The sequence below is a fragment of the Meriones unguiculatus genome, chromosome 15, assembly GCF_030254825.1.
Source record: "Meriones unguiculatus strain TT.TT164.6M chromosome 15, Bangor_MerUng_6.1, whole genome shotgun sequence".
In the NCBI taxonomy this organism is placed as follows: Eukaryota; Metazoa; Chordata; class Mammalia; order Rodentia; family Muridae; genus Meriones; species Meriones unguiculatus.
In genome coordinates this window covers 3,277,987-3,349,339 of record NC_083362.1, presented here as the reverse complement: position 1 = coordinate 3,349,339, position 71,353 = coordinate 3,277,987, and positions in this window count along the sequence as shown.

Below are 71,353 nucleotides of genomic sequence, written 5' to 3'. Positions count from 1 at the left end.
GTCAAACCTCGCCCTCACCACCACCCTCAGCAGCATTTCTTACCATTAGGGACCTGGCTGGGGCAGCTGTGCTCCTCTAGAAAGCGACTAGTCCCAAGACCCAGAAAGCCCAGGTTGTGGTGTCCCCCACAGGCTCAGGGTTTGAACACTCAGTCCCCTCACACAGCGCTGCTTCTTGGAAACTGTAGGAGACAGATCCTAACTGGAGGAAGAGGGGTGGGGGTGGTTCCTGGTGTGTGTGTGGGGGGGGGTGTATAATAGCACCAACCACTTCCTGCCTCCCTTCCTTTGCTTCTTGCCAGCCATGATGTGAACAGCTCCTGGCAGTGGCCCCCATGGCCACGATGCTTCTGTCACTATGGGAGGACCAAGCCGCACAGAACTGAACCCTCCAGAGCCACGAGGCCAAATGAACCTTTCCTCACCTAAGTGTGGCAATAATTTTGGTCACCGAGAGATCGTAAGCAGCTTCAATAGCACAGCTGAAGTTGCAGGCTGGGGAAGAGCCCTTGCTTCAGCTGTCACTTCAGACATTACTACAGCTGTCATTACCAGGATCAGGGTCTCAAAGCAATTTTTTTTTCGATGATGGCCATTCAGGCTTACACTCTGAAGACTGACCAAGGATTTTCACATCCACCCAAGACAAGCAGAAAGGACAAGATTTTTGCTCCTATTTGACAAAATTTCTATCATTTTGTTGTTGGTTTGTTTTGTTTATTTTATTTTAGGCAAGGTTTCTCTGTGTAACCCTGGCTGTTCTGACTCACTCTGTAGGCCAGGCTAGCCTTGGACTCACAGAGATCCACCTGCCTCTGCCTCCCTAGTGCTGGGGTTAAAGGCGTGTGCCACCACACCCAGCTTTTGCTCCCGTTTGAAACATCGCCACAGAAAATGTAAGGCCAGTGATACCCTTCCTGGAGAGACAGGAACAAATAGCTATTCTACCACGACAGAAGAGCAGTTGCAGACCAAAGTAGGGACACCGCCAAAATCCAGCTTGGTGAAGCAATGAGTTTTCTGCGTTCCTTGTAGGAGTGTGGGTGAGGAGTCACAGGAGCTGGGACGATTCAAAGGTCGTGACAATAAAATAAGCAAAACGATCTGGGAGTAACCGGCTCTGGCTGTTGTCCAGGCTCTTAGGGCACGGATTATGGCCACGTGTGGCATCACATGACTGAAGGCAAGGATCCTGTCACAAATATTTGGCAATGGTAAAAGATTTCTCAATGTGCAGTGATCCCAAACTCAAGGTGTATACCACCTTTAATCCTGGCACTCAAGAGGCAGAGGCAGGTCTACGGGAGTAGACCAGGAGTCAGACTGGTCTACAGAGTGAGTTCCAGGCCAGCCAGGGCTGGCACCGGGGCGACTGCTCCTGGGGTTAGAAGCATTTGCTACTCAGTCATGGGGAATGGAGGTCAGTTCTCTGCACCCAGGTCAGACAACTCGCCCAGGCCTGTGACTCCAGCTCCACGGGTCCAGCCATGACTTAAAGCTTCATTTAAGCTAAGCATGTCCAGCTCATCCGTACAAAGGTTTGCTCTTTTGTCTTTAATAATTAGTGAACATTGTGTTTATGCCAGAGGACTGTTTTTTTTTAAATAAACGTCTTAATGTTTATTGTCAGCAGTGTCTGATCTGTGCTCCTACCTTATGTCCCTGTCTTGTGAAAGGGTCTCAAGTGAGCGGTGTCTTGAATGGGGAGAGGTTAAGAGTCCCTGCTCTAAGGCAATGATGGTATGGCTGCCAGCACTGCCTTGTGGGAAGGGGGAGCTCGTTAGACCTCTGACTGGGACCCAGGCCCCACTTTCTCCTGCCTAGCTGTCCCAGGTCTCCAGGGCCCTGAAGAACAGGGGAGGAGGAAGGCTAATAGGGGAGAGGACTCCTCGGCTGCAGCCCGTAATCACCCGTGCTGGGGTGGGGTGTTCGAGCAGTACAGCGAGCTCCTTGGAGTCCCCTGTGCTCCTGGGAGTCCTCCCAGTGATGTCACCGGTTCCCTAAGCTGGTCCTGGGTGGAATCCTTTCTTTGGTCTGCTGGTGCCCTCCCTGGGGTCAATAGATGGATTTCCATGTCTCCCCAGGAAAAGCCACACAAAGCGCACAGTAGGAGCAGAACGCCAGGCAGAGGGGCCCTCAGAGACTCCTGCGGGTCCATAGCTTGAGTGCTCAGCACTCAACTGGAAGAGAACCATCTGGAAGGGCTGGGAAACCGTGCCCATTGCTGACGTGGGACTGCGAGTCTGGTGGCTCTCAACAGTCTCATGCTGGAAAAATTCACTCTGCCCAAGGCTTCAGGAGGAATATTCCGGAAGAAACAACTCCCACCAGGCTAAGCTCTGCCCCAGGTGCTCAAAGCCATCAAAACCAGAGAGACCTGAAAGGATCACAGCGTCCAGGCATGTAGTCACGAGAACACGAGGTTACCTAGCAACCGAGGATGTAAAGCTCAGCTTGTTTTGTTGTTGTTTGTTTGTTTTTAAGAAAACAGAGTCGGAACAATTAGTCCTGCCCACAAGATGTGCTGGGGTAAAGGGGCACGGAAACTGTGGGAGGGGCCCACCAATGACTGGCCCAGCTTGAGGTTCATGTTATGAGAGCGAGCCCGCCCTGGACACTGCCTGGAGGGCCAGGACCCAGAGGCTGGATGCCCCAGGGCCCTAGGATAGAACCACACACGACTGGGGAAAAAGTCAGTGAAATGGTCCCCAGCGCCGTTCTGCTATACTTGTAGTGTTGTGCCCTGCCCAGATGTCATGAGAGAGGCTTCACCCAGCGACTGATGGAAACAGCTGCAGAGACCCACAGCCAACGGTAGGCAGAGCTCAGGGAATCTGGGGGAGGGGGGGAGGAAGTAGGAGCCAGAGGGTTGGAGGACACCTCAAGAAAACCGACAGAATCAACGCACCTGGGCTCAGAGAGATGGAAACGACAGCCATGGCGCCTGCACGACACTGACTCGGCCGTCTGTCTACACCTTACACGTTACAGTTGTGTAGCTCCGTCTTCCTGTGGGACTCCTGACAGTGCGCAGGGGCTGTCTCTGACTCCTCGCCTGCCTTTGGGACCCTTTCCTCTACTGGGTTGCCTCATTCAGCCTCGACAGGAGAGAAGGTGCCTGGTCTTACGGCAGCTTGATAGGCAGTGGCCGGTTGATATCCGAGGGAGGCCTTCTCTGAAGAGAAACCTAGGAGTGGATTGCCCGGGGGGAGCTGGGAAGGGTGTTGGTGGGGCTGGTAGGAAAGAAGAGAGGGGAAACTGGTCAGGCTGTAAAAGAATTAATTCATTATTAGTTAGTTAAATTAAAAAAAAAAAAAGTTTGGATCTCCAGGACCCATACTAAAAGTTGGCTGTGGTGTCACATGCCTCAAATCTCAGAGCTAGAAGGTGGAGACAGAAAGATACTGGGGTTTTCATGTGGGCGGGCACACACACACACACATACACCACACACACATACACACACACCACACACATATACACACACACACCACACACACCTTACACACCACACATGCATAAATAAAAATAAAGATTAAAAACAGTTAGAAATGATTCAGTGTCCTTGCCTGTACTTTCTGACCTCTAACTGGTCAGCTCTAGGCCAGGTGTATGTGTGTGTGGTGTGTGTGTGTATGCTGTGTGTGGTGTGTGTGTGTGTGTGTGTGTGTGTGAGTGTAGGCACCTGTGGAGTCCATAAGAAGCCATCTGAGTCCCTGGAACTGGAATTTCAAGTGGTAGTGAGCTGCCTGACATGGGTCCTGCGAGCTGAACTCGGGGCCTCTCCGAGTTAGCTCCTTTATGTTGCTGTCATGAAATACCAGGACTTCAAGCAACTTATGGAAGAGATAGTCCATTTTAGCCTACAGCTTCAGAGGTTAAGAGTTTATCGGGATGGGGAAGGGGGTGAGGGTGTGGGCGTGGGTGGTAGGCAACAGGTAACGGGGGAGGGGCAGGAAGTCAGGGGAGTCACACCTTCAGATGTGAACATGAAGCAGAGCTGAGCTAGGGTGGCGGGCATCAGCTCTTCAAGCCTGCCCCCGGTGACACCCCTCCTCCATCCAGGCGCCCCCACCTCCCAGGCAGTGGCACCACTGGGGCCGAGCATCCAAACACTGGAGCCTAGGGCATTTCTCATCCAACCCAGCCCGCTCTGCAGAAAGACACCTGATGTTGACCTCTGGCCTTCCCGTGCACATGCAAGCACCCCCCCTCCGGCCACACACACCTTTTCACATGCATACAACACACACAGAGTAAAGAGGAAGAAAAAAGCCCATGGGGGTGCAAACCGAAAGGTCTGAGGAAAAGAATGACACCAGACACCATCAACCAACAGCATGGAAGAAAAGCCACAAGCTACCGGAGTGGGGGGACCTGCAACCGTCATGCCGGCTACTTCCGTGTCCCTGTGATTAAAACACCTGAAAGACACACTTGTGGGGAGAAGGTTCATTTGGCTCACGGATTTCAGAGGGTTTTCAGCCTACATGGCGGGAGGCCAGGGAGGGAAGGCTCAGTTCCTGGCACAGGAGCGTGGGGTGGGGCCTGCTCACCCCAGGGTGGACCAGGAAGCCGAGAGAGAGGCTAGCGCCCGGGGCGGATGTCACAGTCAGAGCCCACGCCTGGTGACCTACTTTTGCCAGTCAGGTACCACCTCCTAGAGGCTCCACAGCCCCCCAGAACGGTGCCACAAACTGGAGACCAAGTGTTTAAAAGCCTTTGGGGGCCACTTCAGAATCCAACCACGCAACAATGACGTCTTTCTCTGTGGAACAACTTTGAGAAGCTCCTGGCGGGGGCAGATAAACCTTATCCGTGATGAGTAGTGAAAAATGCACAAAATGTGATGAAAACTAGGAACTCTTAAATAAAAATCTCAGTAGGGGCAGACGGTTTAGTTGGGGAAGTGCTCTCCGAAAAAACATGAGGACCCTAGTTCAGACCCCCAGAACCCACATAAAAAGCTGGGCTTACGGGGCAGGAGAGATGGCTCAGCACTGACTGCTTTTCCAGAGGACCCTGGTTCAGTTCCCAGCCACATGGTGGCTAGTCACCTGTGACTCCAGTCCTAGGGGGATCCACCATCATCTCCTGGCCTCTGCGGGTATTGCATGCACACGGTACACAGGCAGACACGCGCACAAAACACCTATACGCATAAAGTACAAAGAGAAAAACCTGAGCTTAGCGTTCTTAGTGCCAGGGAGGCGGAGACAGGAGGATCCCTGGTGTTTCTCTGCTCAGCAAGTCTTTGCCAGTCTGAAGAGCTCTGGGTTCAGGGAGAAATCCTGTTTCAAAAAACAAGGAGGGTGACAAAGACACCTGCCATGGACCTCTGGCTTCCGCACACATGTATACATACATAAACACGCACATACATACATAGACACGCACTTACACATGCACCAAACATGCACATATACACAAAGAATATATGTATATGTACACGTATATTTGAGACAGGGTTTCTTTGTGTAGCCCTGGCTGTCCTGAAACTCTGTGGGCTGGGCTAGCCTCAAACTTACAGAGCTCCACCTGCTCTGCTGGGAATAAAGACGCGTGCTACCACTGTCCAGCTATAAATATTTCAAAACCTCAGGATAAGGGCTGGAGAGATTAGTGGTTAAAAGTATGATCTACTTCTCCAGACGTCAGTTTCCAGCACCCATGTCAAGGCGGCTCATGACCACCTGTAACTCCAGCTCCAGCTGATCCAACACCATCTTCTGGCCTTCACTCACAAATGTTAACACCCCCTGTAATGACTGTTCTTGGCTATCAACCTGACTACATATAGAATTAACTAAAACCCAAGTAGCTGGGCACACCTAAGAAGGGTTTTTTCTTAAGTTGTTACAAGTGGAAAGACACACCTGTAATCTGGATCTCTGAGATGGAGAGAGCCACCTTTAATCGGGGCACAGCTTCTGTTGCCAGCCTATGGGGGAAGTAAGTCTGTTTCTTCACCTGCTTGCTCTCACTCTTGTTAGGAAATCCATTCCTTCACTGGCATCAGAGCCTCCTTCTTCAGGATTCTGGCACATACTGAAGACGAGCTGAGACATCCAGACTTGTATGAGCAACTATTGGATTCTTGAACCTTCCATTGGTAGACAGCCATTTCTGGATTAGCTAGACAATAGCCTATAAACCACTCGAATAGATTCCCCCTCTCTCTATATGTATATGTACATGTACATGTATATATTCATTCTACAAGTTACATTTGTTTTTCTATAGAACCCTGACTAATATACCCTCCCACACACCTTGTTCATTTAAATGATGATTTCTCTCCCCCACTCTCTGGTTTCAATCCAGACATTGCATTGTGATTCTTATTCTAAGCATCGCCTGTCTCAACTTTGTGTAAACATGTCAAAATAAAGCAACCAGCCACAAAGTTGAGCAATGGAAAGGAAGCAGGAAGAGAGGTAGCCAGAGGACAGGAAAGTGTGGGGGGCAGAGGAGGAGAGAAGGGCAGGAGAGAGCTGGGAAAGCAGAGCTGGAGGAGAGGTCTTGGAATGATGTGGAGAATGAACCGGACCTAAGATTTCACAAAAAGCAAGTATAATGGGTAAAATCTGAATGTTAAGAAACTATGAGGGCTTGGAGGTTTAGGATGGAGTAACTATTACCCAGCATTGTGATCTAGGTTAACTAAATAAATCATAGTCTCTGTGTGGTGATTTGGTTATACAGCTGCTGTTTAGGATTAACAGCAGCTTTACCAAAAGATATATCAATAGTAAATATTAATATTTTTTTTACAACACTTGAATCTCAATATGTCCCAAGTTTAAGAAACATTAGAAAAACAGTTATTCAAAGCCCTTGATGAAGACAAAAATCTTAAGAGTAAAGAGGAGACAAGTAACAGACGGGTGAAAGTGAGACTAAAAACAAATTTACCAGCAGAACTACCAAAACAAAAAGGTGGTGAGCAAGGACGGCAGGATCCATTGACCCTGGATTCTATACCCAGCAAAACTATCTCGAAAACATGGAAATGAAGCAAAGACAGCATCAACAAGCAAACACCAATAGAATTTGTCCTTAGTGGATCCAGGCTTTAAGAACAGCTACAAGGAGTCCTCCACACACAGAACAAATAACAGCAGAAGTTATGTAAATTTGCCAAAGGAGTGAAAAGCTCCCCAGATGGTCTTAATTTGTAGAAATCAACACATTTCCTTTGTTTAACTCTCTTTAAATGAGAATTGGCCATTCAAATAGAGAAGTAACCATGGATTTGGAGGCTCTGTAAAGTGCATGAGAACAGTTCCTGCCCTGTGAGGGTAGAAGTGGAAGTAATTGACAAAAACTTTCCAAGAGATTGTATCATTGTCAATTAAAATCTAAGCCACAGGGCTGGGGAGGACTCAGGGGAGAAAGAGCCTGCCACACAAGCATGAGAATGTAAGTGCAGATCCCTAGAACCCACGAGATGCCAGATGAGGCAGAGCTTGCCTGTAACCCCAGCACTGGGGAAATGAAGACAATAGGGTCTCTGAGGATGGCTGGCCAGCCATTTTACCTGAATCAGCAAGCTCTGGGTTCAACGACAGACCCTGTCTCAAAAAATAGGTGGAGAGAAGACTGAAAGATTGAGGAAGACAGTGGACATTGATGTCTGGTCTCCACATATGTGTGTACCCACATGTACACACACACACACTTAAGCCTGGCATGGTGTTGCATGACTTTAATCCCATCATTTAGAGAAGGAGCCATGAGGTCATACTCAGCTATACAGCAACGCTAAGAAAAGATATCTATATCTATATATCTATATCTATACCTATCTATCTATCTATCTATCTATCTATATATATATATATATATATTGAGGCAGGGTCTTACTATGTAGCTCTGGCTGGCCTGGAACTTGTTATGTATACCAGATTGTCTTCAAACTCACAGAGATCTCCCTGCCTCTTCCTCTGCCTGTAGAGTGCTGGAAATAAAGGCATGCATCACCATAGCCAGCTAAAAGTGGATTTTTGTTGTTGTTGTTTTGTTTTATTTGAGACAGGGTTTCTCTATGTGGCCTTGGTTGTCCTGGACTCACTTTGTAGACCAGGCTGGCCTTGAACTCACAGAGATCCACCTGCCTCTGCCTCCCATACTGCTGGGATCACAGGCATGCACCACCACACTCAGTTTAAAGATGGAATCTTAAGGAAAAGAATGAGAGAGCAAACTCCAAGCCTCCCTTTCCCTAACCACATCTCTACAAGGTCTCACCATCACCTTGGAACGAGAGCAGTTCTCTGAGTCTGTTTCCAGTCCTGATAAACAAGACCGAGGTCCCAACTCTGACAGGGGGAAGCCATCCACATAGTGGAATACAGCTAAGCCACAGAAGATGATGTCATTTGGCTCCTGGCCTTCACACAGAAATGTGCTCATGTGGGCATTGTCCACAACACTGACTCCAAGTCCCTGAACAGGCATCAGGGTCAACCTGCTGGAGGTGAGAGGCAAAATCCCCTGTGAATGGAACCGCATGAGTAAAGGCCTTGAGGAGGAGAAAATGTGGCACCCAATCATGGGGCTTAACCTTGGACACATTCGCCTGAGTGAGAGACAGCCTCCCTCTCTGCTACTTCACAGACAGGCGTCTGGGGTAAGCAAACCCACAGACACTACAAGAGCTCTGGTGACTTCCGGGAGCTGAGGAGAGAGGCAGGGGCCCGCAGCCACCGGGCCCTAGGTCTTCTTCTGGAAAAAGGCTTTGTCATTAGACAGAGGGATTGGTTGCACAGCAGTGTGTATGAATCTCATGGCACTAATGCTCACTAATGGTTGGTAGTTAGTTTTCATCATGTGATGTTTACTTCCACAGGGAAAAGGCCACAGTGGGCATTAAATTAAATGAAGTGAGTCATGACAGACTCAGAAGCAGCTGGAGCAGGGGCAATGGGAGCCATTCCTGTTCCTACCGACCCCATTTTGATCCCCTGAAGGTGTGGATTAGTTAGGGTTTCTGTGCTCCAATGAAACACCATGATGGAGGCAACTTGGGGACTGAAGGTTTATCTGCCTTTTACTTCCAGGTTTATTTGTCTTACACTTTCCTCAGTGTCCATCATGAGGGAAGTCAGGGCAGGAACTCAAACAGGGCAGTGGAACTCAGACCTGGAGGCCATACAGGAATGCTTCAGACTGGCTTGCTCTCCATGGCTTGCTCAGCCGGCCTTGTTACAGAACCCACAACCACCAGCTCAGGGATGGCGCCACCATCCTGGGCTCTGCCCTCCTCAACCAGTCACTAAGTAAGAAAGTTCCCTACAGCTGAATCTTATAGACGTATTTCCTCAATTGAGACTGTCCTCCTCTCAGACGACTCTAGACTGTGACATAAAACCAGCCAGGACAAGGTCTTTCTTGTTTCCTTTCATTTCCCACGATACCCCACTCTTGGGCATTGTTTTTTCCAGAAGAGAAGGCAAAGCTCAGAGAGCTCACGCAGGTCGTCCGGGGTCACACAGCAGGGAGGGGTCCAAGCTTCAGTTCTCAATTCGCAGTCTAGATGTGGAAGGGAGTCGCTACCTGTTCCTGGAGGGGGAGAGCTCACGGGCCCCGAGCAGTGGTCAGGTGGGACCACACTTTGGAAGCGCGGCACTGGCCAGCATGGCAGCCCGTCAGAGCTGGTGCAAAGACAGGTCGTACACGGAGGGTGTGTGGGGTCTGGCAGGACTGGGAGGCAGTGTGCCTGAGCCACGGAGGCCGAGAAACAACGCAGGCCTGAGGGAGGCTGGCAGGGCATCAGGGCAAGCAGGGCTCGGAGGAGGGAGCGCTACTGCTAGCCTACAAGGAGGGCCTGGGAAACAAACTCCTTCCCCTACGATCTGATTCTCAAGCAGGAGCCAGGACCCCTAGGGTCTCTGGGGTCCTGACAGGTGATCTGAGGGCCGCATGGGGTCCTTCCTTAGGCTTGCATCTCTCTCCTCAGAAAGCAGCTGGGCTTCCCCTCGGGACTCACTATACTCCTTGTAGAAGGTTTTTTAAATGCCTCATCCCCTCCTAGCCCCATTGAAGGCTTCCTGATGTTACGGCATTGCCCTGTGAGCGACTGCTTTCCTGGACCCACCTCCCGTACCAAAATACCCTCTCCCCAGCTCACGGAAGCCCCAACTTCCCACCATCCCCTCCTCCTCAGGCCCTTTGCACACGCTGGCCCATCACGGTTCCTTCCCCCGGCACTGACTTTGGGTCCCAGGTCTCCTTTAGGGGAAAGGCTTTGTCACTAAACAGTTGTTGGTTGCACATCACTGTAAAGATATCACACACCACTAATGCTCACCAAGTCAGCCACTAAGTCACGGGGTCGAGACCTCTTCCGGTTTAGCATCGCTTTCTAGGGAGCGCTTGGTGTACTGGCCCCGAGCGTGCTGTGCCTTAGACCTTCACTGCACAGAGTCCTCCTTGGCACACGCAAGGACAGCACCAGGGAGAAGGCAGCTCCGACGCGCTCAAGGCTACAGCAACTCCAGACCGTGTTGGCTTAGGAAATCTGACTGTGAGAACAAGAACCAGCGAATGGAGGGCGGCATGGAGAGGAGTAGGGGGATGGGAGAGAGGGAGGGGAACGGAGAGAAGGAGAAGGGAGGGGAGGTAGGTGGATGGATGGGTGTGTGAGCGGAAGGTAGGCATCTGATCTGGGGTAGAGATGGACGGATGGGCAGGTGCATGAGGGGGGATGAAGAGAAGGAAGGAGAGTGAAGGGTCTCTGGGGACCCTAACTTTTCAGTCTCTACAGGCAGACGTCTGTGGGACAAAGCTGGTGGGTCTATCTTGCTCTCTGTGAGGCCCAGGGGCCAGCTGACGTGACCTCAGCTGGGTCCCCCACTACCAGCCTGTTTCTCACAGGGCGATGGATTCTGGTTTGAAGAGAAGTTTCTGAACACAGAGAGACCCAGGGTGCTCTGTCATTCTGGCCTCAGTGTTCCCATCTGTAAAACGGACACCTCTGTGGTCCTTGTATATGTTTAGTGAGCAAGAGGCAGATAGGGACACGCTCTGTCCACACACTGTGCAGTGTGGTGGCGGGCTTGGCCACCTGCCCTCCTCTCTCCTCCAGCCTTCGCTGTCTTCCTGCAGGCTGATGGGGGGGTCCTTCCTCTGGCGGGGGAGGGCACAGGGCGTTCAGGGAGGGGCCGCCAGCAGGGCCCAGCACGGTGGGCTGTCAGTCTGTCTGTGAAGGGCCTGCTGCCCAGCAGGGGCCGGTGGGCGGCTGCGGGGCAGGCAGCTGTTTGCTGGGTCCTGTCCTGCAGCAAACACAATAACTGTTTAGCGACTGCGCCACGCTAATGACGATCAGGCCAGATATTTCCGAGGCCTGTTTCAACTGATTACTTGGAGAGCAAAGTACGTCTCCCAATTACCCAGGCAATTAGGCGACTAATTAAATAGTTACCCTCCGCTTCATAAACAGGCGCGGGCGGGCGGGAGCCGGAGTTGGCTCAGGCGCCTGTGAAATATCGGCTGTCAGGGAGGCCCACGCGTGCACCCGTGCGTTCACACACAGGCACACTTCACGGGCACGCCGGATTTCAGCTGCCCTGTGGGCAAGGTGCCAGTGGTCAGACAAGCAGGGGCACTGGCATCCAGATGTGCTGACAGGTCTGTGTGCTGGGGGCAGAGTCTGGACTCTTCGGCCCATCAAAAGTCCCTTCCTCCAGGAAGCCCTCCTGGTTTACTCCAGCCTCGGGGACCTCGAACCCACCGCCAATGTCTTTGCCCAGCCAGGGCTTTGAGCCTCGGCCTTTGCATCTGAGCGATTCTCCCGCTCTGGGAAGAAGCACTGATCAGGAGGAGCTTCTCTGATGCCGCGGGGGCAGGGCTGGCACCAGCTTCCGCTCCCCAGACCCAGCCAGCGGTTTGTCTGGAGGACTTACCTGGCCGTGTCACTGTGATGGTTTAAGAAAGTGCTCCTGGGGTCAGGGTAAACCGCAGAGTGTCTGGGTAATGCCGAGGCCCTGGGTTCTATCCCAGGCGCCACCGAAGCTGGATGAGGGTGCTTTGAGCCTGCTACCTCAGAACTTGGGAGGAGAAGGCAAGAAAACCAGGAGTCCAAGGTCATCCGAGGCTGCAGCGTGAGTTCAGGGCTATCCTGGGCTACTGGAGGCCCTGTCCCAAAATAAAAGAAAACTTAAAAACTTTTTTTCAGTTAAGGGACGCACCACGCACTTCGGCTGCCTTCACCCCGACGCTCTGGGTGCTCCCCTGCTCCCTGGAACTGCGCTGGGCTGTGGCAGCCCCAGGCTGGCCAGAGGGTCGGCGGCTGCCTGGCTAGAACCCTAGCGCTCAAAGCTCCGAGGCACAGTGCCCGCGGGGGGCGGGGGGCGGGGGGCGGGGGTCTGTGCATGCGTGCACATGCGCACTCACGCAGGGTCTGTGTCCGCCCCGGCCGGCTCCGTGCTGTCGTGTGGGGTTCTTGCCAAGGCACTGTGACAGGCATTGGCTCAGGGCTGGCCTCGCACCTGAGCCTCAAGCCTCACTAACCCCTCTCGGAATGCCGGAGGTGCTCTGGAGGTTTCCAACACGCAGGCGCACAGGACGCACCCAGGAGGGTGGGAAGGGCCAGGGGTCAGGCCTCCGACCCCTCCACCCCTGAGGGAAGGCCTCCCTGGTCTGTGGGCGCTTCTGCCCTGGGGAGTGTGAGCTCTGGGCTGTGCACCCGGAAAGGAGGTGCGGGCAGCGGGCACCGCTTCATCAGCCCTGCGAGGTCAGGCGCAGTGCCCCTTACCTGCGCGTGGCGTGGAGGCGGGACACCGGACACGTGGAAACAGACACGCGTGTGCAGCTCTGAGGCTTCACCAGGGCGCCTCTTCCTCTGTCGTCCTGGGTGCAAGGCTCCTGACTCCACACACCGCAGAGGTGACGGGGCTGCAGGCCTAGCCTGCCCCTGGCTCTGTGATCTCCTGTGGACGTCGGTGTCCGAAAGCTGAGCACTTCCCACGCCCAAACGCTCTTCCCTGACACTCCCGAGACCCAGCGTGGAGCTGGGACACAGCGGGCTCGGCCTCGGTGCTCGGGTGAGGAGTCCGGCAGGTAGCTGAGGCAAGTCCGGCCTCTCCTCAGCCTCCAAAAACCAGACTCCTGGCTTCCAGGGGTGAGGGCCGAGTGCCCAGGCCGGGTGCCGCCCTCCAAGGAACCAGGTGGGGCACCTCGGAGTCTGTGTGGCCACGTTGACCAGATGTTGGTCCAGATGTTGATAGCTCAGTGCTCTGTAGCTGTAATCGACACCCACAACCGGGGGGGAGGCAGCTCTGGGCTGTTCAATGGTTGGATGTTAACACTTTTTCCGAAGGGCCTGCCTGTGTGACGGTCAGGGGCAGCTTCTGGGGAGTGATTCCACCTGACTGAGTGAGGCGGGGTCTCTTGCTTCTCCAGCTGTGCTGCGTGGTATCGTTAGGCCCGTGGGCTTCTAGGTGACTCCTGTTTCTGTCTCGTCTCTCCGGGAGCACTGAGGTGACAGCTGCGGGCCACCATCTGTGCCTTTCTATGTGTCTCAGGCCATCCAGCTTGAACAGCTAACCCTTTTACCTGCTGGGCAATCTCCCTGGACCTCTGTTGAAGGTTTTCATAGCAGACCTGGGCCTTCCTGAGGCTAGAGCAATCGTTAGGTGGGTGGCTGCCACCTTTCTCCTTGGTGACAGCTGCCCTTAGGAGGCCACCTCCACGATGCCATCAGCCAAAGCCTCCCAACAGATCTCTTTGTAACTTAGAGCATACCGCATAGCTAGAATAAGATAGATTAGGTCAGCCTGGCAAGACGGCTCAGTTGGCAAAGCACTTGCCTTGCAAGAGACCTGAGCTTGATTCCCAGAAACCATGTTTTCAAAAAAGGGCTGGGCGTATTAATGTACAGGTGCAATCCCAGCACGGGGGAGACGGAGACAGGCAGATGCCCCCCCAGCCCCAAACACTCACTAGGTGAAGAAATAAACCAGGGGAACTTGGGTCAGTCAGAGCCCATCAGAAAAGATGAGGCTGATCCACAAAATGGATGTTACTATATGTATACATAAAAATTCATTATGTAACACCATATGGACACATTAGTGTGTTTCTTCATCTGTCCAGGTGTGTGTTTGTGTGTGCACACCTGCATGTGCAGACCAGAGGTCAACTTTAGCAGTAGTTCCTCAGGCACAATTCACTTTGTTACTGAGCCGGGGTCTCTCACTGGCCTGGAACCCACCAAGTAGGCTAGGCTGGCTGGCCAGTGAGCCCCAGAGATCTGCTTGTCTTTGCCTTCCTAGTGCTGGCATATAACCCCAGTTAGTGGGTATTAATCCAGAATCTCTGACAAGCCAGACCCAGGCTACAGAGCTGAAGCCTGCGATCTAGGAGATGCAAAAAGAGATAGAGGGATCAGGTTTTCCTTAAATACCAGTACATCAGTGTGACAAACTTTGTGTCTCAGTGGTAGAGCCCCTGCCTAGAATCCCCCAGTGAGGGGCTGGGGTGTGGCTGGGTGGTAGAGCCCCTGCCTGGAATCCCCCAGTGAGGGGCTGGGGTATGGCTCAGTGGTAGAGCTCCTGCCTAGAATTCCCCAGTGAGGGGCTGGGGTGTGTCTCAGTGGTAGAGCCCCTGCCTAGAGTCCCCCAGTGAGGGGCTGGGTTGTGGCTCAATGGTAGAGCCCCTGCCTATAACCCCCCAGTGAGGGGCTGGGGTGTGGTTCGTAGGTACAGTACCTGCCTATAACCCCCCAGTGAGGGGCTGGGGTGTGGTTCGTAGGTACAGCCCCTGCCTATCATGTGCAAGCCCCTGATTTCTATCCCTAGAACTGCAATAAGGGAAGGGAGACAGAAGGAAAGGGAGACAGAATGATAGGGGGCTGGATGGAGGGTCTTAAAGGGAAAGAAATGTTGAGGGGAGGAGAAGGGAGATCAGCCAACACCTAAAGGCCAGCAGAGGAGAGGCACCCCTATACTCCCACTGTATAGGGGTCTGACAGGCAGTGCTCAGGCTGAGCTCACATCCCAGGTCTTAAAATGCTGGGGACAACTTGTAAAGCTGTGACTTTCCACATTCCAGGAACTTACAAAAGATTCGGGAGGGTCATGACCCCATCCTCAGCCTCTGCTACCTACCCTCCAGGCCAAAGAATGGGGAGCCTCCCTCCTGCCCACCAACCCATCCCTCCAGTGCCTGGGCTGCTGGCTGTCCTAGCATCTCTTGGCTTGTGGCTGCATCTTTCTGTTGCTGCTTCTCCATTGCTTTCTTCTTGTGCCTTCCACCTGGCTTCACCTTCTTGCAGAACCCCAGGCAGACCAGGCCAGCACTCCGCCCCCAAATCCCACCGCCCCCAAATCCCACCGCCCCCAAATCCCACCGCCCCGGTCTCCCCCTCTTAAAGGGCGGTAGATCAGAGCCTCATGACTGGTTTGTGAGGGTTATTTGTCCTCTGACAATTTCAACATACATATATTGTGTCTTGGTCACTCACCCACCATGACCTCCTCCCTTATCCTCCTTCCATTTCCTCTGGACCGTTTCTCTTCCCAACACGCTCCCCTTCCCTAGTTCCATGCCTTCTTAAATCCCTACGGCGTTTCACTAGGGCTTCCTGCATGAGCATGAGTGGAAGGGTCATTTCCAGAACTGTGGGCAATGTACCAAATTTACACCGCCAAAGAAAATGACCCTTTCCACCCCCGGCAACCGTTAACTGCCCCAAACTCTTCAACTCAGTAATCGGGGGGTATGTCTACCCAGCTTCCTGCTGGAATGTCCACGGCTCGACCTTCAGGAGCCACAGCTAAGTTCGTGAGTCCGGAAGACAGCCTCTTCCAGCCTCCTTCCCTCCTCTGGCTCTCACATTCGCTCCACCCATCTTCCTCCGCGAGCCTTGGGGGAGTGACAGAGATGGGTAGGGTTGACAGTCACTTACTCTCAGCACTTTGAGCAGTCACGGCTCTCTGCGGTGACTGCTGCCGAGCCTACATGGGAGCGTCTCTGACTAATTTGTGTGCGAGATTGACTTTAATTTGATCATCTGCTAAGATCTTACCTCCAAACAAGGTCGCAGCCACAGTGTCAGGGCTTAGACTTGAACACATCTTGGTCTTTTTTCTGAGACAAGGGTGTAGCTATGTAGCCCAGGCTGCCCTGAGACTTACAATGTAGCCCAGGACATCCTTGAATCCTCAGTGTTCCTCCTGACTTAGCTACCTGAACATGGGAGCCATTAATGTCTGGATTTTTTTTTGTTTGTTTGTTTTTGAGACAGACTGTATAGTCAAGGCTGGCCTGGAGCTGTCAATCCCCTGCCTCAACCCTTAGAGAAGCTAGGATGATGGATTGTACATCACCCAGCTTGGCCTATACACATCTTTGTGAGGACACAATTCCACCTTTAATGGCCATAGTGGGCTAGGCTTGCCCTCTCCAAACTCAGCCTCTCCACCCTGGAAGACTTGTGGGAAGCAGATTCTGGGCTCCTTCCTGGGCCCTGAACATGTGCTGGGAGCACCAATGGCAGCCGTGAGCCTGGGGTCCCCACAGTTCCCATTTGGAATATTCAGTCCATCCTGGGCCTCTCATATGTGATGGAGTGTGGAGTGCTGGCAAGCAGAGTTCCTCCATGAAGGACTCCTGGATTTCCCCTGCCACCCTCACCCCAAAATTGCCTGTCTCTTCGCTCTAGTTCTTGCCCTAATCCCATGAGAGATCACTCCATTCTGGAGGCATGGCCAATGAATGCCCCTCAGATGCCTGCTCCAGCAAAGCCTTCCCATCTCCAGGTCTTTGATCAGCCAGGGATCTGCCCAGGTACCTCTGTGCCCACCCAAAGGTGACGCTGGGACTCCAAAAGACAGCTGTAAGGTGGAGGTTCTGGAAGCTTCAGTGAAGAAACCCAGGTAAGGAGGACAAGGAAGTGAGTGGATAGATGCTCTTTGGTGTGTGTGTGTTGAGAGAGAGAGCATGTGTATGTATGAACACGTGTGTATGTGAATGTGTTTGTGGACATGTGTGCATGTGTTTGCCTGTATTTGAATGGGAAAGTGAATGTGTGTCAGTGTGTGCCTGTAAATGTATGTGAGTGCATGTGTGTACGAATGTACATGTGTGTGCCTGTATATGTATGTATTTGTGTGTGCGCGCGCATGTGTGTGCAGAAACATGTAGATGCACTTGCAACTGGCAGAGGCCAAAAGACAACCTCTACTGTCACTCCTCAGGTGCTTCCCACCATGTTTTATTATTATTGTTATTGTTGTTGTTATCATCCTGGGACAAGGGCTCTGGTCTGGAGGTCAGCAAGCAGGCTAAGCTGGCCGGTCAGTAGGCCTGGGATCTGTCTGTGTTTCCCCAGCCCTAGGATTCCAAGTACACGCTTCCACACTTGGCTTTTAAACATGGGCTCGGGGATCACAGCTGGGTTGAAGCTGACTGAATGAAGGAAGCTCTGATGTTCTGCGCTACAGGTAGACTCAGGATCTGAACCCACAGCGGCCTTGCCTGCCTCTCAGGGGCTCCGTGTCCTCATCTCAAGGGCTCTTTTTTTAAAAATGTCATGATTGCGCTCATTTATTTATTCTCTGTGTCTGTGTGTGTGTGAGCAAGCGTGCCGTGGGGCACCAGGAGAGGCCAGAGGATAAGGAGCTGCATCTCGTCTTCCACTGTGGGAGTCCCCAGGATCGAACTTGGGCCACAGGCTTGAGGTGCCTTTGCCAACTCAGCCATCTCATCTGCTCCCTGAAAGAGCTTTAAAAGTATTTTCATTTGAATTTCCCGTGTATGGGTCTGTCTGTCTGTCTAATTTTCAGTGTACGGTGTTTTGTCTGTCTGTCTAATTTTCAGTGTACGGGTGTTTTGTCTGTCTAATTTTCAGTGTACGGGTGTTTTGTCTGTCTGTCTAATTTTCAGTGTACGGGTGTTTTGTCTGTCTGTCTAATTTTCAGTGTACGGGTGTTTTGTCTGTCTGTCTGTCTGTGTACAGTGTTCTTATCTGATGCCTGCTCAGGTCCCCTGGGACTCACTGTGAGCAGTCGTGGGGGTCTGGGAATCAAACCCGGGTCCTCCGGGAGAGCAGCCAGCACTCTTAACCGCTGAGCCATCTCTCCAGCCCTATCAAAATGTTAAGGAAGTGCTTCTGCCTGGGCGCACTCCTGTCCTGAGCTTCCACACCCTGCAGGGGCCTTGGCCCTGGTCCACGACTGCAGAGAACCTGACATGCTCCTCTGCCCCGGAGTGGCCGATGTCTGCCGGCACAGCTGGCCCTCCCTCCCCAACCCCTCGGTGATGGCACGTCTGGAGAAGCCACAGCCAGGACCCCCTCAGACTCAGCCTCACCCACAAGCACCCGAAGGACCCAGAATCCCATCAGACCCTTGGTGTGTGTGTAGGGGGCTGCCCCGTGCAGGAGGCCCCTGGGCCAGGCCTACCCAGGGGCCCGCTGGAGGGAAGGGAAGCCAGACAAAAAGCTTCTGTTCGGGCCCAGCTGTGCAAGGCTGATATTTATGGGGGGCCGAGAGTTTAAGAAAACAGGGGCCTTCCGTCCACGGGCGAGCGCGGCCGGCGGGGGAAGCGGAGCTAATTAAATCTGCGCAGGCCGGGGCTACAGAGGCCGATTGTGCGCGCGAGAGGATGTTTAATGCGCATTTTAAATATTTATTGTAACTGAGGTAGGTTATGAAAACACACATTCTTCCTTTCAACACTCGGAGCGGGCAAATTTAGGAGCTGTCAGGCTGCTCGGTGATTTCGCGGCAGTCGGCCAGCCGGGCGCTCATCCATCACGCCCCGAGAGAGGCCAGCGGACGGTGAAAGATTAGCCCCTTGATTTATAGGCCATCGGGGCCGCGAGCGGAGCGGGCAGCCGCACACACCTGTCTGGGCTGGTGGCACGGGGTGTCCCCGGCCGGACCCGGGCTGGGGAGTGACGTGAGGACCCCCGTGACCATCTGGCATCCTCTACCCAGCCTGCTGGAGTTACCAGGAATCTCCTCCGCTCTGCTGGGCCTCAGTTTCCTCTTAGAAAATGAGCGCGGAAGCCGGAAGCGGAAGCGACCTCTGCAGGCTGGCCAGGTGAGCACTGAGCGCCTCTCAGGAGAAAGCGCCCCCAGTCGGGAGCAGGTAGGGGTGCCTGGGTGCAGAGCAGGCAGATCCAAGGCAGCCGACTCATTGCCGCTACGGGCTGGGGTTGCTGCTTTAGCTCACCTCCGCCTTGAGGGCCAAATGTCCTGGTGGGGCCTCCCTGTCCTTCTGGTTGTCTCTAAGAACGCTTTGAGTTGCCCCTGAAGGCTGCAGAATCTGAGCCTCGAGGGAAAGCTAGGGACTGGGGGAGAGGGAGGGCAGCAGCAGTGTGGGCAGAACTCAGTGAGAAGGGCCACCAGAAGGATTCCTTAGAGTCCAGGACCGCACTCCTGCTCGTAGGGTCCTGCTGCCCTTGGGACACAGGCTGTGTGTCTGCTCAGGCTGGGGTGGGTGTGATGGGGCAGCTGGATCTGAGGGATGCAGGTGAGGAGGTCACAGGCCAGGCTGATGGGGGGACTGCTGCAGAGAGTGGGCAGTCTGGTTGGATGTTGGAGAACCCCAGCTTCCTGTTTCTGAGCATGCTCCCCAGGGTGGCCCTCGGACTCTTGGTCCTGAGCATGTTCTGGGTGGCCCTCAGGGACATTCCTGAGCCCCACCTGCTGGCTGTAATAGCTGCATGCAGAATGGGGTCTTCCAGAATCACTCCTGGAAATGGGCCCCGAAAATAGGCCACCTGAAATGACTCTCAGGTGCTTCATGACTCTCTCCACATGGCCTCTGGGAGGCAGGGGGACCCTGTTCCCACAGGGAAATGACTCTCCCAAGCAGAGTCATCCTTTTCTTCCCTCCCGGAAACCTTATATCCTCTTTTATCTCCTGGGCCAGGACCCTCAGATCCCTCAGCACACCCCCTGCTGCCTGGTCCTTCTCTGTGTTACCCTCATCCCCTTGTGGGAGACTTCCCACCTGCTCCTGGGTGGGGCTAGGGGCCTTCCCTTCCTCGGGTGCCATTCTTGGGTTCCAGGGCCTTGCTGCTGTCTCTTTGGGGTGTTTTCTTTCAGGACTCCTCCAAGCACAATACCGGTCCCCACTGCAAGCCGGGTGGGGCAGGCACCACAGCCCAGACAGACACGCACGTGTCACGAGGCCCATCAGGCTCGTTAGCAGAGCGCGGAGGGAACGGGTGTAGACCGGGCGGTCGATGGGCTATAGCTTGCCTGGTGTGTAGGGCCCCCTGCCTAGAAGATCAATGGTCCCCCTACATCCCAGGCCCGAGGAGGCGGGCCGAGCAGGACTCCCCAGGAGCAGGGGATAGCCCGCCAGGGCCCACCCTTCTTCATTCTCAAGCCAGTGCTGGAACAGAAAAACTGGACTGTGGTCACCAGGAGTGCCCCTGGCCAGACCCAGCCTGGGAGTGGCATAGGGACCCCCTAATGACCACCTAGCACCCCCACTGCCAGGCTTTCTCCCTGCTAGACCTCAGTTTCCCCTGGAAAATGAGCACGGAGCAGCTGCTAGCCGAGTTTGCAGGATGGGAAGTGAGATTATGGCAAGCTGAGCGCTGAGCGCCTCTCCGAAGAAAGCGCCCCCAGCCGTGTCTTGAGACAGGTTCTAGACGCTGAGAAGAACTGGGGTTCATGCTGTCACTCAGCAGATGGTGTGCCTATGGACATCCCACCGCCACCCCTTTCTTCCAGAGCACCAATGCCCAGGGGAGGAAAGACCCAGGAGCCCCGTGGTCAGGCCGGTGCGGAGCGGTGCATCGTGCTAGAGAGGACGCTGTGGATGCTGGGGATAAGGCAGAGGTGGTGCTGACTACCGGGGCGCCTGCGCCGTGGTCACCGCTGCCCCGCAGGCCGTGTCAGGCTCAGAGGCTGGAAGAGCAGCGGGTCCAAGACCGCTCCCCACCCCGGGCATCAGGAATGGCAGCCCCGGCTGCTGGCAATTCTGCGCCATTGTGGCATCAACTCAGCAGCTCCCGGTTGCTCCAGGGTGGGCCAGGGGAAGAAAGAAATCACCAGACAGGGTATCGGCCTCACACGCCTGAGGAAGCAGGGAGAGTGTGAGAGCGGAGAGTGGGGAGGGGAGCTGGGAGACGCTGGGCTCCTGCACTCAACATCCGTAACTCCAAGCCAGCGACCCTGCCTGTAGGTAGTGCATGTACATGCGCTCGGGCAAGTCCTCATGCATAATATAAAATAAGGCACAAAAATTGGTGACAAAAGGACAAGGGCAGGAGAGGGGGTCGGTGGTGAAGAACACACAGTGCTCTTGCAGAGAAGCCAAGTTCTATTCCCGGCACTCAGGTTACGAGGCTCGTCATCTCCTGCAACTCCAGCTCCAGAGCGCACACGCCTCAGACCTCCACAGTCATCTGTGTATACCCACACATGGACGCACACAGAACACACAGAACACACAGACACACAGATGCACACACATGTACGCCACACACACACACACACACACACACACACACACACACACACACAGACACGACTCTAGAAGTAGAGAAATGGGGCCAGAAAGATTGTAAGGGCCAGAGGTTGGGGAGGACCAGTTGGGGCAGACAGCTCTGGGCACACCACTGCCCTTGAGAACGTGGGGCCTGAGCAAAGCGTGCAGGACCTCAAGCCAGTAGGCATCCCGGCACCAGGCACAGGACTTGGGCCTCCTCCGCCCCTGGGTTCCGTGAGGAGACCCAGTTTTCTGTGGAATGTGGCCCAAGCCAGGCCAGCCACAGTCCAGCGAATGGCTTCACACTCGGGGGAGATGTGAGCGCTACCAAGTGGATTTGGTGGGCTGTAATTAAGAAGACGTGAAGGTTTGTGGGTGGGTGTGATGGGCTGGATCTTGGAGCCAGGAGCGGTGAGACCACAGTACCCTGTCTGGAAGAAATTCTCTAAGAGTTAATAAAATGTTACCAATAAGAACTTGGGAAAGACGAGGTCTTATGTCAACACAACAGTCTCGGTGGCGTGAGGTGGCACTCAGGAGCCAGACGCAGGGGGATCCCTGTGAGTGCCAGGCCAGGCTGGTTATACAGCTAGTTTCAGGCCTGTCTCAAAATTGAAAGAGCCGGGCATGGTGGCGCACACCTTTAATCCCAGCACTCAGGAGCCAGAGGTGGGCGGATCTCTGTAAATTTGAGGCCAGCCTGCTCTACATAGAGAGTCCCTGGCCAACCAGGACTAAATAATAAAACTATGTCTCAAAACAAAAACAAAAGAAAGAAAAAGGAGAAAGGAAAAGAAAAATAAAAAAGCTAGAGAAAGGTAGCTCACACCTTTATCCCAGCTCTCGGTGAGGCAGAGGCAGGTGGATCTCTGAGTTTGAGGTCAGGCTGGTCTACAGAGTGAGTTCCAGGACAGCCAGGGCTACATAGAGAAACCCTATGTCAAAAAACAAAGTGGGGGCAGCAGAGAAAGAGAAACAAACCAAGGGGTCAGAGGGGCAGTCTCAGCTAAGAGCATGCAGCTTTCACAGGGGACCTGGGTTCAGTTCCCAGCACCCACATCATGAGGCTCCCAGCTGCCTGTGTCTCCAGCTCCGGGAAATCGGATGACCTCAGGCACCTGCTTGCATGTGGTGCACATAAACCCACACAGACACGCATGTGTGCAAGTACGTGCACACACCCCATCACACATGTTTTAGCTACCAAAAATAGCCACAGCAGCAAAAACAGCCAAAACAAAACAACAAAGAAAGAGTAAGGAGAAAACAGATGGTAATTTAATCGTTATTTAATTTTGCTCCAAACTTCCAGCATGTTGTCACTTCAACATGTGACGAGGTAGCGGAGTCCTCGCCAGGCTGCCTCGAGCTGCCTTCTCCACAGACTGTCTGTGACCAGCGTGTACTTCACCCATCATGAGGCTCAGGGCTCTCAGCCCCACCTACCCCAGGCACCCGTGTGTGGGTGACCAAGGAGCCCAAGAGAGGGCGGGTCATGGGGCAGCGCCTGGGTAGGTGTGTGCTGCACCACCTCAGCCCTCCAGGATGGTGGTCCTGCTTACAGAGGAGGATATAGATGGAGGGCAGAGCCGAAAGTGAGGGGTGGGTACCCGGTGGCCAGCAAAGATTATCTGGGAGAGGATTCTGGCTAAGAACTTGGCCTCATGGCCGACAGGTCAGGCTTCTCTTCTTTCTCTGCTCCAGGCTGCCACCCACAGCCCTTTTGACTAGGCAGGGTACCAGGGTGCTGTCCCCATGTGGCCCTTCCCCCAACCCCCCCCCTCAGCCTCCACAGTGCACGCTGCGTGAGCACACAGGAGTTGCAGCCAGGGCCAGCACATTGCAAAGAGCTACGGATGCATTTAATCCTTAGGAAAATAGCAAGGCCGGCTCAGAGCCCCTGACACACAGACTCCTCTTAGCAGGCAGAGCCACAGCCCAGCCCTCCCTTGCCACCAGGTCCCCAGGATCTGGCTGGAACCTCACCCACAGTGCAACCCAGGCAGCTGGGGCAGGTGCCAGACAGGCATGGCAGGCAGGCAGTGGACAGAGGCCAGCAGGGCCTCTCCTCATGTCCCCACCCAAACAGTGGCCAGGGCTCTCCGCCCTTCCCAGGGCCTCAGAACAGATGGCCAGCTTGCTCAAGAAGGGATAGTGAGATGAACAAGACATTCTCCTCACCCCAGAGGCCTTCCCCATTCCCCCAGACTTTACAGAAAGAAAACAAACAAACAAACACCAAGGGTCAGAAAGAGAGACGTCATGGGCTGGGGTCCTGTGGCCAGCAAAGAGACATGAGAAGCCAGAACTGGACGGTTTTCACCCTGTCAGAAACCAGGCCAAGCTGGCGATGGTGGCACATGTGTATAACCCCAGCCCTTGAGGGCAAAAGCAGGAGGACTGTGAGTTCAAGGGCAGCCTGGGCTACATTAGGAGACCCTGCCGCAAAATAAATAAATAAATAAATAAATAAATAAATAAATAAGACAAAAGTCAGGCCAAAATCCAGTGGGGAGGAATATGGGGAAGAAGGGAAATGAGCCCTGAGCAGGTCCACCTGCTCCTGATGATATTCCTGTCTGTCTCTCACACTCTGTCTCTCTGTGTGTGTTTGCTGTATGTGCAAGTGTGTATGCCCAGGCCAGGTGCTCTGCTCTATCACTTTCTGCCTGACAGGGTTACTCACTGGCCCTGGAGCAATGCTGGCAGCCAGCAAGCCCGGTGGTCCTTGTGCCTTCAGCCTTTACTGCTCTGGGGTCATAGGCATAGACATCTGTTCCTGTCTTCTTGTGTGAGTGCTGGGGATTTGAACCCGGGCCTTTATGCTTGTATATGAGGCTTTTATTCAACTGAGCTATCTCCTCAGCCCCTGCTCCGGGTGTGGAGAGAAAGCCTCACTAGAACCTTCCAGGAGGCCCTGTACTCTTAGTGTCCCTTTCCCTGCCATCTGCCTCAGCAGTCAAACAAGCAGAGACATGGGAAAAGGTTCCCAAACCATGACATCGCCCCATGGTTCCCACAACCTTCCTGTTCTACAACTTTTGGTCTTTGCTCCAAGACCAATCGATTTCTCGCTGCTGTGGCCTGGCAAGACCTTCCTGACATGGCGGTCAGTGTTAAAAATGGCCCTGTGTCCTCCACTGACTATTCAGGCCTGTCCTAGTTACCAAACACTGGCCGGTGGGAAGCCCCAGCCTCGGCCTCTTGCATCTCACCCAAAAACACTCTGGGTTGCTGCTTTGGTGCTGTTTCCAAAATCCCAGCTGTGGTTTCTTTGCCTACCTTTGCATGAAGAGGCCCGACACGTGTGGAGGAGGACATGTGACCAGGTATAGTCAACAAAATGTAAACCAAAGGCACTTCCTTCTCTTTCTCCCATTCTTTTCTCCTTCTTAATCTTCCCCACAGCCCTAGCTTGACACTCTATAAACTAGAGTGGACAGGCTGACTGGGAAAGAGCTGGAGGCCTGGATGAGGGAGGGAAGTAGAGCAACCTGGAGCTACATACAAGTAACCAGGACAGGTTTGCTGAGTGTGGTACAAACACCTGTAAGCCCAGTATTAGAGAGACTGAAGCAGGATTGTGAGCTCAAAGAAAGCTTGAGATGTATAACTAGGCTGCATCTCAGAAATCCAGGAGACGGGTGTAGCTCAGTGGTAGAACACCAGCCTAGAATCCCCCAGTGAGGGGCTGGGATGTGTCTCAGTGGTAGAGCCCCTGCCTAGAATCCCCCAGTGAGGGGCTGGGGTGTGGCTCAGTGGTAGAGCTCCTGCCTAGAATCCCCCAGTGAGGGGCTGGGGTATGGCTCAGTGGTAGAGCTCCTGCCTAGAATCCCCCAGTGAGGGGCTGGGGTGTGGCTCAGTGTAGAGCACCAGCCTAGAATCCCCCAGTGAGGGGCTGGGGTGTGGCTCAGTGTAGAGCCCCTGCCTAGAATCCCCCAGTGAGGGGCTGGGGTGTGGCTCAGTGGTCACCTGCCTAGAATCCCCCAGTGAGGGGCTGGGGTGTGGCTTAGTGGAAAAGCATCTGCTTAGAATCCTCCAGTGAGGGGCTGAAGGTATGTCTCAGTGTACAGCCCCTACCCAGAATCCCTCAGGGAGGGACTGGAGGCATGGCAGTAGAGCACCTACTTAGCCTGCGTAAAGCCCTGAGTTCCATCCCCAGAATTACAAAAAAGTTGCATTCTGATTCTGCTCACCCGGAGATCTGGCTATGGCGGTTACAGCTGCTCACATCTCTTAGCCTCATGTGTTGGTGTTCAAGTAGCTCTGGGTCACATGGCCGAAGCATGAATGCACTCACAGCTAAGATCCATCATACATGGCCAAACACACAGGAGCCCAACAATGGCCAGGCCAAGAACCTGCTTGGTAGCACAGCCTCTGGTCCTCCGCCCTGCTGCCTCCCAGCTGGGCCAGGCTGGTTGGAAAGTACCAGTCCCTGGTAGTGCCAAAGGCCGGTGCAGAGCCTGGGGGGCGCTGGTGTCCGCGTCTCAGCTCTGCCTGCTCTGGCCTCTCCCTGCTGCCCAGCTCTCAGAACCCACGAGACAGGCTGGGAGTGGCGTGAGGGGCTGCAGAGCCCGTGTCGGACCCCCGGGAGCGGCTTAGCTGCAATTCCCCGGGTCAGCGTATGAGCCCAGCCTCTGGTCTATCAACCAGATGGTCGCTTCAGCAGGGAGAGAAAAACCTGACACGCCATTTCAAACCGATTTCACGGCGGGCCTCCGGAGAGCCTCAGCGCGTTCCTGACAATCCGATCTGCTGTGAATAAATATGACAAAATTGCCAATTACAGAGGGAGGCCTCAATGTCGCTCAGGCCAGGCTGGCTATGGCCGCACACTCGGGGGCCAGCGCCATCAGGGGGATGGCCCAGCGGACAGAGAGAGCCTGGTCCAGATGAAGGCGGGGGTGGCTGGGCTGGGGCCATGTGCTGCGCCAGCAGGCCCAGGAACAAACCGCCAAGGCCAGGCGCCCTGCCAGCCTGGCAGAGGGACCTGCAGCCCATGGCCCAGCTCTGGCTACTGCTCTTGGACACACCCCAAGGCCTAATTTTCCTAGGTGGCTTCATGAGGATGGGGCAGGTGCAGGCTGGGATACCAGGCCTGTGTGCAGCCTGGAGTTCAGCTGTGTGTGCTGCGGATTTGCATGTGCGTGTTTTCGTGTGTGTGTGTGTGTGTGTGTGTGTGTGTGTGCGTGTGTGTGCACATGAAAGTGAAGGCCAGAGGACTACCTGGAGGTTATACCTCAGGTGCTGTCTACCTTATGTTTTTGTGAGGCAGAGGTTCTCACTGGCCTGGAGCTCATCATCTAGGCTCCGCCAGAGGCCCAGGAATCCTCCTGTTTATGCTTCCCTAGCATATTACAAACACACCACCATGTCTGGCTTTAAATGTTTTGTTTACTTACTTATGTGTGTGGGTGTGCTCACACATGTGCATTCGGGAGTCAGGTCTTCCTGGAGCTGCAGCTACAGAACATTGTGAGCTGCAGGAGTGGGTGCTGGGAACTGAACTCAGGCCCTCTGGATGAGCAGCCTAAAGCCCTCCTGAGACACCCCCCCCCGTGCCTGGCCACACCTATTTCCAGCTTACCCACGGGGCAGGAAGCCAGTGCTCTGCGCACTCCAGCAGGCCACCGGGAGCAGCCTGAGTTTCCCGCCATCTTGAAATGCATATCCGGGATGGACTGAAGCCCGAGTTGATGGGCGCAGCATGGCTGTTTCCTCCTGGTTGGGTGTCGGCACTGGCATGCTGAAGTGGAGCAGCTGGAATCACCACATTGATGACTCTGTGTCTATCAGCATTCCCCTGTGGGTGGAGCGGGGAGCTCTGGAGACTCAGGAGACAGTCACAAGCCTTGCTCACTGCCAACCCCCTGACCAAGATTTTCATTGTTACTGCAGGGCCTGGGAAATCCACTAGGGTAAAGGACCTGGTTGCTGGGGCAGGGGGAGGGGGAGAGATGCTTGAGGACACAAGTTCAAGCCCCAGAGACATAAAAATGTGTGGTGTGGGGCTGGTGACCCAGCTCAGTAAGTAAAGGTACTTGGTGCCAAGCCTCAAGCTCAGTCAGGAGAGAGCGGACTCCCACAAGTTGTCCTCTGACCTCCATGTGCGTGCCATGATGTTCATACCCCTCACCAACCCACCCTGCACGAACAAACACGTGAATGTAACATGTTTTTAAAATGTCAGACTCGTGCATGTAACCCCGGTGCAGAGGAGGTGGAGACCGGAGGATTCCTAGGGCTAGGTAGATGAGCAGTGTAGCCTGCTTGGCAAGTTTTCCACAAAAAAAACAAGGTGGATGGCCCTTTAGAAACACTGGGTTTGTGCTCTGGCCTGCACACACACACATACACACACACACACACACACACACACACACACACACACGAAGAGCTGGCTAGCTTGGCACTTCCTGGTGATTTCTAAGTCCTCCGTGCTCCCGTCAGGAACTCTGACACTCTGGCTGAACTGGATGGAGTTTTCCTTTGCTCTACTCTTGGCTCCATCTCCATGTGGGAGGAGCTGATGTTCCCTTACTGCAAAAGGGGAAAAGTCACACAGCCATAAGGTGTGTGACACTTTATGTCACACAGCCATAAGGTGACGGAGACACCTGCACTTTACAGAGAGAACTCACACTGGTTCCCCAAAAGGGAGCTGGGCCACACCACACCGGGTCTCCTAGGGACGTCCCAGGCAGAAGACAGGGTGGAGCCTCGTGCAAGCACTGGTAGCTAGAGACCACGCTGAGCAGGCTGGGGGTTGAGTGATGTTGGTGCTTTCCCAGTTCCTGGTCCTAGCTGACACGGGGCAGGGACAAGTTAGGTTTAAGGATGAATACTGTAAAAGATGTGGCTGGAGACGTAGGCTTGATCAGGCTCTTGTGTGAAGACACAGGCATGGTGGAGCACTAGCCACTCTAGGAATTGCCTGGCACGGGAGGGGCCGTTCTCCATGGTGGCAAGGCCCTAAGGTGTCACACACCATAAAATCCAGAAGATGAAAACGCAAAGCCTGTGTCTGACTTGGTCTAGAAAGGACCAACAGCAGGTGAACGACCCACCAGGTCCCATCGCCCCCACCGGGACTTCAGCCCTCATGTCTTTCGTTCCCCAGCGTTAGGCTGGTCTTGTGTCTCTCTGCTGGTCCTGGGCTGTTACCTGTGTGGACCAGCTCTGTGCCAAACACACGTATTTTCCTTCCGCAATAAGTGAAGGGTGCGTCCTCACAGGCACCTAGTCTAACCCTTGTGCCGAATCCCATGGCTGCACGTCAAATGTCAGTCATGTCAGTGGGGCAAATCTATCCAATGCACAGAATGAGATCAACAGAACCAGAAATCACAGGGTTTATCTTGGAGAAGCTCAGTGTCTGGTGCAGGGGGCCTGGACAAATTACTACTGAGGCCACCATCACCTTCACCATCTCCATCATGATCAGTTATCATTGTCTTCATCATTGTCACTATTGTCTATCATTATCACTATCACCTTCATCACTATGATCATCACCATTGTCTCCACACACAACCACCACCACTGTCACCCTCACCACCATCACCGTCATCCTCACCACCATTACACCATCACCATCACCATCGTCACCACCACCATCATCACAGCCATCACTACCATCATCACCGTCATCACGGTCGGTCATCACTACCATTGCTGCCATTATCGTGAGTGCCAGCAGCGTCACCAACCCCCTCCTCACAGTACCTAGCAGCCACCTCCCCATCCATCTGTCTCCTCCAAGGAACAGGGACCCCTCTGCCCCAGGCTGCACACTTGTGTTGAGCAGCTCACAGTCCCTGCCTATGACCTAGCCCCGTGTCCCTTCCCCTCCCACCCCTCCCGGGACAGGAACAGTTTCAAATAGTCATCAGAGAATATTTGAAAAAAAAAAAAGTATAAATGAAAAGCAAAAATCACCCATAACCACAGCCTGGCAATAGACAATTTAAAAAACCTTTTAAAGTACCAAATAATGCAATCCTTTCCAAAAAAAAAAAAAAGTCAGAAAACAATGAAACAAATTATCTTGATACTTGTTCCTGTTGTACGACTCCCATCTTCTAGCCCTTTCCTGACGCATATGCTTCTTACATCATTACATCCTTAATGTACACATAATTCTACATGCCGCTTTCCCCTCTATTACACTGTTGATGTGTTTATATATATCACCACCCAGTCTTTGTAATTATCACTTTTAATGACTGTCTAGTATTCCTTTGAGTGTGTGTGACATAATTTACTGAACTACTCCCTGATTGTTGGACATTTCAGCTGCATCCATATTTTTTTTCCTGGTCATTAAAGTACTGTCTAAATGGATATCTTCAGGCATGCAGCTCTCCCCATATTTTGGATAATTTCTCCAGAAGAGCATCCCAGTGGGGGCATTACTGGGTCAAAGGCGCTGAGCAGTTCAGCGGTGCCCACTCTACACTGCCAAATCATTTTCTAAAAGGGCTAGTGTGGCTTCTAGAGCCACCACAGTGTGGGGAATTCTTTTTCATTTTTTTCTCCTCTCTCTCTCTCTCTCCCTCCCTCCCTTTCTCTCTCTTTCAATTGGGTTGGAATGCAATGCCTCTGAGCCACACCTCATCCCCTCACTGGGTCATTCTAGGCAGGTGCTCTACCACTGAGCCATACCTCAGCCTCTCATAAGGGTAGGCTGAACTTGAACTCATCTACAGTCTTGAGCCCAGTCTTCTTACCTTAGCCTCCTGTGTATCTGGAAGGATAGGTCTGTTACCACAATCCTCTTGCTGGAATCAGGACAGGCCTGGAAAAGAGACTGTAAAAGCAAGTTTTTCAGGGTTTATTTCCCTGTGAGTCCAGCTCCACCAAAGACAGAGCCACATCTTGGGGCTCAGAGCACCCCAGGCCAGTACCCTACTCTAGTTTCAGGCCTTGTGACCTGTTCTTGGGTGTGTCTGGGGCAGCAGGACCTGCCCAGTCTGGCCTTGCTCCTATCAGCACAAATGGTTTTAGGTGTTTGTCTCCAGCTGTGTTCCTTCTTTTAAAAAGAGATTTCCTTTTCTTTTTATTTATGTGCACAGGGGAAGGCGTGGTACGTGCATGTGAGTACTGGTGAATGCAGAGTCCAGAAGGCAACAGGTCCCCTGGAGCTGGAACTACAGGCAGTTTTGAGCTGTCTGATGTGGGAACCTAATGTCGGTCCTCTGCAAAAGTACTTTGCAAACTTCTTTTATTTTTTAATGTAGATTTTCTGTTATGTCCATGGGCGTTTTGCTTGCACGTATGTCTGCACACTGTGCATGCCTGTGATCACAGAGCTTATAGTTGAGTGCTGGATGCCCCTGGGACTAGAGTTAAGAACAGTAGTTAGCTCTTTGGGTGCTGGGAATTGAACCAGGGTCCTCTGGAAGAGAAGCTAGTGTTCTCAACTACCGAACCATCACTCTAGTCCCTCAGTTTACATTCTTTGCTGTAGGGTCACACTCTCCCCTCCCCCAACACAGGGTGAGGTACCCCAGACTGGCCTCACACTCACCAGGGAGCGGAGAATGGAGCTGAACTCTGGATCTTCTTGCCTCCACCTCCAAAGTGCTGGGATTACAGGCCTGAACTACCAGCCTGGTTTATGCGGTGCTTGGGATGGAATCTAGAGCTTTGCCCACGCTAGGCAAGCACTCCACCAACTGAATGGCAGCCCCAGCCTGCACCCCCTTATTTAGTAGCAGGGGGCACTAATTTAGTGCCTTAGCAGGGGGCACCTTATTTAGTGATCTAGACAGGAATGGACAGCCAGATGGACAGGTGGCTGAGTCAGAGGCAGTGTCTTGCCTCTCTGTCTCTGGGCCTGCTCCCGTTCCTCTGGCCTTCAAAGCTACAGCCATTCATCATGGCTAATGAACACACTGGGACCGGGCGATGAAAGGCTCCATGTCCCCCCCCCCCCCCCCCGTGCCTCTCTGTGGGCCACCGGGATTCCCTGGGGCCGACCATGAGACTCCATCTATGACAAGCGTGGAGGGCAACGCCTTGTTTTCTCATCTTCTGCCAGCCTGGGTCCCAGCTCTGTCCATTCTTCTCAAGAACCTGGGGGTGGGTGAGGACTTGACCGTTACACAGAGGAGAAACTGAGGCTCAGGGGCACAAAGGCACTCAGCGACTCAGGCTCCCTGATCCTTGATCCTTGACTGCGGTCTCCGCAGCTGCACTGACAGCTGTGTCCCCGGAGAACAAGGAGAGTCCTAACTGCAGAAGAAGCTAGGAGCATGAGTCCAGGCAGGGCTGAGGATGGGCCCCACTTCTTCCCAAGAGCGGCCTCAGCTTTAGCATCTGGGCCGCACGTGCCCAGCTGAGCACCTGACTCAGCCGTCATGGAGGGTAACGCAGTGGGGAGGGCCAGGGGTGGATCAGGGGCGGGTTAGGTCACCCTACCCCCTCCATCCCCTGTGAGAACTTCCCACAGCCAATCTTCTCACCTGCCTCTCTGCCCCTCCCCTGCCCTGCCCCTCCCCTGCACCTGACCTCCTAGATCCCGCTCCCAGCTGGTTAGAAACCTTACCCACACAGCCCAGGGAACACTCACACAAGCAGACCTCAGCTTGGCCAGGAGGGAGGGATGGGGTGGGAAGACACTGCCGGAGCCTGACGCACCAGAGGATGGGAGCACCACCCATATTCTGGCTCTTTTGCCACCAGCTTTTCTATGGGACCTTGGGCAGGTGCACGCCCCTCTCTGAAACACAACTTTTCCACCCAAAGAATGTGAATATAACCAGATGATTGGACAGTCACCTGGGACCCTGGCTCTCTCTTTAAATCACTGGGCCTCAGTTTCCACAGCTATAGAATGGAGTCCTAAGTCCTAAGCCTCAAAACTAAGAGACACAGAAGGCAGTGGGGGACCTCGGACAGCCCTAGCCAGGGGCCCTGACGTGCCTTGCCCTGGCAGGGTCCTGTGCCCCACCAACAACTGGGTGCCCAGAAAGTCCCTTCCTCTTTTTGCGTATCTCAGCAGCGCTGAACACAGTTCCCCTTCCCTGAACCCTGTCCCTGTCCCCTCCTCTATTTCTGAGGACCGCTGGCCAGCAGCTGAGCTCACAGGAAATCGCCATGTGTTTTTATTTTGGTAAAGGCGTTAATCCACTGGAACAGGGGCCTCTCAGCCTGGTCTGGGGCTTTGCCAGTTCTCAGAGCAATCAGGGGTCAGGGGTCAAGAAAGGTGAAGACAGGGAGGTGCTGGGAGCCTGTGGGGGGCCAGGATCTGGGATCTAGGGGGGCTGACCCCTGATCATCCGCCTGGCATCACAGCCCTATGGACAGGAAGGGAGCCACAGGAGGGAGCCCTTCCCTTCAGTTGGGCTCTGTCTTCCTTCTTCCCACTCCAGAAGTTTGCAACACACACACACACACACACACACACACACACACACACACACACACACATAGAGCTGCCTCCATTGTCCTAGAAGAGATCGCTATGGGGACCTTGGCCAGGGTGGCGGCTCTGAGCGACACCTGAGGCAGCCTAGGCATCCTCAGGCCAGAAGTGAAGCACACGCTGCTAGGCGGCTGCCATCCACCTGACTCACTGGTGGAAGGTTTTGCCCTGAATTGTGCCCCCACCTCCCTGGCATGCCGTGGTGGTGGCTCCAGCCGACTCCCCCCAATTCATGCTTCCTCACCTGGTCTCTGTGGAGGGTGTCCGAGAACACAAGGAAGACCCAGCTCGGGCCTAGCCGCAGCTCAGCCTGAGTTCACAGGAGCAGACTCTCCATTTCCAGGGCGGCATCTTGGCACAGCTGCTTTCTTCCATCCCAAGTCCGTCTATCTGGCTGAAATCCATCAGATATACTGCCCTGGCGGGTACAGTGGTGGCTGAACTAGAGACAGGTTGGTGGGAGGCAGGAGGAGGTGAGGAGAAGTTGGGGAGCTAAAGTAGAGGAAAGGGGATGGCAGGAATCCAGCCACCCCAAGCCCTGACTGCCAATGACACCTGGACATTATGCCCTCCGGAATCCTCAGACAACGGAACCATTTCTGGATTCCTGGGACCAGTACCCAAACACGCTTACTCATAGGACTCCAGGAAGCCCCAGGCATGTGTTCCTGTCCACCTGTCCACCCTCCTCCTCAGCACCCCAGCACCCAGCCCAGGCCTACAGCAGAGAACCAACCAAAAGATACCCCCACCTTAGTAGAGACGGGGTCTCTGTAGTCAGTGTTCCCCACAGTATTGGCATGAACTTGACCCCTGAGCTGACTCGGTTTTTTGTTTGTTTGTTTGTCTGTCAGCTTGTCTCAAACTTGAGTCATCTGAGAAGAAGGAACCTCCTCAGCTGAGGGGTCGCCTCCATCAGATTGACCTGAGGGCAAGTCTGACGGGCATTTTCTTGATCGATGATTGGTGTGAGAGGGCTCAGGTCACTATGAATGGCACCACCCTGGGCTTGGTGGTCCTGGTTCTCTAAGAAAGCAAGCGAGTAAGCCATGAGGAGCAAGCCAGCACGCAGCACCCCTGCGCGGCCTCTGCTTCAGTTTCCGCCTCCAGGTTCCTGCCTTGAGTTCCTGCTCTGATAGAGTATGAGATGAACCCTTTCCTCCCTGGGCTGCTTGCTTTTGGCTGTGGTGTGGACCACAGTAACAAGAGAAAACAAAAACAAAAAAAAACTAGGACAGCTGTCAGTCTCTGCTGTGAATGGAGCTGACAGCCTGTGCTTTGAAAGCGAGGGATCCCGGTGTGGAAAGGAATGGCACATATACCACAGGCCTCAGATGGAGGCCTCAGCCCAGAGGCCTCTCAACGGGCAGCTGCTGGCTGAGCTGGGCCTCCACAGAGTAGAGCCTAGAGGCATGCCCTATAGAAAAAAGCCCCATGCTTGCAGAAGGCTCGTGGCCGAGAAAATGGCTCTTACTACATGCCTCTGCCAGCCTCGGTACCCTGCAAGCTCTGGATGCTGAGGGCTACCCAGCAGCCACCCCCATGTGCTTCCCCCAGGATTACATAAGCTTGTAGTCTCGCTGATCACGGGTTGGGAAGTGACTGTGGGATGGGGCAGAGCAGCCTGCAGAGCAGAACCCCAGCTTCCTGTTGGGAATCAGGTGTGTTTCTGAGGGCTGAGCTGAGTCTTCAGGGTGCAATGACTTCTACAGGTCCCTCGGGCATCCTAGGTGTGGGGAGCCGGGGTTCACAAGTCTCCACAGTCTGGAGATGTGGCCCAGTGGGTAGAGTTTGCCCAGCCGTGCACAAAGCCCTGGTACCATCCCCAGCACTGCCTCACCCAGGCATGGTGGTGCACAAGCCTGTGATTTTAGCACTCTGTGGGTGGAGGCAGCAGGACCCGGAGCCTGAGGCTATCCTTCTGACCTTCCGGTGAGTTCAAGGCCGGCCCAAGCAACCTGAGACCCTACCTTCCTCAAAAGAAATTCTCTGGGAAGATGGCTCATCAGGGAAAGGTGCTTGCAGCCAATTCTGACAACCCGAGTTCTAGCCTTGGGACCCCACGATGGGAGGAGACGACTGTCAAGTTCTCGTTTTCCTCAGTCTGAGGCAAGTTGTCCTCCGACCTCCACAAGTGCATCGAGGCACCCCCACAGCTCATGTGCACATAAACAAACGAGCAAATACATAAATATAGTAACAACTTAATTAAAAAAATTAACATGCTAAAAAGAGCCAGTGATCCAGCACTCTGGAGGCGGAGACGGAAGGGTCAGGAGTGCAGCGTCCTGAGCATCAGTCCCCGTCAACGCAGTTCTGTGGGTGGAACCCGGGGCTTCTTGCACGCCAGGCACAAAATCAACCCAGACACAGCCCCAGCTCCTGCGGCTGGTTTTGAGCAAACTTCAAGGCCAGTTTAGTTACAAGAGATCTTATCTCAAATAAATAAAATATCTCAATAAGTAAATAGATAAAGTAAAAATAAGACATCTCAAATAAATTTAAAAAATATTTTTGTTTAGCTTTAAAAAAAAAAAAACGTTTAGAAGATTCGTGTGATTCCAATACCCAGGAGGTGGAGGCGGGAGGATCAGGAGTTCACCCCTATCAGTGGCTATGTAGTGGATGCGAGGCTAGATCCTGTACCAAAACACAAACAACGCAACAAAGCAGCAAAAACGCCTGTTTCTCCTCCCGGGTGCCCTTTGCATGCTCTCCTCTGCCCTTCAAGATTCTGACTCCCCTCCAAACCCTCACTCGCTGTGTCCCCCAGGAACACAAACGCTGTAGAGGGACAGTGGCTGTCGAAGCAAAGCGGCCCTGATGACTGCAGGGGACCATTGCTGTCCGAAGTGCTGTCTTGTGCCCGGGCACTCACAGGTGTGTCCCCAAACTCCTCAGCTGCTGGTAGGTTTCGCATCAGGGTCCTGAGGGGAGACCATCGCTGTGCAGGGAGAATGGGCTGGTGCCGGCTAATTGATTTTACAGCGGTACCGAAGGACAGACAATGAAAACGCCATCAATTTAATCCACTATTTAATGGTTCCAATTTAGCCCCTGTAAGTGCTCACTAAACTAATTTCTCTGGGTTCAGCAGCCTGAAAAGCTATCATATCTGTAATCTCCTTCAATATATTCATCTGGAAAAGGGAATTTAGCCAATTCCGATGTACGGAGATGATCTGTTAGTGCAGTGTAAATGTTTATAACACGGCAATCGAGTTCGTTTATAAGGATATGAAAAGTTTTATTGGGGAGGGCACTGGAGTGGAACCAGAGGATAATAGGCAGTTTCCCAGCAGGCCGTGGGCGCCCGGGAGCGGGCAGGCATGCAGAAAAAAACACTCTCGGATTTCTCTAATCCCGGGCTGGAGGCGCAAGTTCGCCCGGTGCTACACAAAGCGAAAGCGCATAGAACTTGACGCACAAAGGAGTCAAGGCCTGTCCCCCACCTCCAGACCCCGACCTCCGCACCGGGCACAGCCCGGTTCGCCCCAGACAAAGGCTGCTGGGTCAGCGACAGCCTCTTCTTCTGGGGACTGAACCCCAGGGGTTCGGGCCAGACCCACAGATCGGTGCTTTTGCTCTTTCGCTCGGGGGACAGTCCCTGTGCCAGGCGGCATCCCTCCTCCTCCACTGCTGGGATTTATTAGAAGCTGTGGGTGACCAGCTGTTCCCCATCTTTCCAGGGGACAGGCCAGGAGACAGCAAGCTTAAATTACTAGGCAGGATCTGGGTTCCCACAAGCCTTTCCGACCCCTGTCTCCCTCCAGGGACCTTTTCCCAGGGTTGCCGGTGGGAGGAGTCCTCAGGCTCCTGCCAGAGGCCCTCACGCCCTTGGAGGGTGTGAAGCTTGCCTGCTGTAGAACCCTCCTTGGGAAGCTGTGTCCCCGGGACCCCCCCCACGCACCCCCTCCCACTGCCCCAAGCATGAGGCCCCTCACCGAGCCCTGCACTGCATGTGGCTTGTTTGTTTTTTGTTCTGCAGCTGCGTGCCTGCAGCTCGAGTCTTCAGCACTAACTAGCCAGTGGTTCCGGCCACTGTCACTTTTCTCACAGCCATCTTGTTTTTAAAGAAAATACCCCCCTCCCTCCTCCCCACCAAGGCGCATAAATTAGGGCGGCTGGGGATGTGGAAATGTACTTGCTGAGGAGCCGCCAGGTGACGAGGGCCCTGGGAGAGGCAGCAGGAGGGGCGGGGGACCACCTCCCCACCACCCCAACAGAGTCCCAAGAGAGCCCCGAGGCTCGGGACCCAGGTGGCCCATCTTGGGCCAGTCCCCTCCCCTGACGCCCAGCTGATGAGGACAGAAATCGATTGGCTACACAGACCCTGGCTGCTGTGGCTGCTTCCCTGCTATCCCTTAAGGTGGAAGTGCCCTGCCCCCTCCCCAAAAAGAAGGGGCCACACCTGGTACTCTGGGTCCCCAGATCCCAGCAGCAGGGCCTGGAAGTCAACACCGTGAGGGAAGAGGGTCCCCCTGTGCTTTCTCAACGCAAGCTCTTCCGTGAGGTCCCGCAGGCCTGATGGGCTCGGCAAGGTCTCAGCTCTTCTGTAGCCCCCGTCTCTAGGAGGCCAGGAGCAGGGCTTCAGGGTGGCCCAGATTAGGGTGCCGTGAGACAGACACCCCAGCATCCCTCCTCCACTCCAGCCCTGTCCCAAGAAGGAAGACTTGGGTGTTAGCTTACAATACGATGAAAATGAGATCCTTTTTTTAGTGAGACTCCCTAAGACCTCAGAGGCCAGCACATAGCTCGGGGGTTAGGGGAAGCAGGTCCGGGCTGCCTGGGAACATGCACTGAGCCCACAGGGCCCCCAAGAGACACACAATATACTCCCACATATTAGCACGGACACTTAAAGGCTTATGGCCCAACACTTGTCAGACACATACCCCTCTGTAGACACACACACACACAAACACTCACGCACGCGCACTCGCACACGCACACTTGCCCTCGAAGGCAGGCAAGCATGTTGGAAGGCTTTGGGGCTGTAGACTATTACCCCAGTGGGACTTTCCCCCACGAGAACTCTCACCTTGGCTGCTCCCTGCAGAGCCCACAGTTAGCCTGGAGGAGAGTTCCTCTGTAAGCAACTCCCTTTGTCCCCAGTCCTAGTCAGGCCTGAAGAGACCAGCCCACATCTGGAACCCACAACTGAGGGAAGGCTACTGTCCCAGGAGGATGACACAGAGAAGCTTGTTCTCACCATAGTGTGAATGACCCCAAAGCCGAGGCTGGAAGGCACCAGGACTCTTCAGTCCCCACCATTCTCCGTGTCTGTCCCCCTCCCAGGGTCTCTATGGGGTGCCAGGCAGGGGTAGGGCAGCAGAACCCAGCGTCCCGGGGACCCAAAGTGACATGCCTGGAGAGGGTTTATGACAGCAAGGAACATTCTTTTCCACTGTAAATTATATTTAACATTCCACAGAACTTTATTGCCGCTTGTGTTTGGGGTTTATGAAAAAATCTGTATTTAACTTCAAGGCCTGGTAAACATCTTTGCTTATGTTGCTATGCCGTTCCTTATTTGAGTATTTCCATTTAATTTCACAGTTCATATACCTTAAAGTTTTGGCTGCCCCCCCCTTCCCCAATCACTCAGAGATGCCAGCCCAGCCTGACCCACCCCAGGGGCCCTGTGGTGGGATACGTCTGTTCAGTTCAGGGTCTGGGCTAGGGAGATAGCCGCCACCCTGGGCAGGGCAACTGGGCTCCTCCGAATCCTGTGGAGGGGGCTTTCCAGTGGGGCAGAGCCACACAGAGATTACAAGACCAATTCCGTCTCATGCTGACTCTGGTGCTGTGTGACTCAGTCTCCCCCACCTAAAAAATCTCTGTCGGAGTTGCTGCCCCAGGGATGAGGACAGATGGCAAAGACTCTCCAGTAGTGCAGAGCTACCTGGCGAAGCTCTGTTCGAGACATCTGCCCTACCCAGGAAGCCCAGCCAACCCTCAGCGCTGCCCCTGGCTCGGGACAGGCTCACAGCACAGGTGCCTGTGCTTGCCGTCCTTGTGCTGCTCTGGGACCACAGGCGGCTTCAGCTGCCCTCCCTGAGCCTGCTGGGCTCCCACTCCAAGCTTGCAGAGAAACACCAAGCTCCCAGAGGTCACCGGCCCTTGGAATCCCTCTACCCACAAGAGAGACCTCACAGAGCAGCCAACAAGCTGAACATTCGGATGGCTGAGCTTCCGTGTGGCTGGACCCCCGGCCCCACGGATGTAACGGCGGTGTCAGTGACGGTAGCTCCTGTCTGTCATGTCCTCTTTCCCAGGCAGCAGAGGCCGGGGTGGGGGATAGTCGGGGTCCTGCTCTTTCACTCTCCACCTCTTTCCCTCGGGGAAGGGTCTCTCACCGACCCTGGAAATAGACCAGCAGCCAGCAAATCCCAGTGACTCCCTTGGTGTCTCAACTCCATCCATAGCACTGGGATTATAGGTATGTGCATGGCTTTTTAGGTGACTGCTGGGGATCTGAACTCAGATACTTATGCTTGCACAGAAAGCGCTCTTACCCACTGAGCCATCTTTCCAGCCTTCAGAATCCTTCTTAACACAACACTCCAGAGAATCGATGTCAATCAAACCTGGTGAAAGAGATGAAACATATTTGCTGACCCTGAGCTAAATAATCTCTCGCTCTGTTCCTGTCACGGTCTCTTGAGAGCTGCCCTGATCACGCCATCTTGTCACCCCTCTCAGGGCCTCCCGCATTATCACCCTCCACTAACATAAGTCTGTCTTGTCAAGAGCCCTCACCCTCTTAGGGTCCCCCCAGAATTCCTGGGCAGGGCGCTGCACAAAAGGTGAGGAGACAGCTGGGTTTGTTTCCTCTGGCGATACCCCTGCCCTACACAAACCATCACCTACTGGGTCTCTAAAGGATGCTGGACACTTAGCTCACTCAGTGAGCTCAGCACTGAGAACTGGAGGGCCGCAGAACTGTTTAAGACAGTTCTGTTAAAGGCAGGCTGCAGAGGCTGAGTGCACCTGAGTCAGGAGAGTGAAACCCTGGGGTCCATCTCCAGAGTCACAAAACAAATGGGGCAGCGCAGGCCTGTAATCCCAGCCCTTTAAAGGGGCAGGCAAGAAAGGGAGGGTTTGAGGTCATCCTCAGCTACATAACAAGCCTGAGGCTAGCCTGGGATACATGAGATCTTGTCTCAACTAAAAACCAAAGCAAAACAAAGCAGAAAGCCATACCAGGAGTAGGGGCACACCCCTTGAATCCCAGCACTGTGGAGGCACAGGTAGGTAAATCCCTGAGTTCAAAACCAGCATGGACTACATAGTGAGTTCCAGGACAGCCAGAGCTATGAAGAGATCCTGTCTCAAAACTAAACCAACAAACAACAAAGCACACTATGATTTAGCTTCGAACTTCCAAGGGGTCACAGTAAAATGAACAGGCACCATTTTAGCATACCCACAGTGACGTGACTGGGAGAGAGAGCTGAGCTGTATGGAGGAGGAACCAGGCCCTTGGTATTAGAGGCCTGAGAACTTTCCAGGCAAAATGCAACCGAATGGATTTCCAGGGTGCCACAGACTTAACAGTGCTGTGGAGAGGGGCAGGTTTGTGGGTGGCTTCTGTTCCCCCCTCAGAAGTAGGGGAGCTCGGGTCTGTGAGGAGCTTGGAGTGCTGGCACAGCGCCCGGTGGTGTGGGTTGCCTTGAGAGCTGGAGAGGTTGCTGCGGGTTGCTGTGGGCACGGTAGCTGCGTGTGTAATTTCCCATCATCGTTTCATCAGTCAGAAAGAATTCAAATGGAAAAAAAACAGACATAAATACAGTCATCCAGGGAGCTGCTGGTCGGGGCCCTGGGACCAGGGGGTGTGGACATGGGCACTACTTGGTGCTGGGAATTGCAGTCAAAGCATGCTGGACCAGGTTGGAGGGTGAGTCTGGCCTCCTGTCGGTCCCTGCAGGCCAGGGTGGAGGTAGCCATGACTGCAGGGAGACAGGCTGAGGCTGGTGCCACAGCCCTCTTCTACACCTTTAGAAACAGAGTCAGCTTTCACAGCCAGCTCAGCCCAGTCCCTTTAGCAGACAGAGCACATGGAACAGAGGCTCTGGGATCCAGGCCACAGACAGCAGAGTCCTAACGGGGCTTCTCAGAGGTCATCCTCTGGGCCTCAGTTTCCCCTTTGGCAAAGCAGCCGTAACCACAGAGCGACTCTCTCTGTTCGGTTTGTAGAAAAACCCACGTTCTCCGGCCACGGAAACTGTAGCACAGCAGGGAAGATCTCCGGGTGTGCAGGTAACGCTGCCCCCAGCAGGGCTTGGGAATGCTCTGGGACACCCACAACTCGACCAGAACCCTCTCCCAAGCCACACCCCACCTCATTTCCCTCTGTTCCCTGCCAAGCTCAAGGGTGGTACTGCAGCCTTCAAAATCGCATTTGAAACATCCTTTCCTCATCTCGACAGCTCTCTCTCTCTCTCTCCTCTCTCTCTCTCTCTCTCTCTCTTTTGGAGGATAAATTTCTGTAGCCACCAATTACAGCCGTTTGATGTGGGTAATGATGAGGCTGTGGAAATTGGAATTGACACCTCCGGAGGATCGCAGACGTGGAAAAAAAAAAAAAAACGCCCGGGATATGAATCATGGGTTCTCTTGGTTTTCTCCCATTGACAGAGATCTGAGGTTGGGGGGCTTTAGGGGTCTGGGGAGGGCTCAGGGCTGGCCCAGCCTCCTCCTAAGCACGGATCAATTACAGCCCAGACAGCCCCTTGTCACTCGTGATTCACAATGTCAATTTCATGCTCGCGGTAACCGTTTAAGAAAGAGCCAGGCCGGTTTTACATTTGATAAGAAATCAGCGGCGTTTGTGTTTGTAAAAAGACCGATCACGAAGTGTGACAGGTCCCTCAGATTGCCAAGGCGGGCGACGAGGCCCGGTCTGGAGTCTGTCAGGGACCCGCAAGTATTTCTTTCAAATGGGTTTCCCCCGCTGCCTCTCTGCCCTCCCCTCCAGCCGGGAGAACGCGAAAATAAACTGTCAATCTCTATTTACCACTGTACAAGCTGGAAACACAGAAGATTTTTAGGTTAAATTGTCAGTTACCAGAATTCAAAATAGAAAAAAAAAAAAGTAGACAACATGAAGCCAGCTTGGATTGCCCGTTTCGAGGGGGGAGTCGTGGGCGTGTTGGGAGTGCAATGGGGGCCACAGGGAGGAACAGGCAGGGTGCTGGCACCCAGGCACTGGCCTGAGGGCTTCCAGGTGTCAGGGAGAATCAGAGAGGTATTAGGGCTAATTACACGAGGGAAGGGATTAATGGGGCTTGCCTCCTGGCCCTGGCCTGCTCTTAGCCAATCTGCCAGTTTAACATCTTTACAAGCGTGGGTGACGCTAACATGGGTGGGAGGACATCCTTAGGAAAGGAGCTGGGAGCTGCCTGGAGGCCCGACCTCCTGAGGGCACCGAAGACCCCAAATGAGGACTGAGGACTTGCCACCCACCCTGCCAGGCTGGGGAACTGTCATCCTTCCGGCTGGATCAGCCACGGCTCAAAGACGGGCAGGTCCCCTGGCTGCTCAGCGTGTGGGACGTGAAGGCTCTCAGAGCGATGCCCTCGACCTCCAAACAGACACCTGAGTCTTGGGGCTGGGCCGGCAGGAGCTAGAACTTCTCACCTCCCCGGGCAGCCCTGCTGCGTCACCACAGTGGGAGGTATTCAATTATGACAAGCAGCCTGGCCAGATGCAGGAGGAGAGGCGTGGCTGGCATGAGGACAGTGGGGCAGCTTCTGTGGGCATCACCGGGGTGGGCATCTGTGGGCGACTGACACAGTCTGGGTCCTGGGTTCGCTGGGCTTCGAGGAAGCCAGGTTCCTAGGCACGAGGCCTCCAGGCAAGGGTCCTGGCCTCCCGTAGGCAAGCACTCTGCTTCTTTGGGTGGCCAAGGGGGGGGACATGGCCAGTGACATTTGCCCCATCACAGGGCTGGAGAAAGTCTGCTTGGCACATGGGACCTGCCGAGGCTCAGTGTGCCCTCCTGTAAAGTGGGAACAAGAGAAATGTCTGTCTCAAGGTCAAGATGAGTAGCCAGCACACAGCAGGTGTTGGTCAGGACACTGCGCAGCAGCCATGTGGAATAAGGTCTGCTCACTGTCACCAGGGCTTTGGCGAGTGCAGGCTGCTGGGCCCAAAACACCTCAGGCTCCTCCTGGTGACCCCAGAAACCTGCTGGCTTGCCCCTCTCCACACATTGCTTTATTTTTCTCTCCTTTCCTCCACCACTTTCTCTTTCTTTAAAGTGTTTTGGGGGTTGGGCATGCTAGGCAAGCGCTCTTTTGCCGGACATCACCTCCAGCCCTTGGTCATTTGAAATAAGGTACAAGTTGGACTCTGATGTCCTCTCTTCTTGTCTCAGACTCCCAAGTACAAGGTTTACAAAACTGTACGCCCAAGCCAAGGTATATGTAGGCTACTTTGAAACATGGTCTGACCAGGTAGCCCAGGCTAACTGTGCATTCAGGACCCTCCTGTCTCAACACCTGCCCCAACACCATGCTAGTATGACAGGTGTGTGTAGGTCTGTGTGTGTGAGCGTGTCTGTGACTAAGCCCACCACTGCCCACCAGACTGGGCATGGTTCAGTCTGTACATGTCACTTTCACCAGCCCAGGGCACGTGACAAGGCAGGCTGGGACTAGGCCCACTGCACGGAGAAGGTCAGTTGCACACAGTATGCCTCTTTGGGGTCCCCTTAGTTGTCAGATTCTGCATCAGTTGTCTATGGAAGGCAACCAGCTCTGTGGCTGAGGCAGATCTTGGGGGGCTGGGGTGTGGCTCAGTGGTAGAGCCCCTGCCTAGAATCCCCCAGTGAGGGGCTGGGGTGTGGCTCAGTGGTAGAGCCCCTGCCTAGAATCCTCCAGTGAGGGGCTGGGGTGTGGCTCAGTGGTAGAGTGCCTGCCTAGAATCTCCCAGTGAGGGGCTGAGGTGTGGCTCAGTGGTAGAGCTACTCCCTAGAATCCCCCAGTGAGGGGCTGGAGGTATGCTGAATCCAGGTCTGGTCAGGATTTTACTGACTACTGGTCCCCCAGGCATCACGAAGGCCACCCCTGGGCTAGTGACAGGACTCAGCAGGATGGAGCCAGGGCTGCGTAGCTTCCTCAGCAGCCAGCTGGGCAGGCAATCTTCATCCTATACCAACTTCAGAGTAAAAGATGAGGCAGCCCTGCATGTGGACAGACTGGCCTATCCCTTCCCAGGACCAGTGCTCTCCGGTTTGCTGGTAGACAAGCAACGTCTTTGCCGGCAGCCTTACATAGCCTTTCCCACGCTGCCTGATGCCCCTTAGACAGAAGAGGAAACTGAGGTTCCACTCTCATCTCGGGCTGGCCAGGGCTCATTGCCTCTAGCATCTTAGACAACCCCCACTGCTCAACATAGGGAAGTGGGGAGCAGCCTCCTGAGCCAGGGTCACAGGGTCACAGGGTCACAGGGTCACAGGAGGGAAGGAGAGCCTAGAGAGCCTTGATGTCCCACTCTGCTCTCCTGTGTATATCACAGAGCAATGTCGTCGCTGCCGCCCCTTCTCAGGCCACAGCTCCCTCTCACACCAGTGACCAGTCACCCTAATAGTCAATCCCCGGCCACCCCTGTCCCAGCTCCTCACTGGGGGATTCTAGACAGGTGCTCTGCCACTGAGCCATTCCTCTAGTCCTGGTTTTATTATTTTTCTAGCAAAATTTTAATTTTTCTGTAAAGAGGGTCTCACGCTGTAGCCCAGACTGGCCTCAAACTCACAGTAATTCTTCCCTGGTCTCTCAAATAGCGGTGTGAGCCCGACATTTCCTGGATCTGACATCTTTCTCGTATGACATCATCAAAGCTGGCATGGCGTGCTACCCTCAGCCTGGCTGGTTACAATACTCAGCTCTCACACGTTGTGGGGAACTGTTATCACGTATGACAAAATAAAACTTCATAGAGAAGTTCTTTTTGTTCTGTTTTGTGACAGGTCTTGCTATGTAGCTCTGACTGTTCTAAAAGTCGTTCTGGAGACCAGCCTGACTTCAGACTCAGAGATCTGCCTGCCTCTGCCTCCCAAGCTCTAAGATTAAAGGCGTTAAGCCTGGATTAATGGAGAAGTTTTGAACCCTGCTCTAATTTTTAAAACTAAACTTCAAATAAAGATACGAACTATGCATTCTGCCCAAAGTTTGGCTATGAGTCTCAGCCTCTGCTTCAATACCTCCATCGGTAGAGTCTTTCAGAGGCCGTCTGTGGTAGGCTCCTGTCCTGGTCCTTGTCTTCTGCTTCCATCTCTATCACATTTTCCCTTCTGAATGAGGATTGAGCATCTTCCCCAGGGTCTTCCTAGTTGTTTAGCTTCTTTAGGACTATAGATTTTAGTCTATTTAACCTATATTATATGTCTAATATCCACTTATAAGTGAGTATATACCATGTGTGTCTTTCTGCTTCTGGGTTACCTCACTCAAGATGATCTTTTCCCACCATTTGCCTGCAAATTTCATTATTTCCTTGTTTTTAAGAGCTGAGTAGAAGATAGAAAGACCTGGAGGGGACAGAACTTCAAAAGAAGACCAACAGATAAAAACAACACAAAACAAAACAACCCCCCCCCCAAAAAAACCAAAAAACCAAAAACCAAAAAACAAAACAAAAAAAAAACAAACAAACTGGGCCCTGAGGGCCTACAGAGACTGAGATCCCAACTAAAGACAATGCATGGAGAGGACCTAAAACCCCTGCTCAGATGTAGCCCATAGACTCAGTCTCCAAGTGGGCTCCCTAGTAAAGGGAGCAGGCGCTATCTCTGACATGGCCAGCTCTCTGATCACCTCCCCCTGGGGTGGGGTGTGTGCAGCCTTGCCAGGCCACAGAGGAAGACAATGCAGCCAGTCCTGATGAGACCTGATAAACTAGGGTCAGATAGAAGGGGAGGAGGACCTCTCCTATCAGTGGACTAGGGGAGGGGCATAGAGAGAGAAAAGGGAGGGAGGGTGGGATTGGGAGGAGGCAAGGGAGGGGGGCCACAGCTGGGATACAATGGGAATAAATTGTAATAAATGATAATAATAATAAAATGGAAAAGAAAAGATATGAACTATAAAGGCGCACTCTTCAGCGCTAGGTTCAGAGCTCTGTAGCCCCAGCAGGGATGGGAGGACAGCACACACAGGTGTGTCCAGGGTTGCCTCTGCTTACCCTGTTTGGAGTGGGTGCTTATACTGCCCTCAGACAGTACACTGAGAAGGAGTAGGCCTGTATTCCATTTCCTCAGGAGGCTGAGGCAGGAGGATCAGGAAGGTTCAAAAGGCCAGCCTAGGTAACAGAGTGAGTAAGTACATCCTTGGCAACTGAGACCTTGCCCCAAAATAAAAAGAAAAAAATAAGAGGGCTGGGGGCATATTCGTGACAGAATGGCTGCCTAGAATCCCCCAGTGAGGGATTGGAGTATGGCTCAGTGGTAAAGGACCTGCCTAGAATCCCCCACTGAGGGACTGGGTGGGGCTCAGTGGTAAAGGACCTGCCTAGAATCCCCCAGTGAGGGGCTGGGGTGTGGCTCAGTGGTCACCTGCCTAGAATCCCCCAGTGAGGGGCTGGGGTGGGGCTCAGTGGTAAAGGACCTGCCTAGAATCCCCCAGTGAGGGGCTGGGGTGTGGCTCAGTGGTAGAGCCCCTGCCTAGAATCCCCCAGTGAGGGGCTGGGGTGTGGCTCAGTGGTCACCTGCCTAGAATCCCCAGTGAGGGGCTGGGGTGTGGCTCAGTGGTAGAGCACCTGCCTAGAGTCCCCCAGTGAGGGGCTGGGGTGTGGCTCAGTGGGAGAGCTCCTGCCTAGAATTGTCTAAGGAGGGGTTGGGGTGTGGCTTAGTAGATCAACAGGCCTAGCAGGCTCTGGATTCAATCCCTTTTCTACCAAAAGAACCAGTTTGTCAATTGACTGACAGTCCACAGACCCTCTGTGTTTACAGGTGACATGGAGCCATTGTAGGGTGGCCACTCCAGATATCCCTGCTGGATGCAGGATGTGGGCCCAATATCCCAGCTACCTCAGTGGGTTCAGACAGCTTGAAACCCCATGCCACTGAGAAGACCCAGGCTCCTGCTGTCTCCATGGAGGCACCCCCCTGGAAGAGGCGGGGCAGTGGGGGTGGAGGGGTACCTCCCTCTAAAGCCCTGTGGCCATCGACTAAATGCACTTATCGATCTGTTAAGAGCTCTGAGCTTCCCTTCAATGGGAAATACTGTTCCCTCCTCGGCTCACCAGAACCCTAAGCCAGCTCTTTCTTGCCGCCATAAATATCCATCCTGAACATCTGTGAGACATGTAAACAAACGTTCACTCAAGGAGGGGGAGGAGGAGCCAGTTCTAAAGGTCCTTGGGGGACCTCCTCTCCCCATCATCTATTCTGTTGCCCAGCCCAGCCAGGCCAGACCCCATAGACGTTGGGACCCTTCCCTGATTATTCACCCCTTTCATCCAGCAAGACTTCCCGCAACCCTCTGACCACAGAGCTATAGCAAGACAGAATTGATCACTGAAGATCATGGAGTGGCCATGAACCCCAGAACATGCTGAGTGCAAACAGCTCTGCCACCCTTCATTTGAGGACTAGACACAGCTCTGCCCAGGCCAGGTGACCCAGGCTGAGGCGGCTTCTAAGCAGGCTGTGTCCCTTCATATCCTGACACCCCTCCCTGGGTTTCATAGCTTTGGTGTGTTTAAGAGTCTTGAAAGTATATGGGGACACTGCCACCCTCACCTCTGGATGACCAACTAGTTCAGCTCGAGGGCTCCAGGACCCTTTTATAAACAGGTAAACTGAAGCCCAGACAGAGCATGGGAGAGGTTCCTTACTACCCAGAGGTGGTTCCTGGAACCCCCAGGTGGTCCTGGCTGGCGTTGTCCCCCGGCCATGGTTTTGGTGGTGGGTGCTACTCTATGCAGGGCAGGTTGAGAGCATTGCTCGAACAGCACCAGGCCTGACAGCCCCATGGTTCCAAGAAAACACAGAGCTAAAGAGCAAACACACCAAGGTCAGCCCCTACTTTCAAGCTAGCTGGGACTGAATAGTCTGTGCTGGGTGCGGTGGCACACGTCTTCAATCCCAACACTCAGAAAGCAGAGCTGACAGATCTCTGTGAGTTTGAGGCCAGCCTGGTCTACGTAGTGAATTCCAGGACAGCCAGGATTATAGAGAGATCCTGTGTGGAGAGAGGGACACACCCACCCACCTGCCTACCCCACACACACACAGAGGGAGAGGGAGAGAGAGAGCGACTTAAGAGTCAGCTGCCCATGGAGTCTCCTCCAAACATTCCGGTTCAGAGGTGAGACAGCCCTTTCCCCGACCCCCTATGGCATGTGAAGTGACCACAGGCCTCTGGACCCTGTTGCCCTCCTCCCCAGCCACATCAGGATGTGGAAATTTTGCCATATGGACCCCAGTGGGAAAGAGAGTCCATTGCCATGCCACCACTGTTCTGCTCTCAGATAGTCCTGGGGTCTCAGGACCCAGACTTTCCTGAGGCAACCTCGGTCCCTCGGAGAACTGGTGGCTTGTCCCTCTGCATTAAGCCCTTCCTGGTTCTTTGCTTTGCTCAGGATGTGACCCTGAACCACCATAGGACAGAGGGACCAGGGAGAAGGAATGAGGAATGATGGTGGATGGTCACAGAACCCACTTTGGGGAGTATGAGAAAGTTCTAGAACTTGACAGAGGAAGTATGCACACACACTGCTGCTGTGTTTCATGCAGTGATATTGTGTTCTTTATTTTTATTTTATTTATTTGTTTGTTTATACATTTGTTTGTTTGTGATACTGGGGATTGAACCTAAGGCTTACTGAAAACTAGGCAAGCACTCTACCACTGAGCCACACCCCAGCCCCTCACTGGGGGATTCTAGGCAGGTGACCACTGAGCCACACCCAGCCCCTCACTGGGGGATTCTAGGCAGGAACTCTACCACTGAGCCACACCCCAGCCCCTCACTGGGGGATTCTAGGCAGGTGACCACTGAGCCACACCCAGCCCTTCACTGGGGGATTCTAGGCAGGGGCTCTACTACTGAGCCACACCCCAGCCCCTCACTGGGGCATTCTAGGCAGGGGCTCTACCACTGAGCCACACCCCAGCCCCTCATGGGGGGATTCTAGGCAGGGGCTCTACCACTGAGCCACACCCCAGCCCCTCACTGGGGGACTCTAGGCAGATGCTCTACCACTGAGACACACCCCAGCCCCTCACTAGGGGACTCTAGGCAGGGGCTCTACCACTGAGCCACACCCCAGCCCTTCACTGGGGGACTCTAGGCAGGAGCTCTACCACTGAGCCACACCCCAGCCCCTCACTGGGGAATTCTAGGCAGGGGCTCTACCACTGAGTCATACCCCAGCCCCTCACTGGGGGATTCTAGGCAGGTGACCACTGAGCCATACCCCAGCCCCTCACTGGGAGATTCTAGGCAGATGCACTAATGCTAATTTATACCCCAAGCTAAGTTGCCAAATTTTATGTGACGAAAACTTGACTTCAGTTTTGTTTTGTTTTGTTTTGTTTTGTTTTGTTTTGTTTTGTTTTAAATAAAAGCATCTTTGGAGAGCTGGGGAGACAGATCAGTGTGTAAAGTACCTTCCACACAAGTGTGCGGACCTTGGTTGGAATATGCAGTACTGTGTGAGGATCTCGGTGAGGCAGTACCCACTTTACCCCCATGGAGAGGTAGAGAAGAGACAGAACCCTGGGCTCACTGGCCAGCCAGCCTAGCTAAAGCAGAGAGCTCCTGGTCCATTGAGAGAGCTTTTCCCAAAAACTAACATGCAAAGTGCTTGAGGAGGAGACCCAAGGACAACCTCTCATTCACGTATGCATATCTCCCATACACACGCACATACTCACACACACACACACACACACACATGCTTACACTACACGAACATATTAAAAATAAATAAATAAGGGGCTGGAGAGAGGAATCAGTCGTTAAGGGTACTTGTTGCTTTTGCAGAGAGTGGGGATTTGGTGCTCAGCACCCACATACCTCAATTCCAGTCCCCACAGATCTGATGCCTTCTTCCGGCCTCTGTGGGCACTGTGCACATATGGTGCACACACATACATGAGGCAATCACACGTAAAATCAAATAAATAGATCTTTACAAATAAGTAGGTGGCATTGATTCAAATACTTTATTTAAAAATAATTTATCATAATGAATCCAAAATATTATCTAAAGGCATCAACCCAGTTGGTCACACTTCCACAGAGTGACCTGGTATATATTCTACATGTAAGACACACCCCCACATCCAGCTTCCAGAGCTCAGGGCTCTGTGGCCACAGGAGCCAGTGGCCACCATATGGGATGACTCCCTGGGGTCTCCTGATGGCCTGATTGCTGATGTCATGGTGTGGCCCTGTCCCGGGGACTTCTAAAGGGTATAACTCTCTACAGAAGAAGCCCCACCGTCTGCCTGTCCGTCTTCATGGTGCTGTAGAATTTCCTGTTCAATTTTGTGGATAAGAAACATGGAGAAGAGGAGGAAAAAAGATGGAAGAGAAGTGGGGAGGGGGCAAAGAGAAGAGGGAGAAAAGGAGGAGTGGAGAGAGAAGAGAGGAAAAGAGGGAAGGTAAGGGGAGGAGAGAGTGGAAGAGCAAGGAGGCCAGCTCTGGAAACAGACATAGAGGAATTGGGGAGACAGAGCAGAGGGAAAAATAAATGCCAAGATTCAGAAGGCCTGTCAGCAACAGGCTTACTCATCATAGCTTCTGACTGAAAGCAGCAAGGGAAGAGGCAGGTAGACTTTGGAACAGGAGCATGGTGGAGTACTATACAGCAGTGAAAATGGAGTTGTTGCAGTGGCACACAGCATATGGGCGCCCCATAGTTCCACATTCAGCCATACAATCCAAACCAAACAAGACCAGGGCTAGATTCTGAGCATCCCAAGCCCAGCAATGAGTGACAGGGCTACGAGGGTAGAGCTTAGAGGAAGAGCTTGTGTCTGTGATGGTGAGATCCTGGGTCCATCCTCAGCTTTGCAAACAAACAAACAAAACAAAACAACAACAAAATTAAGTGAGAGCTGAGTACATGAGTAACCCAGTACTCAGAACAGTGAGGCAGGAGGATTGCCATGAGTTCAAGGCCAACTCATGAACCTAATGAGACCCTGCTTCAAGAATAAAAAAAGAAAAGCAAGTGATAAAAGTTGGAACAGCAGTTTCCTTCTTGGAGTATATTGACTGTACTCAAGAGCATTCTGGAATGTTCTATCCCTCCGGAATGGCTTCCGGAATGATGCCCACCTGACATTCATAGACAATCGTGATATATTTCCATTTTTTTAAAAAACTGAACCTCCTAGTGGCCAGTGCCTTCAATCCCAGCACTGTGAAGGCAGAAGCAGGAGGATACCGTGAGTTCGAGGCCATCCTGATCTACATGGTGAGTTTCAAGGAAGCCAGGCCTACATACTGTCTTAACAAAATGTCTTAACAAACGAACAAACAAAAATCATGTAGCCTTCCTTTAATTTTTTTTATATTTTTGTTTGTTTAGACAGGAGCTCGGCTCAGGTTGGCTTTAAACTCACTATGTACCTAAGGACGGTATTGGACATTTGCTCTTCTTGCCTCCATCTCTGGGGTGCGGAGACTACGGGCACACACTACCAACCTCCAGGCTCCAGAAACGCTAAACAAGCACCCCCCTCCCCGCTCTGCCAGCTCCCGCTCTGCCCTTCCCACCCTCCTAGCCACTGCCTCAGTTTCCCCATCTGTGCAATGGGCCCACTGCCTGTGGACCGAGTCCCTCCTCCCACTGGGAGCTTGTTCAGTGGGTGTAGAGCTCTGGGAACCCCCCCAGACCAGGTCTGCTGACCCTGCAGACTTGCAAGGCTTGGTGACACAGGGGGCTGTGTGATGGAGGCAGAGGCGCAGGCAGGGGCATTGGGAGGAAGGGAGGAAGCGTTTATAATGATGATTAGGGCTGAAATTGGCTGAGATTTACAGCGCCAGGGCCGGGAACGGAGGAGAGGGCCGGGGCTGGGCCGCCTAATGGATCCGTCAGCGCGTTCGGCTGCTCAGCGGGCCGAGGCGGGTCACCCAGCTTTCCGCTGGCAGCACAAAGCACTTCAATTTCGTTAGGAAATGTATCAATTTAACTGACTTGAGCGGCACACTGGCAACCCTAATGAATCTGGACTCAATTTTCCGCCACACTGCTCCTGAGAACTGTCGGAAACAATGTCTGTGGTCCGGGTGACGGGGTGGCCGAGGATAGGCCGCCCTTCCCTTCCCACCCAGGCCCCGTCCCTTCCCTGTCAGGGTTAGTGGAGAGAGACGGACTGTCTCCAGCAACCCGGTGACAGCCCAGCCCCACCGCCACTTCCCTAACAATGATGTCATTATGGGAAAATTGGCCTCCATTTCGGAAGGACGATAGTGCTAATTGAGTAAGAAAATATAATACGGGGAGCTGTTGTCCGTGGCCAGGGGAGGGGGACTACTAAATGGCCTACCATTGTTGGTGTCAGGGTAGGCAGATGTGGCGTTCTGTTGATAACTGCAGTGACATAGCCGGGCTTGTCACGGGGAGACTCACAGTCCTGGCGGCAGATGGCTCTGCTCAACAGCCAGGCAGAGTTCCTGCAGTCTGATGGGCAGTGGCATGGGACTCCAGGGCCTTCCCTGGTCCCTTGGGAAAGACCCTTCAACTTGGGAGACAATTCTGAGTGCTTCCTCCAGAGGCCTGGGCAGGGATGGCCTGAAAGCCAGAGGCAGGCCATCAAGAGTCCTAGAAGGTGGCTGTAGCTGGCAAGCCTGCGGTAGTGAGGAGATGCGGGGGTGCAGGGGGTACCAAGGCCTCCTGCCCCCTGGTGCTGGAGCTGGCTGTTTCTAAGGTGGAGAGAGAAGGCAAGAGGGATTCCTGGGTCTTGAGGGGCCAGGTTTTCAAAGATGGATCCCAGAGGCCAAGCTCCCAGGCATGTGGAGCACACTGGAAAGGCACCCGTCCTCCCCTACTGCTTATCACAGTTGCTATGGGTGCTAAGGCCCAGACCCCAGGCACCTGAGGGCCACCTTGTTGGGTTCTGAGCCTAGGGTTCCCACCAACCAAGCCAGACCCTTCCTCCAAACCTCCCATAAACCCTGGACACTTCGATTGTGACCAGACACAAGGCCAGTCTGCAGGCACGAGGACGCTGGGTGCCCTGTGACCCTGACACTCCTTGCTGAGTTCAGTCTCCCCGGGGCTGTTACCTGCTGGCCAGAGGCTGTGATTTCAGTGGGAGGGGACACAAGCATTGAGACCTAGGATACAGGCCTGGGCCCTTACTCCCCAAAGCCACTCAGAGTCACTGGGTCATCTGTAGGGGCAGGAGTGGCCGTTTGAGCTGAGGATCAGGAGGGCCAGGGGCTTACGGCTCTGGACCACTACACAGACAGCCACCTGTAGCCAAGCCCTTCAGGAACTGATGGTAAGAACCAGGCCAAGGCTCCCAAAGCGGCAGCGAGGACCAGGCCTCCAAGGACTGGCTAGGGTGGAGGAAAGGTCATCCCAAGCAGAAGATGGCCTTATGACCTCCAGTGACAGAGTCCCAGATCCACGCCTCAGAAGTTTAGGGGACACTTAGAAAATAACCATCCCAGGGTCATGGAGATGGCTTAGTGGGTAAAGGCGCATGCCGCCAAGGTCTGAGGTCTGAATTTGATCCCTGGCGGAAGGAGAGAATTAATTCCTGTAGTTCTTTCTCTGATCTCCACACGTGAGCTGTGGCTTGCATTTGCCCATGTATATGAATGAATGAATGAATGAATGAATGAGTGAGTAAATGAATAAATGAATGTTAAAAATAAAAGTACCTTAAGCTAAGGTAACCAGCATCATTTAGTGAGTACTTGTTCTAGTCCCATCGTGTTCTTACCACTCTGGGCCCCGGAGAGCCTCCGAGGGGGAACTGAGGCCTGGAGGGGGAGTGGGGTCTGTTCATGACCCGGTGACAGGATTCAGCTCGGTGACCAGGACCTCAGAGGAAAAACCATCCCCATCCCACGTGCTCCGGACTTCAGATTAGACTGGCTTCCTCCATGCTGGGACCTTCTGGGTCTGTCCCAACCACAGATGGTTCTCAAAGTACAAGTTGCTTTGTTACACTCTCCCTCTTCTCAAAATATCTTTATTTGGGGGGAGGGGTACAGGTGCTGAAGTGAGTGAGTGTGGGGGAGGGGACGCTCAGAGGCCCACCTTCAGGACTGTCTTGTCTCTTTCATAGCATGGGCCCCTGGGATCAAACTCAGGTTGTCAGCCTTGGACCGAAAAGCAGCTGAGCCATCCTGCCAGCCTTGCTGGCACTTTTCTGTATTCCCCAGATTTCTTTGGTGAGGAGGGTTGAGGCAGGGTCTTCATAGGCAACCAGGTCCACCTTGAACTGGAGATTCTCCCCCCCCCCCCTTGGCCTCAAGAATGCTGGCATGACAGGCAGACACCACTATGATCAGCCAAACATCTATAATCAGAGAGATGTTTGAACACCCATTGCTAAGCCTGTGCCTGGGTTTATCAGCCTATTTACCCATGAGAAAATCTAGGGGTAGGTCCACAGGTGGACAGTCTAGGTGTGGGTTCACAGATAGAGCTGACACGCCTGTCTCTACCAACTGCCTCTTTCTGGGCCTGGAGTCCCTCAGTGAACCCAGCCTGTCCCTGGGCTAAGGGGGGCGGGTTCCTATCCGTGGAGAGGGCCAGATGCCAAGACACATGCCAAGGTAGCAAAGCTAAGCCATCCAAAGCTGCACACCCCCCCCCCCCGGCTGGCCCACAGGACACCATCTTCTGCCCCTCTGCCTGGCCAAAGGCAAGGTGACAAAATTTCTCTGTCCCTTGATTTCTTCACGTGCGCCCAGGGGTAGCCCAAGTGTCTGTCTCTGTGTGGAGAGCTGAGAAAGCACTTTCTGAAAGCCTAACAGACCCAGCAAGGCATCCTCAGTCCCAGTTCCGCCTCAGGAACTCATTGCCTCAGCCCCCACCGTGCCCACCTTACTGGGACAGAGAAAGCGCCCTAAAGGTTCTAGGTAGGATGGACTCAAAGATGAGTCCCAGCAAGAAGACTAGTCGCAGCCTTAGCTAGGACTTGGTGACCTGAACTTTCTTTGAGACCTGTGCCAGTGGCATTGCAAGGGGCACCTGGCTAGTGATGAGACTTGTAGCCGCAAAGGTTCCCCTGATGAGCAGTAGTACTTTGTGCCACAGCCTGTGAGTCCCAAGGAGGAGAGCCAGGTTCCATTCTGCAGCTCAGGGATTGAGGAGGTGTCCGGAAACCCGCTCAGCCTCTCCATCTACTTCAGCGAGACAATTCCACCCAGCTACCAGGGAGAAAGCACTGAGCACGCAGCGATGAGCTTTGCTCATCATCCATGGTGAGGGCCGGGGTCAAGAAAGAGGCCGGCCAGTTCAATGTGGCTCCTACTGTCTGCGGTGCTGGCGCACGCCTTTGATCCCAGCACTTGGGAAGGCAGAGGCAGCTGGATCTCTGAAAGTTCAAGGCCAGCCTGATCTACAGAAGGAGTCCCGGGACAGCCAGAGCTACACAGAAAAACTCTGTCTGGGAAGTGGGGGGTGACCAGAACTATCACATGGATCATGACACAGAGGTGACAGTGAGGCAGGACCTCAGATTTGGGGGTGTGGGGCTCTGCGAGAGAGGCGGCTGCAGCAAGAGCTTGGGGGCCGCAGCCACCAGGTGCATAGGTCCCAGGCTCTGGGTGAGGACTTGATCCAGTGAGGGGAGCCTGCCCTACCCCCAAAGGACCAGCTGAGAGGGAGGAGCACTCAGGTTCCGGGCAAGAGCTGGGGTGCTCCGAGGAGGGGGAGAGTCCTGCTGAGCCTCCCCCGGGCTACCCCAGCTTACTCGTGTGGGGCAGCCCAGCCCGGCACTTAGAGTCATCAAGAATGAGGCAAGTGACAGGTTTGTGTGTGTGTTTGTTAATTTACTCAGATTCATTCATGAGAACAGCTGGCCGGGTCCCAGCAGGGCAGCCGCGCCCGCCCACCTGCTGCCTTCCAGGCGGCTCTGGCTCTCAGGACGCAGTGGCACTTACAGCTCAGCGGGCGGTGGCTCTGGCTGGCAGAGGCACCCACTCTCCTTCCAGTGGGGGCCGGCCTGGGGAAGATGGGGCTGAGCCTGAGGACCCCACCCAACAGCTAGAGAGCTGTGGAGGCTGAGCCGCAGCTGGGAGAGCCAAGAGGGGGAAATGAGGTGCCTGGGATCACTGACTCTCACACTGAGCAGCAAATAGGGGCTCAGCAGACACCTGCCCCCTCCCCAGGGCCCCCATCTGACTCTCTCTGGACAGTGTGAATCTGCCTCTTCCAGTGCCTCTATCCTAGAACTTGGGGACCCCACAACACCCCATTCCTAGCCAGTGTAACCCTAGCAGACCTAAGCTGTGACCTTGGCCTAAATCATTGAAGTTGAGAAGGAAGCTGGAACACCAGGGCTAAGCGGGACCCCCACACAAGGGGCTCAACCTGGACAGAGCTAGGTCAGAGGCGGGCGAACCCAGGCACCAAGCTCTGCCGTCACCCAGGGTCTGGCGAGGCTGTGAGGTCCCCCCACGAACAACTACTAACGGACATGACTGCCTTCCCGCTCCTCATCTCCTTGTCCCCATAGCTTTGTTATTTAAAGTCGGGTTAAGAGGGGAAAAAAAAGGAGAATGAAGAAAAAAAGAAAAGAAAAGAAAAGAAAAGGGGGGAAAAAAGCAAACGGTAGACAGGTTTGGCTGGGAAGCCGGAGGACGGGAAAAGTTAGAGATATTTATTTGACAGGGTCAAGGTTGAAGCCCCTCTCTCCGCTCTCCCCAGGTCCCATAGGTGTTAGGCTGAGAGACATTTAATCGTGGGAGTAGCGGTTTCATATCTATAACAAAAATCAAATAATGCGGTGTGATTTACTCCCCCTAGCAACCGTGGAGCTCACCCCTAGCAACCAGGCTAGCCTCGGGCTGCGGTGTAATCAGCTTGAAAATATTTCAATTATTGTGTTGATTTTAGTGGATTTGAGAAGCGCTGTGTGGAGAGCCGGGCACATTCTCCCCGCGACCTGGAGAGGAAGATATTGATTTAAACAGGTGTCAGAGAGGGAAAGTGGAGTAAATTTAAATGCGACCGGAGAACGCACGCCGCCGCGGAACGGGGCGGGGATGACATTTTGCGCGTTGCCTTGAACGAAAGTGACTCAACTGGACTAGAAATTTCACCTTGAAAATCATCTCCCGGCCGCGCAATCAAGCCGGCTGCCACACGGCCCCTGAGGGCCCCGCATCCGGCAGAGAGGGTCTGGGGGGTCACACGGGGGCCTCCGAGGGTCCTGCGGCTGCACTGTGTCTCCAGGTGGCTGGCAGAAAGGAAGCGGTGGCCTGGAATCTCCGAGGGCGCGGGCCTAACCAAGCCCCCTCACTCCCTCCCAGCCTCAGGGGACTGAGGTGTGGAGCCTGGTGGTGACTCCTTTATTTAGTTATTTATTTTTCTTTCCTTAAAAATTTATTTTTATGTTGATTTAGGCATGTGTGTGCCACACGCGGTGCAGTGCCTGTGTAGGCCGGAGGAGGGCGTCAGAGCCCCTGGAGCTTGACTTCCAGGAGGTTGTGAGCAAACCGGTGTGGGTGCAGGAACCGGAAATCTGGTCCTCTGTGAGCCCATCAAGCGCTCCAACAGCGGCGCATCTTTCCAGCCCCTCCTTCCTCTTTTTCTCTTTTTCCTATCTTTTCCTTTCTTGTGCTAGAGATGGAACCAAGGACCTCCCACAAGCCATGCAGGCCACCTACCCTACCACTGAGCCACACCCCAGCTCCTCACTGGGGGACTCTAGGCAGGGGCTCTACCACTGAGCCACACCCCAGCCCCTCACTAGGGGATTCTAGGCAGGGGCTCTACACTGAGCCACACCCCAGCCCCTCACTGGGGGATTCTAGGCAGGGGCTCTACCACTGAGCTCCATCCCAGGCCCTTTTCACTTTTTACTTTGAGATAGGCGCTCACTAAGCTTCACAGGCTGGCCTTGAACTCACTGTGTAACCCATGTGGATGAGCATCCCATTTCAGGTGCAGAAAGGGGACAGAAAGGGTTTTTGTGTACTAAGATCTGAGGTGGATTACTTAAAGACAGGGGCAGACTAAGTCCACACAGCCCTAGAAGTTTAGCCTTCCAGTTCCTTCACTGCAGCTGGTTAGGCACCCCATCGGGAACACCACAGCCACTGGCTACAAAAAAACACAGGAAGAGTGGACTCCACACAGTGGACATCTCCACAGCGTCTTCCCCATCTTCATCATCCTGGAATCCTGGGACAATAAGCCACCCTGTGGAAGGCTCCCTGCAGACTTCCTGGCCTTCATGGAAGAGGCTGGCACAACCTGCCTGATTTCCCCAGCTCTTTACAGTCCGACCATTCAGACTCTAGTACCCCAGTACCCCACTATACACACTCCTCCCGCTCCAGCCTACTTTTGTACATCAATGTCCTTAAGACTCAGCAGGTTAGCCTTGGGGGGGGGGGTGACACACACCTGTAGTCCCAGGACACTGGAGGCAGAGGCAGGCAGATTTCTGAATCTGAGGCTAGCCTGGTCTACAGAGTGAGTTCCAGGACAGCCAGGGCTACACAGAGAAACTTTGTTTCGAAAACACACACACATGCACAAAACTCAGAGAGTAAAGGAAACTTGCAAGGCTCAGGAGGTTCCTGAGGCTCAGGAGAGTCACTGGAGCGGAGGGTCCTTTCCTCATGTGCCCCAGATCAGTCCAAGCCACCTGCCACCTAGCACAGGGTCACCTGCACATAAGACTGAGTCATTTCTAACTCTTCCAAGCCTCGGTTTCTTTCCATTCACACGGAGCCACAGTATCCCTCTTGGGGCTGCTAAGAGAGAGTCTCCGATGGAGTGACAAGGGAAGGGTGGCTAGAGGTTGGAAATGGTCCTGTCTTCCTTTTCCTGATAGAGCTCACTGTTACTGTATTAGCCAATTTTCTTACTGCATATGACACAACCCCTGACAAAAACAACTTGAGGGAGGAGGGGTTTATTTTGGCTCACAGTCTGAGGGTACACAGTCCATCGTGGCGGGAAAGGCATAGTGGCAGGAGCGTGAGGCAGCTGGTCATACTGCACCTGCAGGCAGGAAGCAGAGAGAGGTGAATGCTAGCTTACCGTCTTCTTTTTATTCAGAATGGGTGCTACCTGCTTTCAGGATGTCCCACTTGAGCCTCAGTAGAAATGCCCTATTTCCGCCTAGAAGAGTCCAGAGGTGTATTTCTATCATTTTATTGTATGTGGTATGTGTGTGTGTGTGTGTGTGTGTGTGTGTGTGTGTGGTATATAGTATGTACATGCCAAAGAAGCCAGAGGCATCTGATTCTCTTGAGCTAGAGTTACAGGTGATTGTAACTCTACAAGGGTGCTGGGAATCGAACACGTGTTCTCTGGAAGAGCAATACCTGCTCTTAAGTGCTGATCCATCTCTTCAGCCCCTCTGTGGTAAATTCTAAATCCAATCAACTTGATAGAGAAATTCACCGTCAGAAGCCTGAAAAGACAGCTGCACAGGCCAAGGCTCCCCTCGGCTCTTCTGTAGGGCGTGGTCTGAATTATTGAGGAGTTGTGCCTAGCCGAGCCTCCTTCCTGGGGCAGTCTGAGCCTGGCGTGCTGGGGCTTCCGAGGTCAGGTGGTAAGAGTCCTGGTCATATGACCAGATCTTCAGGGACACCTGTCTTTGGAATGTCCTGTGTGCTTGTCCCAGAGCAGAGACCCCAGATCAGGCCACGGCTACAGGGAACTTGGAAAGTCCCAGTGTCTATCAGCAGGTTGGGCCTAATCCAGGTCTTGGACACTCTTTGATACTGATCTCCAATATCATGCACTTGTCATTTTTCAGGGAACAAGACCCGGTGGTGCCACAGCTCTTCAGAGGAGTGTCTCTGCCCTCACAACCCCCGAAGAAGGCAAGGGAGAAAACCCCGCCACACAAGCAGGAACTCTACTATAGATAAGAGTCAGCAGCCGGGCAGTGATGGCACATGCTTTTTATGCCAGCACTCAGGAGGGAGAGGTAATCAGATCTCTGTGTTTGAGGCCAGCCTGGTCTACAGAGGGAGTTCCAGGACAGCCAGGGCTACACAGAGAAACTCTGTCTCAAAAAATATATATAAATAAGTGTCAGGACGGCCGGGCAGGTGTGGCTCAGTACAGTGGCCCAGAGTGGTAGACCCATCATCCACCTACCAGCATCTCCACACTGAACAAGGCTGTGGATTTACAACAGACCCAGCTCCCCAGGTTCCCTGGCTGTGTTAGGACAGCAACGCACTGCTTAAATGTGCGATTTTATTACTTCATTATAAGTAAAAATACTGTAAAGCCATCTGATGATTAGCCAGCAGTCTGCTGGGATGGGAGGTGGCGCTCTGAAGAAAGCCCGGGCTGTCGCGGCTTTCTGGAGAGGTTGGCCCCACAGATGCCAGGCCACATGTTCCTGGGCTGGGAGTGTGGTAATTGTGCCCATTTATCTTGCTATAGTTGAAAGTGCAGGAATCATAAACCAGCTCAGTGTCGGTGGCCTCGTGGGGGAGCAGGAGCAACGGAGGTGCTGGGGTCCCACGAGCACTAGCAAAAGAAGAGGCACAGCTGGGAGGGACTGGAGCACACCCCCCTCCCCTCCCGGGTCCATATCCCAACGCTCAGGTGAAACTCAGCACCCGATGACCAGCGGGCTGGCGGGCTCAGAAGATGGCAGCCGTGGGTCTGCTCATGTCGGACAAATCTACAACTCACAATATCCCAGACACAGGGCAGCAGCACAAGAGGAAAAATCACCACAATTTCTCAGTCTGAAGCAAAAGTGGCACATGAAGCCTGCAGGGCCTCATGGTTTTTTTTTTTTTTTTTTTTTTTATGGTAAAATATATATGCATAAAATTTGCCATGTTAACCATTTTTTCAGGGGCCAACTGGCAGTAAACATTTCACAATGTTATACAACAGCAACACAGCATTTTTAACTTCTTTGTTGTTGTGGTGGTTGTTGGCTGGGAATAGAAACAGGACTTTGCACATGCTAGGCAGGTGCTCTATCACCCCACATCCCAGCCCCTCACTGGGGGATTCCAGGCAGGGGCTCTATCACCCCACACCCCAGCCCCTCACTGGGGGATTCTAGGCAGGGGCTCTACCACTGAGCCACACCCCAGCCCCTCACTGGGAGATTCTAGGCAGGGGCTCTATCACTGAGCTACACCCCAGCCCCTCACTGGGGGATTCTAGGCAGGAGCTCTACCACTGAGCTACACCCCAGCCCCTCACTGGGGGATTCTAGGCAGGGGCTCTACCATTGAGCTACACCCCAGCCCCTCACTGGGGGACTCTAGGTGAGCACTCTACCTTTGAGCTACATCCTCAATTGTGCCGTAACAAGTTTTTAATTGTTCCCAGCATTCAGCTTGTTTTTCAAAGTGAAGACTCCTGGTAAGCCTAAGCCTGCATGGTCCTGTCCAGCTTAACTCCAGGAAAGCCAAGGAGCCCACGACGCATCTTGGACACTCTTCATCCCCAGGCTACTATCTACTCCTGGGTGGCCTTGAGGCACCTTGGGAAGGGGACCACCTTCCCAGAGAGAGAAGAAATCAAGGATGGCCGACTTCTAGTGACGCACAGGCTGTTTCCTGTCACCCAGTCGACCAATGAATGGCATGCGAGTTATGCTTCCCTCAGATGACAAACCCCATTTTGGCCCCCAGCATCTCCCCAGCTGCTTCACACAGGAGTTACTGCACGGATCCCCCTTCCAATGAAACATGCAGGGAACCCACCAGTGTTTGGGCCTCTCTAGCCTCTGTGACTTCACAGCCCTCTCTGGACCAAGACATCCACTTTGCTTTGTTTTGTTTTGTTTTGTTTTGTTTTGTTTTGTTTTGTTTAAGATTTATTTATTTGCTAGGCATGGTGGTGCTCACTTTAGTCCTAGCACTCGGGAGGCAGAGGCAAGAGGTTCTCTGTAAGTTTGAGGCCGTCCTGGTCTACATAGCAAGCTCCAGGCCGGCCAAGACTGCATAGTGAAACCTTGTCTCAGAGCGATAGATAGATAGATAGATAGATAGATAGATAGATAGATAGATAGATTAGATAGACAGATACATACATACATACATACATAGAGCATCTGTTTATTTTGTCTGTATTTGCATAAATGTGTTGGGGTGTGGGTATGGGCGCAGGTGGAGATAAGTACCCAGGAAGACCAGCAGAGAAGGTTGGCTCCCTGGCTGCAGTAATGCTTGTGAGCCACTGGGTGTGACTGGAGATAGAACTGTGGTCCTTTTACTAGTACAGCAAGCAACCTGAACTGCTGAGCCATCTCTCCAGCACTAAGACACCCATTTTACGCACCGGAAAACTGAGCCCTGGCTTGGGCCTGGGAAGAGACGAGGCATGACTCGGGTCTGAGCTTTAGAGAGAAAGCTCCTCAGGTCAGCTGATATACTATCCACAGCTTCAGTGTCTTCTGGGGAGGGCTGGGTGGTGGCTTAGTCCATAAAGTGCTTGTTAGGCAAGCATGAGGACCCGAGTTCAATCCCCAGCGCTCATGTTAAAAAGAACAAAACTGAGTTTGGCAGTATGTATTTATAATTCCAGGTCTGGGGAGGTAGGCCCACGAGAATCTCTGGGGCTCACTGGCCAGCCAACCTGGCTGAATCCACAAGGTCCAGGCCTCTGATTCCCACACATGTGTGCACACACCTGCTCATGTGCAAAATCCTCTAAGAACACAAACTAAACGCATCTTTCACACACATGTAAACACCACACACACACAAACACACACAGCCCAGCCTAGCGTGACCTGCACAGAATGCCTGAAGGTTCAGCAAGCTCGGGGAAAGAGGAGCTTCAACAAAATGACAGGAGGAAAAGCGGGGAGGGGAGAGAAGACGCAGCTCCCTGGCTGGCCTGGCCAGTCACTTTGATGTTCCATCCATGAAACTTCTCAAATTACAAAAGAGAATCACTCTTGAGTCTTTAAGTGGCTCCGAATAAACCAACTGTCCACAGATACAATGAAGACCCAGTGCCGGCTCTCGGTAACAAGGCCGGGGAAATTGTCAGTGTCGCTGTGAATATTAAAAACCCGTCCATGGAAACACCCAGAGCTCCATCTCCGGGGAGGCAGCAGGGGCCACAGCCACCGAGGTGCTCCTGTGAGACACAGGAGTCCCCTGTCTTCCCCGTGCTTCAAAAGCAGGGCTCCCACCACACACATGAGTCCCAAGGACAAGCACCCCAAGATGTGGGCACACTCTTGTCACTGCGGCCTCTGTGACTGGTGCCAGCCAAGTCAAGAGACAGACTCTTCCTGCCCCTCCTCTAGGAGAGGTGAATAAGCTTGGTCTCCTTCTTGGCTCCTAGGTACCGTCATCTCTGACAAGCCACTCTATAGTAAACAGGGGCACGAAAGATGTGGAATAAAGTGCCCATCCAGGAACTTCTGGGCAGTGGTCAACAGGGGGACAGCAAGGTCAAGCCCTCTATGAGCACCCTGGTCTTTGTAAGTCATGTGGTAAGGGCCTCATTTATTCTTCTCACTCAACCCTGGTCTTGCTCACTTTGGGCTACCCACTCCTCTGGCTAAGGCTAGGGGCACAGGCAGCAGAAGAAAATCCCACACTGACTCTCAGAAAAACCATAGGAAGGACTGAGGACGTAGCTCAGTGGTAGAGCACTGCCTAGAATTCCCCAGTGAGGGGCTGGGGTGTGGCTCAGTGGTAGTGCCCCTGCCTAGAATCCCCCAGTGAGGGGCTGGGGTGTGGCTCAGTGGTAGAGCCCCTGCCTAGAATCCCCCAGTGAGGGGCTGGGGTGTGGCTCAGTGGTAGAGCCCCTGCCTAGAATCTCCCAGTGAGGGGCTGGGGTGTGGCTCAGTGGTAGCGTATTCCGTGGAATATTTGAAAGGACTTGGGTTTCATCGTAAACACACACACATAGAGCTATTAGGAGACATTTCTTAAGATAAACTTATGGTTAAACAAACAAATAGAAAAATCAGGTGGAAAGAAAAGACTAGAAGATGAAAACAGGAAAGCTGGCCACAGATCCCTGGTTTCAGGGTGCCCAGAGCCTGCAGCGCCTAGCTTCCCTCCCAGAGGGAGACCCTCTGGCGAGTTGGACCACAGTGAGGGGGCAGGCACAGGCTGCCTGTCCCCTTCCCACCTCGGGCTCCCCTGCTTGCATGTAGGACAGCCTACAGAGAACAGGGGTTCTCAAAGATCACCTCCTCCACCCCAAGCCACCATTTTCCCCTCCATGGCTCAGCTGCCTCCTCTCAGCACCCCCAGAGCTTCAGGGAGGAAGGTGGGGATCCCTCTTTCTCTGTCCTGGCCCACCAGGCCCTGGGTAGACATTTGGGGACTATTTAGGAAGCCACCAGGGTCACACATCCCAAGTGAGCCAAGACAAACCATGTCATCCCACAGAATTCAGGCAAGGGATGTGGTAGTGCATGCCTGTAATCCCAGCCTTCAGGAAGCTGAGGCAGGAGGATTTCTGGGAATTAGTTCAGTGCCAGCCTGGGCTACAGAACTGGACACACACACACACTCACAAACGACCACCCTTGCCCAGGCCACAGCACAGGGATGTTGACCAGGGCCGACAAGGAAGGTTCTAGAAGCTTCTGCTAAAAAAGCCAGAGAGCAAGCGGCTAGGCTGCAGCTGCTGTTGTCCTCCACGCAGCCTTCCTTGTAATTAAGAGTAAACTTTGTAGCAATGTCTCTCTTTAGCTGTTGTCTCACGGCCTCCCAAATGATAAATTGTTAATGAACACCTGTTACAATACTAATGAAAGTGAGATCCTCATGTAAATAAAGAAAATTTAATAACTTAACAAGGTGGATTAAAATGCCCAGCCTCTGCAGCAGCTAATCTGGGCCAAACACCCAAGAGCTGCCTTCTAAGCAGGCACCAGCACTAACGCATTCACCTCCGTACGCTTGCCAAAATATAATTAATATTTTAAAAATTTATAAAACTGAAATCAGAGGTCTTGATTGTAACAAACAAAATATCCATCTTTAATCGGCTAACCAAAGGGCCTCTGCTCCCCACAACCAGCCCCTACCCCAGCACCCTCCTCCCACCCAGTCCTCCTTTGGAAAACACAAACCAGTCCCACCCCTAGATAGGTAGTGGGCCACTGAGCATGCATGGTGGAGGTTCTGGGTTCAAGTCTCAGCCCTGGTGCACACTCACCTGGGGCCAGCCTCTCTCGATAGCTCTCTGTTCAGGAACTGGGCTTGGCTCTGACCTCCACGTGCTCTTTAGGCAAATCTTCCTGGTTCTGTGTGGCCTCATGGACAGCTTCGGGAACAGCAGCTGCTTCCACGGTGGCTGAGGTCTCCCAGGCTTAGCTTTCCAGTCGAAACTGCCAGAAAAGTCTCCAAGCTGAATGCTGGCCAGGGAGCAGGTGGACCTTAGGGGTCTCAGGCCACGGCAAGTGGCCACTTGCCGTGGCCTACCTGTCTTATAGAAGGGGTCACTGAGGTCCAGAGAATGCCTTTGCCCTGCCCAGATTTCCACGCTCTGCTTGGGAGGAGAGAACTTTCACCCAAACCAACTTCTTGACACTGGTCACCCGGGTGAGTCAGCCCACCCTAGCCAGTCCCTCAAGCTGGTCACCCTGGTCATCCAGGCCATTGGCCTTGACCCTTCAGGAAGGTGGCTGCCTGTGGGTGGTTGGACCACAGGTGTGAGGCAGAGGGAGACCTGCAGGGCTCTGTAGGCCACTGACCACTGACCGGAAAGGAGGGAGAACAGGCATACCTCAGCCTGTCTCCTCCCTGTGATGCTCCTATCGCCTGTCCTGGGAGAGGAAGTCAGGATCTCGCCTGTATCTACCTGCCGGAAAGACAAGTGTTGACATAAACTACGACAGGCTGGGAGCTAGCCTAGCTGACAGAGTGCTTGCCTAGCCCTCGCGTGGCCCTGGGCTCCATCCCCAGCACTGCATAAACCAGGCATGGCGACTCAGGTTTGTGATCTGAGTACTCGGGAGGTGGATGCAGGAGGGTTAGGAGTTCAAGGTCATCTTCATCTACATAGTGAGTCTGAGGCCAACCTAAACTTCAAAAGGAAAAAATAAAAACCAAGAAATAAGAACTTTCAATGGATCCCGTGTATCAGAGCATATTGTCTAGAGTCAAAGGCAGTCAGCCAGTGAGATGAGCAGTATAAGGACCTTATTTTGGTCCCTGAGACCCACTTGGTGGAAGAGGAGAACCGGCTCCCTGGCATTCACACACACACACACACACACACACACACACACACACACACACAGGGAAGGAGAGAAGGAGGGACCGAGGGAGAGGGGGGAGGGAGAGATGGAGGGAGGGAGGCAGAAAGAGAGAGGGGGCGAGGGAGAAGAGAGAGAGAGGGAAAGAGAAAGAAAAAAGGAGAGAGAGAGAGAGAGAGAGAGAGAGAGAGAGAGAGAGAGAGAAGGGCCAGGAGCAGTGAACTTGGCAGATGGCCCTTCTGCCACAGTGGACAAGCAAGGTGACCTCTAGGAAGACACTCCAGTAGTGAAAAGGGAGAGCAAGCCAAGCAGGCTGATAAGCAAGAATGTTCCAGAAGGAATCTTCTGGGATGCGTTAGTGTGTTTGAGAGAGGGAAGCAGGAGGGAAGGGCCTTAAGGAGCAACTGTAGAGGCAAATTCAGGGACCCTGGGGACCACAGCCTTTGTTGTGGAGACTTTTTTTTTCTAAGATTTATTCTGCGAGCCAATGAGTGCATGCATTCTCTCTCTCTCTCTCTCTCTCTCTCTCTCTCTCTCTCTCTCTCTCTGTGTGTCTGTGTCTGTCTGTCTGTCTGTCTGTCTCTCTCTCTCTCTCTCTCTCTCTCTCACACACACACACACACACACACACACACACATGTTCCCCCAAACATCTATAGGGGAGAGGAAAACTTTCAGGAGCCAATTGTCTCTTACCGTGTCGTGGGACTCAAAGGCCAGTGGTCATGCTCTGTGACAAGCACCTTTACCCACTGAGCCATCTCACTGGCCCCCATACAAGGACCCCTTCCGCAGCTGGGCCCTGAAGCTGTCTGTGTGCGAGGGCTGGAAGGTTTGCTGTGTGAGCTGGGGCCCTGGCCACTTGTCTCTGGTGTCCCGGGATTTAATGCATCACAGTGCCAGGGTCCGCGCAGCCATTCTTCATTGCTTGACCTCACTTTTAATTAGAGACTAAATTATTCATGCCATTTGATGGGAGACGGAGAGCTTGGGAGGTGCTTGGGCCCAGGGCAGGCTCAGCCCTCCAAGTCAAACAGAAGGGCGGGAGGAGAAGGGTTTTCCTGAACGGTTGCCATCCTGTCTCTTCCCTGTGCGCCAGCTCTGCTCAGGCCTCTGATATCTGGCCACTGACTGGAGGATTCAACAAAGGGCTGGGGGCCCTAGGGACCTAGAACCAGAGAGTAGCCCTCCCGTTATACCCCTGCCTGCCATTCAAGAGGGGAGGCAGCTGGGGTCCGTGGCCAGGTGGGGCTCATGGTGGCGTGTGCGGCCCAGAGGACTGGACCTGCACCAGAGGAAGGAGGGAGGAGGCTTCGCCAGAAGAAAGAGCAGAGTTCCCCGCCTGGTGCCTCTGCCCTCTATCCCGCGAGAGCCTGCCTTTGTTTGTGACACCTACTACCTGCAGCTCAGTGAGACTCCAGGGCTGTGTCAGGAGCTGGCACCTTGTCCCTGGTAGCCACAGGGAGCTACAAAAAATAAGCCCCTCACCAGGACTGCAGAAGGCATGTGTGGAGGGGTCACCAGGCCCTGCCCCTCCCCCGCCCCAGCCTTGATCTCTAGCAGGGCAGGCGTGGGAGGCTTCCTCCCGGGCCAAGGACAAAGAGATGGTTGGTAGCTGGTGGATGCGAAGGCTGGAGTGACGAGGTCACGGAGAGCCGAAGGGAAAGACTGGGTGGGGGTGGGGTGCTACCTCCTAGGAGGTGTAAGCACCCACATATCGGACGGGGAGGCTGACATTCCAAACAGGTCCAGAGAAAATAGGTCAGGACTGAGGTGCCATTGTCTCTACACATGAACACATGATCCTTTGATCTGTCACTGGGTCCCTGTGGGAAATGCCGAGTCACACCCAGGAGAGTCCATGAGCCACTGCAAAGCCATCACCTCCACCCAGCATGGGCCACAGCCCAGTGGCCAGTGCCAGTTACCTTCCCATGCTACCCCTGTCATAGGACAACTCCAGGGTGTCACATAGCCCAGCCACGTCGACCCCAGGCCCTCCTCGCCGCCACCATCCAACCCCTGTGGCTGGGGTTCCGGGGGTCTCACACCAGCTTGGAGAAAACTGTTTTAAAAAAGATTCTTTGAGCATCAGCCTTGGCAAAGCCCATGGAGGGCACCAACAATGCCCCATCCTCTAAGCCTGGGGCAATGGGGGCAACTGAGTGATGCCCAGCAGCCTGTCAAGGCAGAGGTAAGAGGTAGTTCTCTCTCTCTGTCTTTCTCTGTCTCTGTCTCTCTCTCTCTCTCTGTCATAGCCAGAAGGGAGAAGCAGATTGACTCAGATCAGAAGTGATATGTATGTAAGTCAAGAATCTTGAGGCTTGTGCCCCCCCAAGTCCATGGCCCCATAACTACCGCCAGCTAAACCCACCCTCCCACAAAGCCCATAGACTTCATTTTTTGGGGAGGGGAGGGTTAAAGCCAAGGTTTCTCTGTGTAGCCCTGGCTGTCCTGGACTTAATTTGTAGACCAGGCTGGCCTCGAACTCACAGAGACCCACCTTCCTCTGCCTCCCTAGTGCTGGGACCTCGGAGCCTGAGGCCCGGATGGGATGACAGGCAGAGCAGGGAGAGCTCCTGGCTGGGAGAAGTACAGGAGCCTCCTTCCCATCCGCCTCATGCTGACATTACAGCCCCACACGGTCTCCTTTGTCCCTGAGAAGTGGCTGTGCTCGGTTGTCACAGCCACCCCTCCCCCGCAGGTCTGAAAAGGGATAAATCAATCTGCCCTGGGGAGTGGCCTGGGGGACACAGGCATGTCCTGGAGATGGGGGGCAGGGGTGGGCTTTTGAAGCTATGCCCCCTAGGGCACCTGGGAACCTCCGCTTCTCCCCATACTATTGGGAAGAAAGTAAATTAAACGCAACAAGATTGTTCTAACGGGTGTCCCCATAGCGTCATAGTGCTAAATGACAGATGCTTCCTCTGAAAAGTGGCTCTAAAACGTGAGCAGTAACTTTGTCTCAACCGATTTCAACATCCGCTCATTCATAGAGGAGCTTCTTGGAGACAGCAGGGGGAGAGGGAGGGTGGAGCCTATGGCGCCCCCTAGGGTCACTGCAGCCAGGGTGGCTAGCACAGGGCTGCAAAGCCGGTGCCTCAGGAGAGGAGCCCAACTACTGGGTGCTGTCAGACCCTGGAAGGAATGTGAGGAGTGCAAAGGTCACAGAGACCTGTCAGGAAACAAGATACCGCATCTGGAGGCAGGAGGCTTACTCCTAAGCCATGCCATCTCTTATCAGCATCTTGTTTCAATTTCTGTTTGGTAGTATTGGGGGTAGAGCACAGGCCTTGCACACGATAGGAAAGCACTCCATGACCGAGCCACACCCCAGCCCCTCACTGGGGGACTCTAGGCAGGGGCTCCACCACTGAGCCACACCCCAGCCCCTCACTGGGGAACTCTAGGCAGGGGCTCTACCATTGAGCCACACCCCAGCCCCTCACTGGGGAATTCTAGGCAGGTGACCACTGAGCCACACCCCAGCCCCTCACTGGGGGATTCTAGGCAGGGGCTCTACCACTGAGCCACACCCCAGCCCCTCACTGGGGGATTCTAGGCAGGGGCTCTACCACTGAACCCTAGCCTTCTTTTGATACAAGATCTCATTAAGTTGCTCAAACTTACCCTTGAACTCACTCACACTGTAACCCAGCCAGCCCATGAGCTCCTGATTCTGCTGCCTCAGCCTCCCAAGTAGCTGGGATGACAGTCCTGCACTGTTTACGTGTCTTCAATCTGGAGATGGACACGTGGACTTCGGCCATGAAATGCCCTTAATACAGTCCTGCCACCAGCCAGAGGAGCCTTGGGCCCACGAAGCCTCTCTACTCTGTTCCGGCCCCAAGCCTAGCGACAATTAAGGCAATCATTCCCCCAGGAGCCATTCAGATGAGACACCTTGTTGCTCAAGAAAAGACATGGTAGCAGGGTGAGGAGTGATGGGAGGTGATGGAAGGTGGAGCGAAGGGGGATTGGGGGGACAGGATAGGCCAGGTACAGGGTGAAGGAGGTGGTGGAGGTAACAGTGGGGGGTGAGGCTTAATTAGTGATGGCATACACAGTGAGGGGGATGAAGGGGATGGAGGGTGGGTGAGGTGTGTTGGGGAATGACGAGATGAAGTCGTGGGTGATACAGTAAAGGGAGGTGGGGTGAGGCAGGCCGGGTGATGGAGGGTAGAGTGGAGGTGATGAGGGATAGTGGGGGTGGGGCAGGGTGGAGGTTTAATTTCCCTTCTTCCTTTCAAAGCGCGCTCTCATTTTTAAGCAAAGGATAGCTGCAGTCCTTGACTGGTGTCTCAGCCCGGCCCTTCAATCGCCACCTAATCTTCCAGCGCCCTTTATCAAATACCCAGTCGTTTAAAGTGTTATTAAATGCCCCTTTTTTGGGATTATATTTTCACTCTTGATTATAGGGTGACTCCGTAATCAAATATTCATTGGATAATGATGATTAAAATATATAATCCCCCAAAAGATGTTTAGAGCAATTTAGACTACCATTGACTTAATTAAAGGAGTTACAGGATTAGTGGTGAAATAACGGGGTTATTTTTTTTTTTCTTTAGAACTAATTTTGTGGTTCTTGAAGCTTTGAAACTAGAGGGAGAAAGAGGGGTGATGGAGAAGATAGGAGCCAAGGGCAGGAGGTCACCTCCTCTCTAAGGACCTTTAGGCCTGATGAGAATGGGTGATGGAAGAACCGCAGCTGCGCACCAAGCCAGCCTCCTGGATGCTGCCCTCTGGGAGCCGGTTCGAAACCCAGCTCCTGCACTTGCTGTTCCCTAACCCTGGTCCACCAGCACCATCCGCCCTTTTTAAATTTCTATTTATGTATTGGAGACAGGCTCTCATGTAGCCCAGGCTGGCCTCGAAGGTAGCTGAGGATGACCTTGAACTTCTGACTCTCCTTCTTCCACCTCTCCAGTGCTGAAATTGGGTGTGTACTGCCATGCTCAGCAGACCTATCGGTCCTTAGAGGGGAGGGGTGACCTCTCGCTCGCCCTTGGCTCTATCATCTCCCTCTGGAGAGAGCGCCTGGGAGGGAAGCTAGGGCCTTGCGCATGTCAGACAATCTCTAACGCACACACAGAGGAAGGGAAGCTGCGCTGCCAACCCCACCTCTGGCCTCTATACAG